At 36.3% G+C, this 72,089-nt stretch overlaps 6 protein-coding genes and 1 long non-coding RNA gene across 7 annotated transcripts; 4 read left to right on the forward strand and 3 right to left on the reverse strand.

The window, feature by feature from the left end:
• The first annotated feature begins 275 nt into the window (after positions 1–275).
• On the forward strand, positions 276–17,091 carry LOC139150445 (sec1 family domain-containing protein 1-like). Its single transcript, XM_070722822.1, has 20 exons — positions 276–426; positions 1,147–1,306; positions 2,596–2,686; positions 3,435–3,557; positions 4,243–4,330; positions 4,674–4,819; positions 5,248–5,333; positions 6,997–7,096; positions 8,334–8,473; positions 9,180–9,270; positions 10,094–10,167; positions 10,486–10,567; positions 10,942–11,106; positions 11,455–11,534; positions 12,084–12,222; positions 14,401–14,454; positions 14,680–14,732; positions 15,747–15,849; positions 16,383–16,460; positions 16,680–17,091. Exons 1-20 carry the CDS (start codon positions 396–398, stop codon positions 16,707–16,709), a joined length of 1,914 nt encoding a protein of 637 aa, XP_070578923.1. The 5' UTR covers positions 276–395; the 3' UTR covers positions 16,710–17,091.
• Positions 17,092–21,442: 4,351 nt separating this feature from the next.
• LOC139150450 (sororin-B-like) lies at positions 21,443–30,437 on the reverse strand. The gene is made up of 6 exons (XM_070722826.1): positions 30,114–30,437; positions 26,501–26,577; positions 25,897–25,956; positions 24,789–24,963; positions 24,058–24,515; positions 21,443–23,705 (listed from the first exon to the last, which is right to left on the reverse strand). The coding sequence occupies exons 1-6, from the start codon at positions 30,367–30,369 to the stop codon at positions 23,625–23,627; spliced, it is 1,107 nt and encodes a 368-aa protein (XP_070578927.1). The 5' UTR covers positions 30,370–30,437; the 3' UTR covers positions 21,443–23,624.
• A 123-nt stretch (positions 30,438–30,560) lies between these two features.
• On the forward strand, positions 30,561–38,940 carry LOC139150449 (tRNA 2'-phosphotransferase 1-like). The gene is made up of 11 exons (XM_070722825.1): positions 30,561–30,719; positions 32,335–32,428; positions 32,799–32,968; positions 33,868–33,967; positions 34,250–34,419; positions 36,149–36,247; positions 36,844–36,916; positions 37,953–38,009; positions 38,259–38,366; positions 38,566–38,625; positions 38,726–38,940. Exons 1-10 carry the CDS (start codon positions 30,564–30,566, stop codon positions 38,595–38,597), a joined length of 1,059 nt encoding a protein of 352 aa, XP_070578926.1. The 5' UTR covers positions 30,561–30,563; the 3' UTR covers positions 38,598–38,625; positions 38,726–38,940.
• Positions 38,941–41,400: 2,460 nt separating this feature from the next.
• On the reverse strand, positions 41,401–49,709 carry LOC139150448 (programmed cell death protein 2-like). Its single transcript, XM_070722824.1, has 4 exons — positions 49,161–49,709; positions 47,484–47,746; positions 47,099–47,212; positions 41,401–42,711 (listed from the first exon to the last, which is right to left on the reverse strand). The coding sequence occupies exons 1-4, from the start codon at positions 49,690–49,692 to the stop codon at positions 42,523–42,525; spliced, it is 1,098 nt and encodes a 365-aa protein (XP_070578925.1). The 5' UTR covers positions 49,693–49,709; the 3' UTR covers positions 41,401–42,522.
• LOC139150451 (uncharacterized) lies at positions 49,302–53,642 on the forward strand. Its single transcript, XM_070722828.1, has 4 exons — positions 49,302–49,403; positions 49,705–49,905; positions 50,976–51,104; positions 51,850–53,642. The coding sequence occupies exons 2-4, from the start codon at positions 49,849–49,851 to the stop codon at positions 51,970–51,972; spliced, it is 309 nt and encodes a 102-aa protein (XP_070578929.1). The 5' UTR covers positions 49,302–49,403; positions 49,705–49,848; the 3' UTR covers positions 51,973–53,642.
• A 2,162-nt stretch (positions 53,643–55,804) lies between these two features.
• LOC139150446 (N-acetylgalactosaminyltransferase 7-like) lies at positions 55,805–67,460 on the reverse strand. The gene is made up of 10 exons (XM_070722823.1): positions 67,230–67,460; positions 63,339–63,625; positions 62,314–62,480; positions 61,736–61,949; positions 61,075–61,248; positions 58,562–58,679; positions 58,148–58,270; positions 57,645–57,863; positions 56,970–57,191; positions 55,805–56,661 (listed from the first exon to the last, which is right to left on the reverse strand). The coding sequence occupies exons 1-10, from the start codon at positions 67,368–67,370 to the stop codon at positions 56,521–56,523; spliced, it is 1,806 nt and encodes a 601-aa protein (XP_070578924.1). The 5' UTR covers positions 67,371–67,460; the 3' UTR covers positions 55,805–56,520.
• Positions 64,981–65,613, forward strand: LOC139150725 (uncharacterized). Its single transcript, XR_011556270.1, has 2 exons — positions 64,981–65,362; positions 65,543–65,613. It is a non-coding gene; the product is annotated as an uncharacterized lncRNA (long non-coding RNA).
• Positions 67,461–72,089: the final 4,629 nt, after the last annotated feature.

A 72,089-nucleotide genomic window follows, 5' to 3' on the forward strand; every position in this document is an offset into this window, starting at 1 on the left:
TGTTTGTTTATTATTTATATATTTATCTGTTTATTATTTATTTCAAGAATGCAAGAATGTTGTTTTCACTATAGCATATGTTAAAAGTTATAAGGATTATATAGGCCTATATGCCTAAGCTTATGTGTACAACTTTGTACCTATGTAAGCTTAGGCCTAATCTTTCTTTTTGGGGGAGGGGTGGCCACAAAAATTTTGTTGCCGGTGATGGGGGGCCACTAAAATTTTTGCTGGTGTTAGGGGGGCTGTAAAAAATATATGCACCACATATTTTCTCTTCCAGACCCCCCTGCCGTTAATTGTGCTCGTTCCCTAAGCTATGGTCATGATTTAGCGCTGACGCCACACTCAGAAGGTGCCACGTCTACAGGGCATGCGTAATAAAAATAACCAATATGGCGACCACCATTCGCGAAAAGCAAATCGGTAAGCAAAAACTTCCTGGTTCGATTCGCTAGAAGCGTTCACTCGAGTAGTTAGCAGTTATGTCAATTAGTAAAAATCGGAAGATCTTTTCTACTACAAAAAATTGAAGTGAAAGTATTCTAAAATGCGATACCTAACATCAAATTTCATTTGTCGTTGAAACCTGTCACCAACAGTACGGCAACACAAATATAATATGTTGTATACAATGGCAATGCATACACAATCAAAGCAGTGTTGTATACATCGACACCGAATAAATGAGTGTGAGAACTAGAATTTTACGAAGGAAATTACCCCTCAGTTTTCCGGACGCAATCCATTCCTACACACTTGGCTGAAGTATGGGGAGGTATTACGTTGTTGACATGTCAGACTTTGGAAATAAAAATGAGCAAAGTTGAGTGTTCGGTCGAATTAAACTGTACTCTAGATTAAGCTGAGAGGTTTTGGTTTCCAGAGCTGAAATATTTGTAATGATTTCCTCTAGTCTTCGTCTACCTGGGAGACAATAACTTGACGAAAAGTACGCCCAGAAACCTCTCTTTGCACAATACACCAAAAACATTTCACTCTGATGTTTCACTCCTCATGATTTCGATTTTATCCAAAGCATTAAAAACATGAATTAGCAGAATAGAATGAGCAATGAGCAATAACAAAAAGGAATTATTCTTACTGAAAATTAATACAACTGTATTGAAATATAATTTTTCACAGTTGCCTTGAAACGCATGTTAAATCTAAACACCTCACCAACTAAGGCAAATACAGCAGAACCAGTATGGAAAGTGTTGGTTTACGACAGATTTGGACAAGATATCATCTCACCTTTACTATCAGTGAGAGAACTCAGAGATATGGGAATTACACTTCACCTGTGAGTATATCATTCATTTTAGCTGACTCAAATGACAATGTAAGTTCTGTCAGAACTTGAAAGGCCCATTGGGACTGACAGGGGGGTCAGCAGAGATTTCCACAGTTTACCTGGGGAGAATTTCTGAAAGAACTGTAATCGACCATTCTATTTTTTGTACATAATGATAGGCCTATTTATTTCAATGTCAATATTACCACTGCTATTTGTTTGTATGTGTGACCAATTGAGAGAGAGAGTGAGAGAGAGAGAGTCTTTCTGAACATCAGTAGTCATCCCATTTCAGTATCTGCTAAAACCTTCCCTCTATGACAGAACCAGCTTATAAAATACAATCTGTTCTAATAAAGTTGAGAGCCTCAGAGCACAAATCCATCAGAGCCTCAGTATCTTTTGTTTTGGACAGACAACTTTCAGCATCAAAATATCTACAGGTTCATAGTAGAATGCATATTGTAAAAACAAGTCAGAAAAATGAAAGTGTCATCTGGAGTGTTTCGTGTGCCCACAGTATGGACAATTAAATAAGAGTCTTGACATTAATGAAACGAAATGGTTAACAGCACCGTGTTATTAAACTACAACCATTTGAATTTTTCCTGCATTGATTGTACATACCAGTATAGTAAAAATGCACTATTCTTGCTGCTTGATTTCAACTGATATTGCTTTTTCCAAGCAAGGTATCTGAGAGAGTAAAATAAAGAAGATTCTGTAGAAGAAAGAATCAATATCATGCGATAAACTTTGATTTTCATAGCTTCAGGAAATTATTGAGCCAGATATCAACTTTTTTTCCTAGGTTTGCCAACATCTTAATCTTTTGATCTTAAAGGCATGTGTTGGCACCAGATTGTCTCATCAGAAAATTTACCCACCAGATTACAATTTCAATAGAAAACAAAAGGCTGTCACACCTCCATAATCCTCTTACAGACTAGAACAAAGGCAATCCCAGGGATTGCGAACAGTGACTTTAAGGTGCCTATCAAATTAATCAGGTTTTTTTGAATGTAAGACTAAATTTCATCCTCTGAGAAAAAGAAATAACAGTAAAAAGTAAGCATTCTATCATTGTGCGAGTTGATAGGGTTCAGCACTGAAATATAGGAATTTAACTAGGTAAAGCCATTTCTAAGCAGGAAATCCAATGTATGGAAAATCATCCAATTGATCTGGGCATAGATCAGGTACCAGTAGGTACTAAGTGATGGTACACTAACTGATGTTATCTGTTGTTTGAAAATAGTAAAGCTTACATAACTTGTGTTTATCTTTTGTCTCTGCAGTCTCCTTCATTCTGATAGAGATCCAATACCTGATGTTCCAGCCATATACTTTGTAATGCCAACCGAGGAAAACACCCAAAGAATTTGTCAGGTGATTTAATCTTATAGTTTCAAAGGTTTGCAGCAATAATTCATGCCGTACAAAATGACTTCTTAAAGTTACATCAACTCTTGATGGTTGTCATGACATATGTTTATTGAACAGTTATTGAGTAATCTGTCTCTATGGAGTTCTTGTCCAGGTTCCAAGGTCATCTCATCATATTACTATCTTAAATGACAAATTCAGCAATGTTTTTATTATTTTATTTATATGTATTACTAAATGAAATTACATCAGTTGTCAATAATGTTGTCGTGTACATTTATCAACCCACCTCTACCCAACAATCATACAATGTTATTTACAGTTTATGTCATTTCTTTGCGAAAGTTGAAAACACACCATTGAAATATTTTTGTGTTACATCTCAGAAGTAGAGTGACAGAAGAGTGTCAGAGTCTACTTACAAAAGCACAATTCTTTCATCTTCTTCCATGAAAGTAAAACAACTACAATAACTTCAAAAGATGGTGATTTTATGTTTTCAGACAGATAATCATCCGTATGTCAATACTGTTCAATTTGAAAAGTTGTACTGTGCTGTACTTTCCAAAATGTAAGATGACTGTCATCAAATCTAGGATGAGCATATGTGCTATAACTACTGCATTTTCTTTTCTGGTATGTAAAACATTACAGCATTTGGCAAATTTTGTCTGTTTTAAGATTCATCGTCTTTTCACAAAAGTTAAGATTCTCTTTACTAACAGGGAGCAAATTGTTGTTTGTCATGTAGGACCTGGGAAACCAACTGTATGAATCATATTATTTGAACTTTATCTCAGCAATATCCAGACAACGACTTGAAGATTTGGCAAGTGCAGCATTGCAGTCAAATTCAGTCTCACATATCTGTAAGGTGGGGGAAAAAGTTTCTGAAAAGAGTTTTGAAAAAACTTGAATTATGCCACTTCACCTATCGAATATGAAGAATTTGTGTTTCACTCCCTTGTCTTTCCATTTTCCAGTCTATACAAGTAAATAGGAAAAGAATAAAAGTAATGTGTGTACTGTATGCATCTCAGTGGAGATTATTTTTTAATAAGTAGACAGGAAAAGTAAAATGACTTGTCAGTGCAGACAATGTCCTCATTTACATCTATATGCTATGTTTATTTTCATTTTACTCAATATTACATTCAGCTGTACCCATGACACTATGAACTTTGACCTACTATTGCCAGCAATGTAGAATGTGTCTGTATTAGTGTGCATGCTGTCACCCAAATAAGACAGGTTTGTGGTCTGTCTGAAATTATACTGAATTACATGACTTTGTCGGACAGTATTTTAGCTTTAAAGATTAGACACAACAGAGCTTTTGTAAATTTAAAGGCAGTAACCCAGATACACCTGGTTTACCCAGTTGTGTTATTATGGTTCCCTACTGTTTATCCATGCAATCATATAAGTTAGAGGACCTAGGAAATGGTACTGTGGTTCCCAAACCACCTTACCTATGTTTCCAGTCCTTCGCAAAAACACTGTATAAATGATAAGTCACTAATATTGCTTGCATCTTGTCTTTATATTCTTCAATACAGATCTTTGACCAATATTTAAATTTTATCACATTAGAAGATGATATGTTTACAATACGACATCAAGACAGGTCTGCCATTACATACTATGGTAGGTTCAAAATCACATATTTTTACATTATGCACGTAGCGCATTACAAAACAGCCAAATAGGTTTCAATTTCACATCAATATTTAGCCACTGAAAAGAAGTTAATACAGTGCCATTAGGAAAGCAATGTAATTAGTTATTGATACACCAGTACAGTTTGATTAAGCACTGATTCAGACAGAAAATAAACTTGCTACCCTGTTTGATATCTCCCAAGCTATATATTTGTAATTTCAATACTTTTTCTAATGCATAAGCTGCATGTTACATAGGGCAAACAAATATACAATTGCTTTGCCTTTATTAAATTCAACATTTGCTACTTTTCTGCACTTTCCAACAGCGATAAACCGAGGTGATGTTAAGGACACAGAAATTGAAGAAATTATGGACATTATGGTGAATAGTCTGTTTTCAGTGTTTGTGACATTAGGAGTTGTACCAATTATCAGATGTCCAAGGGGAAATGCAGCTGAAATGGTTGCTGAGGTCTGTTGCTTATCAGATTTATCAGATTCACACAGAAAATGTGATCAGATTTTATCTGTGACCTGATCTTGGAATTACCTCTTCTTGCATGGGGCATTTGATATGTATTGTATGATCTATCACGATATATCCCATCAACTTCAAACTATTATTGTGGACATAGCAGATTGATAGCAATGAATTATTGACAGTGTGAAGCTTTTATTTGATATTGTGGATAGTCTGTTTGAAAGCTTAAAATTAGTACAATTTTGTATGAAATTGTAAGCGTGTGCATTCAATGTTAATTGAAGTTTATTACAAATGTTTTTTAAAAGATATGCATTATTGTCTCCAGCTCCTTCTTCCATTTAGTAGTCTATGTTTGAAATGAATTGTTTCTTATAATACATTAAACACCGTTTGTCTTCTCTTCCTTGTTAAACCAGAAACTTGACAAAAAACTGAGAGAAAATTTGAGAGATGCTAGAAACAGCCTGTTCACTGCAGATGGAATACAATCAGGCCAAGTCAGGTAAGATTTGTACACATTGCTTCTGTGACTCACTTTAAAGTTTTTTTGATATTGCATAAAAGAGTTTTACCGTTTTATAGTATTTGTCATTTTTTAAGTCAAATTTCAAACTAGCAGTCAATCATAGTCAAATTAGAAAGAATTCAGAAAGCAGTGACTAGATACATACTCCTAGATACATCCGCCATTATCCTATTGGTTTATTATAAATGGAGATTGGTTTCTGACCATCTTTTTACCCCTGTCATTACATATGGAGATGCTTGGCCTGATATTCTGTCATATACGTATTAATGGATTTTATTCTAAAAACATTCATAAGTTTGATGACTTTTCATTCCTCAACATGCACATCAATCTCATCTCAGTGCTGATTTAAATGCACTGAGAATAAACTGTTTCTACTCATTGTTGCTTCCATCTCTTTTTCAATAGCATAGCTTATTTTAATATGGAATAATTTACCCCAGGTCATTAGGGACCATCAATTCAACGGCTACATTTAACCAGGCAATAAAAATGTGGTATGGGGATAAATTTTATAGTTCATTTGATCCTCAAAATGCTTGTTCAAGGACAGTCTGCTGCTTTATAGTAAATGCAGACTTTTATAAACATATAAACATGTTTTTCATTTTTAGCTCACATTTGTTTTTTTATATATAAATACCAAAAAGAGCTTATATGATGAGTCGGTGGCGTCTGCATGTCTGTATGTATGTATGTGCGGATGTATGTCCGTCACACACAAAGGCTCCCATACCGCCAAAGCTACAATCTCAGTATTTGGTGTACAGGTAGATGCAGGGGTTGAGATGTGAATTTGTTCAAATGAACATGTCAGTGTGAAAAATGCGCAAATGAGGTAAGAAAAAGGGAAATCCTGCAAATGTGCAGGAGTGATGGCATGCCAGTGACTGTAACAGGCTTGAGTCATTTCCTGTCATTGTTTATGAACTGTTACATATTAACAGACCTGCTCAAACCATAGACAGTAGAGGGGGGGGGGGGAAGACTGTCTATGCTCAAACTAAGAGGGGCTAGCTGTAGTGCTGTGCATGTTGCTAAAGTTGACGTCCAGTACCTAAAGTTTCAGACCTTATTTACTTTTGTCATTCTTTTTTTCTGGTTTAAATATTTCTTGTTGTTTTTCTGGTTGTACTGTGCAGAAATCATTGTCATAACATTAACGTAGAATTTTCCTACACTGAACAGATAGAAACAATATTTATTGTTGATCTTTGGTAACCATACTGGTATATACCGATTCTGATCAAATTTGAGCGACACCGTATAATTGCGGTATTTTTTCATTGTTACATTGTTTTCAGTTTAAATTGTTGTACATTTTACTTTGGCTTTTTATTTTATGTAGTGTATTGTTGTGGACTGACTTTGTATTGGTAATTTGCACCTTTTCAGTCATGTACTCCTATGTAGGCCTTTTTACTGTTTACTTTGGGATAAATTTCAATACACTAAATGAATATAATAAAATTAGTATGGTGCATAAAAATAGGAAGTAATTGGACAGATTATCTCCTTTGATCAGTCATAACCAGGAAATCAAGCACTTTTATGAAATAACACATTGGACTAAATTCTAGCCAGCATGTATCTCCATTTGTAGGATTCTAATTTTTTCTTCATTATATTTTGATAGTTTTCAGAGGCCACTATTGGTCATTTTAGACAGAAATATGGATCTAGCAACAACATTACATCATACATGGACATATCAAGCCCTGGCTCATGATGTTCTTGTAAGTACACATCATCGAAAGAATAGATGTATGTCTAGCAGCACATAATGTTATTGGTCAGTACCAGTAGAGATTAACAAATAGATACAGAGCAACTGGCAATACATAGAGAGACACAGAGATAAGTGGTGACTGCCAGCCATCTGTGTCCATACCGGTTTCAATGTGCTAGTGTTTAGAGATATTATAAATGGCAATGCAATCAACTCACTGTTCTCAACTTACAGGTATGACATACCTGCTTTATAGATGTTAGTAAAGCATAGACAAACAATTGTTTCTGCTAACCTGACCTATGTTAACTCCAACCTGCTGACAGTAAACTCTTTTCTCCTCATAAAGAAAATTGCACAACATCTGGTACAAAAGTTGGAATCAAGGATGATTTGTATTTTATATTATAAAAGTGTAATGCAGTAAATTAATTGTTTGTCAAGAATTCATGTATATATGCTCTGACAATATGAGTTGACAATGTCAGTGATGCCTTGGCAGTATTACAATTTACTTAGTATACTATTGGGGATAAGATGCAAAAGATCTTTAGTTTAGAATACACAAACAGAAGTAGAGACTGTTTTTAAGACAACACCCGTTTATTGCCTAGAAGCTACATATAATCATGAATTCTCCTTTCTCTGCATGTTCATAAACATACATTATCAGTGTCATTTTATGGCTTTTTTTGCAATTTCTGCTCTGCAGGGGAAAGGTACTGATGGAATGACCATGTATGACATAATAATAGAAATATTTATGTATTGGTCAAGTCCTAAAATAGTAACAACATACCACTATATGGTAATTAGATTTGAGAGAAATAACCTCTTTAATAACAGATCAATGGTGATCATTACCTGTGGCATTCTGAATGCATAAACCTAAAGAATACATCAGATCTGCAGAACAGGCAACAATTTCAGCTGATTTGCCATGAGGATACATGACTTCAAAAACAACTTGTCTTCAGAGCAATCATGTATGAATGATGGCCATGTTATTCCTATTCTGATACTATGATGTGACTATCCAAAATTCTTTTACAGTAAAAGTATACTGTCAACTTGGGTCTTAATCAAATTTGTACTTGTAAACAAAACAAAACAAAAATACGCTAATATTTGTAGATTATGATGCAGTGTTAGGCATAACCACGCTAGGAGAAATTATTCATTCTGTAACTTTACAAGTAACTTAAACTATATTACTATAATGCAATTTTTTGTCAACATTGTAGGACTTACAGTTGAATCAAGTGTCAATTGAAGAAACAATAGAAACACATTCAGCGTCTCCATCAGGAGCTAGACCAAAGAAGAAGACCAAAACATATGACCTCAATCCCAAAGACAAATTTTGGAGTAATCAAAAAGGAAGGTAAGAAAGTTGATATTGCCTTCATGTTGCCTTTAAATAACTGATATTATATTATGGCTTTGTAAATACTCGTGAATTTTGTGATGTTATCCCCAGATTATTGCTGATAATGTATCCAATTATCCACCATTGTGGCTCCAGTGCTTTACACATCTACAACTTTGCTGGCATTGCCAAGACAATAAAATTATAGTAATAATGTATCCCGACTAGCCCAAAATAGACTCAAGTAATCTTTGCACGACATAATGTACTCGGCTTAACCTTGTATCTTATGTCATACAAAGTTTGAGTTTGTCCATTATGGGCCAGGTGGAGTACATTATTGCTTTATCATTATCTGTTGAATGTTTTGTTACAAGCAATATTCTTCCTATCAGTGATTGTTAACAATGAAATCATGCTGACAAATACACTGCTTTTGCATGTCCATATGTGTTAGACCACCCTTGTTGATGTTACTTTGTAGATTTGTATTGTAGAACTCGCAAATATTTAACAAACACAACTGCGGTAAATAAAATAATACAAGTGAAAAAGACAACCTATCTATGTGGCATAGCTTGATAATTGTTTTCACTATGATGCAAACCCATGCGTGAGTTGACACTTGTGTCCAGAATTAGGATGTAATGAATCAAACATTGGTGTCTGATTGGTAGACTGCATATCTCCAGATTATTTTATTTTTTCTGTGTTTTTCCAGTCCTTTCCCAACAGTAGCAGAAGCTGTACAGAGTGAATTAGAGTCTTATAGAGCTTCAGAAGATGAAGTGAAAAGATTGAAAAGTGCAATGGTATGTCATGTCTTTCAAAGTGTATTCTCAGTACCAACATCATGCTACAGTAATGGGCATACATTGAGAACACAGGGCCACATAGATATAACACAAATCAGTGCTTTGCGTTGGATGGTTTAAATTCTCAATAAATACAAACATACCTCCTCAAAGATGATGTAGTATTGTACAACAGCATGTCGTGAGTCCAGTAATCTGTGGTCTTTTACCCCGTAATGTTTAAGGACAACTCTTCTTTTCTTTGCTGTGATGTTAAAGGTAGGGGATTCGATCCCAGGGATCAAGTTTGTTCTAGTCTTGAAGGGGATTAAGAAGGTGTCATAGCCTTTTGTTTTCCATTGAAATTGTAAATGTACTAAGTAAATTTCCTTGCAAAACAATCTGACACCTGACAATCTGACAACAGATAAATATTTTCAAAATGTCAAGCACTACCCCTTAGGAAAATGCATGTAATAGAACAGTGCATTGACATTATTCTATTAAATGTGTACAAGTGTAGTATAGACTTAAAGATAAAGATGCATGTATCATTATCAAGAAAAGCAAAGAAAACTAGGAGTGTATTTATGAAAAAAGCTTACCTTAATTGATGCAAAAAATGTACCAGTATATTCTGATAATTTAGTTTTAGCTCCGGTTGTACCAAAAGTATATGACCATAGAAGCTTACCTGATTGCGGAAAGACAGTGTCTGTATATCTATCTTTCATGGCATCTCCTCAAAAATAGCTGCGCGTATTGCATTGATATTTTGTATGTTATATCATTATAAATAATGATGTTTTAAGTGTAATTATCATTGTTGTGTTGTGTACAGGGTTTGGAAGGAGAAGATGATAGCGCTATTAGTATGTTATCAGATAACACTGCCAAAATAACTTCAGCTGTAAGGTAATGTGAAAATTGACTTCATTCAAGAAATGCTTTACCAATTCCTTGTTTCATATTATGCCTAAAAATTAAATATTCCAGAAAATTAATGATATCAATTTGAGGAGTGTGAATTTTTTCCTTTCTCAGCTAATGCATTATTGTCAACCTTTAGTGTGCCACAGTATAGTTGTTTAATCTTTGTCTTGTGTCAGAATATCTTGTATATTCATTAGTCTACCTGCAGTCTTTATTCTTGGAATTTTTCAAGTTCAGTGGAATCCATGATAAATTGCTGATACGTATTATATGTATGATATCATTTTATATCCCATACAGTTCACTTCCTGAACTACTGGAAAGGAAACGTATCATTGATATGCACACCAACATAGCATCAGCTGTACTGGATCACATTAAGGTAATATATACAAATCAAATGAGAGTGGATACATCTGTTTGAATATGTGATATGCTATGACTAGTTGTAAATGGATGACATTTATTTGTTAAATAATATTATATCATTTCGACTATGTTTTTTAGGTGGATATTGTATCCTCCTGATGTTCATATGTGTTGCGTAAAATGATTTCACTATAATGCAATATCTGGATCATTCCAGTGATACCAGACTAAAAGAGTGACAAAAACATTCATTTGAAATCATTTTCAAGAGTAGAAAAATTAAAAGTGCAAATTAAAGTGTCATCAAAGTAAGTTTTATGGTATGCAATGCAAGTCACACAATGCAAGATGTGTGAATGTAATTGTTTTTCTTCTATCTTCCTACAGGAAAGAAAATTGGATATTTATTTTGAAATGGAAGAGAAACTAATGAGCAAAGCAAGCCTAGATAAATCATTGTTGGATATGTTGAATGATCCAGATGCAGGCAAACCAGAAGATAAAATGAGATTGTTTATTATTTTCTACATTTGTGGTCAACCGATGTCTGATGTGAGTAACATTTACTGAAACCTGAATTTTCTGTGTCTGAAGACTTTTGCAATGTTCATGAACAGAGTAAATGAAAAAGGATTAGAAATCCAATTGTGTGTCAAGAGAGCATTATTTCTGACCTTTTCAGTCTTATTGTTTATCCATTTTACTATTCCATTGAGTAATTCGCTGCACCAGTATTATCAGCAGATTTTATCAGCAAACTTTACCATGTGACATATAACTTTGATTTCATAGACCTGCAAGTCATATCCAAAGGTTACCTGTAGTAAGTGGAATCTTTTTTTCACTGAACTGATAGTGTGTAGTACTGACAGTATGTTTGGTCTGGTGTTTTCTTTGCAGGTTGAATTTGACCAATATGCTAGTGCTCTGGAAGCACAGGGTTGCAATCTTGCTCCACTGTACTACATCAAAAGATGGAAGTGAGTGAATTCTCTTCCAGTCAGCTGTGATTAGCTAACCACTATGTCATTTGCATTTTTTTGAGTTTAGAGGCATCACATCAAATGGTACCAGCTGCAAAATTAACAAATGCTTACATCATAATTGTAAGCACTTGTGTTTGTTCAATAGAGTTCTTTTAATTTCCTGATGCAAAGAGAAGCATGTGTAGCAGATTCATGGAAAATATGCATTATCTTTGTTAAGGTTTTTGCATACAATTTATCTCTGAATTTTTATATCCGGAGTACATGTATTTTATGATTGTGTTGATAGCTCATACCTTTCAGTAGAGAACATGCAAACATTAAAAGCAAAATATGCTGAATTGCTAATTTGGAAAGTCACAATAATTCTACAGTTGAGTATTTGGGTTGTATACTCTTTAAAGTATCATTACTAATATCAGGATGGGAATGTCACAAAACGAGATAAAAGACAGACAAAAATAAACATACTTTTCAAATTAAACTTGTGCTCGTGATTTTGCTGTTCATTTAGTCTTTGTGTGATAATGATTTTCTTTACAGAGCATACACCAAGATGGCATCTGCACCAAACATGTATGCTGGAGGTGGCACTAAGACTGTCAGTATGTTTTCCAAACTCATGTCACAGGGTTCAGAATTTGTTATGGAGGGTGTCAAAAATCTTGTCGTCAAGAAACATGTAAGTTCAATAACAAATGTTTAAAGGCCCATGAGCTGCAGCTCTGCGAAATTTGTCAAACCTCAAGGTAACTCCAACTTCCTCAGATATTCATTACAATCTACAGATTGAACAATATAGTCATTGACTATACTTCAACAACATTTCCTTGTGGCAGAATAGGCAAAAAAAATGAACGGAGTTTATTTCATTTTCAATTTCCCACCATTTTCAAAATTTGTCCATACTTGGTGAAAAAACGGAGAATTTTTCGTCAAAGTGGATTGAATCCCTTTTCCGTCCTTTCAGTCGGTTGCACCATGTTGTATTTGTAAAGATTCAAATGTGTGCATGTACCATTTACGCAGTTTATCATGTAGTTGCATGGAGGCGGCCATATTTGGGTGCGGCACCTATTTATTATTTGTCTTACTGAAACCTCCCAATGCAGTCCCACTCAGTGGATAATTATACTTCAGTAAACATCTTTGAGTAAAAACGTGTCTATGAACTAATTAGTCCCCACGGACACCGTCCGGGGGGACTTATAGGTTTGGTCATGTCCGTGCGTGTGTGCGTCCGTGCGTGCGTGCGTCCGTCCGTCCGTTCACGCAGATATCTCAGAGATGCCTGGAGCGATTTCATTCAAACTTGGTACAAGGATTACTTCATATGTCACACAGATGCACGTCGATTTGTTTTGTGATACGATCCAATATGGCCGCCGTGCGACCATTTTGTTACGATTTTTTCATGTACAGAGCCATTACTCAGGCATGTTTCAACAGATTTTATTCAAAGTTGGTACAAGGACATTGACCAATGTCATAGCTATACACATCAATTTTTTTTGTGATACGATCCAATATGGCCGCCGTGCGGCCATTTTGTTACGATTTTTTCATGTACAGACCCATTACTCAGGCATGTTTCAACAGATTTTATTCAAAGTTGGTACAAGGACATTGACCAATGTCATAGCTATAGACATCAATTTTTTTTGTGATACGATCCAATATGGCCGCCGTGCGGCCATTTTGTTACGATTTTTTTCATGTACAGAGCCATTACTCAGGCATGTTTCAACAGATTTTATTCAAAGTTGGTACAAGGACATTGACCGATGTCATAGCTATACACATCAATTTTTTTTGTGATACAATCCAATATGGCCGCTGTGCGGCCATTTTGTTACGATTTTTTCATGTGCAGAGCCATAACTCAGGCATAACTCAACCGATTTTATTCAAACTTGGTAAAAGGACATTGACCTGTGTCATGCACATGCACATTGATTTGTTTTGTGATACTATCCAATATGGCCGCCGTGTGGCCATTTTATTACATTTTTTCATGTCCAGAACCATAACTCAGACATGTATCAAGCGAATTTATTGAAAGTTGGTACAAGGAGATTGACCAATGTCATACATATGTAAATTAATTTGTTTTGTGATACGATCCAATATGGCTGCTGTGCGGCCATTTTGTTATGATTTTTTCATGTACAAGCCATAACTCAGGCATATCTTAACCAATTTTAATCAAATTTGCTACAAGGACATTGACCTATGTCATACATATGCACATTTATTTGTTTTGTGATACGATCCAATACGGCCACCGTGTGGCCATTTTGTTACGATTTTTTCATGTCCTGAACTACAACTCAGACATGTATCAAGCGAATTTATTCAAAAGTATTGTTATCACAGACCTAATGAAGAGGACTTTATCCTCTCTGAGGACCTGTAATCAAAGTACCCATTAACAAGTGGGGACTGTGTCATCAACGATGACTTGTTTTAATCTAAATAATGTCAATAATTTTAATCTAAATAATGTCAATAGTTGCAGCTCATGTGCCTTTAAGGCCGTACAGTACATATATATTTGTGTAAAATTTCAAGTACCAGTTGGGTTGGAAGTGAGTCTGAGTACTTAGTTTTCTTGTGTACGAGTCATATCTTTATTGTTACATATGATCAGAGGTTTGATGAAATATTAATGTGACATAGCTACAGACAAAACTTGTCACAAATAGTAAATTCCCAAAATATCTACATTCATTGAAATGGATGGAAACTAATTTTCAAATAATTATCATTCTGTCTGAAAATGAAAACATATATCAATCAAAGGACATGTATTCCACAGTATTGAATGAGCACAAATACATATTCTTTCCAACCTTCATAGAACCTTCCTGTTACCAAAGTTGTTGATTCATTGATGGAAATAAAGTTCAATCAGGTAAGTCATAATGGAAATTTTCTCATTTACAATAAATATACTGGTTTGGCTGAGCTGCAGCTTACAGTAATGTACTAGAAACCTGATGAAACAGTCAGTTTTGCCAATGAAAATGTCACTGTCAGTGTAGGTAGAGACAGTATGATAAATGGTTGCCAAGGCAATCTGACTTTTTCATGTAATTTTTAAGTAACTGGTTCAATATGATATATTTTCAAATTACAGGACACAGAAGATTATAGATACTTTGATCCTAAAATGATCCGTGTTAGTGATGGGTAAGTAGTTGATATCTCCTTGCCTTGACAGATCACCTTTCATTCAACCATACACAGACATATCTTAGACATACCTTGACAGATCACCTTCCATTCAACCATACACAGACATATCTTAGACATACCTTGACAGATCACCTTTCATTCAACCATACACAGACATATCTTAGACATACCTTGACAGATCACCTTCCATTCAACCATACACAGACATATCTTAGACATACCTTGACAGATCACCTTCCATTCAACCATACACAGACATATCTTAGACATACCTTGGCTGATTTGTTTCAAACCTCACACAAGAATAAAACACTGTAGCCCACATATTCATCATAAGTTATTTTTTCAGCTGAGGCAAGTATATTCAGTACAGCAAATTAGGTAATTACCCAGCAACTTGGCTGAGCAATTTACTATATGACCTTGACTATATGACCTGGCATCTATGTAAACAAGAGTCTGTTTTATTGTCTTAAGACTGATAAGGAATCCACCAAACTCAGCAGGCAGCTCCTGCACTGAGTAAACTGATATGTGTTTACCAGAACAAATCATTTTTGACTGACACCGTTTCCTGATCATGGATCATTGGACAGTCTTAAAAGGGGAGTAAAATATTGTAGAGTGTAAAACATGATATGTTTTAGTCATTTTGTGTCCTGTCTTTTTTTTGGTATCTTAATTATATATACAACAAACTAGAAAATGCTATTCAGTCATAAAAAATTGATGTGTGTCACAATATTTCAAAATGTAATCATATGAATAACATCTGGCTGTACCAGTGCTAGGTTGAACTCTATCTTTCCAAGCAAAAGTACATCACATGCAGTTGTCTATGTCAACTCAATACAATCACAATAGTGTGTGAACCATCTTTCAAAACATTTTAACTGCCAAGGTTTATTAAATTCTAAGAGGTGTTGTGTCATATGTGGAATTAGATGTCATATTCTAAGGTATTTTATGTTTGAATGGGTCGTCAGAATGCTCTTTGTTTTATCGTAGGTCATCTATTCCAAGGAATAGAACTCCATTCCAAGAAGCCATGGTCTTTGTTGTGGGAGGTGGTAACTACATTGAATACCAGAATTTAGTTGACTATGTTAAGGTATGATATTCATTCCCTTTGTACTTACATGTATTAAATGCAATCCTTCACAGTACAGATATGCTTCTAGCCATCCGAAGTATTCAAATGCATTGTGTTGTCTGTTGATGCTTCTTGGACACTATTGATGATTTGTTCAACTCTTCAAATTTCATTTAGCATAATGTACAGTTGATTTGATATAATGAAATTATAATTTCAACTCTTTCCTGCATGTTTTAAATCTCTGGTGCAAGTAGTCTAAATAGATCCATTACTTTCATTCTTGACATTTGCCATGGTAACTGTTTCTTCCATATTTAAGATAATAATCCTAGGTACCTTACTTTCAAGTGATGATGGCAATTGTCAAACACAGCATTGGACAGGAAATCATGGGACAGGCTGTCATCATAGTGATTGATTCCCCCTTCAGATTTTGATAAACTTCAAATTATTTGTGTAACTGTGCAAATTATTGAGTCTTTCATGAAACAATGTATTCAGTTTTCCTTTTATGTTCTCTGATCCATTCATTTATCATTTTAACACAGGGTAAGGGCAGTGCATCATCCAAACGTATTACATATGGATGCAGTGAATTACTAAATGCACAGCAGTTCCTGAGACAGGTGAGAAATACTTGTAACATGCTGATTGTGACATGTGACATCATTCCATTAATTATGTAGATTGCAAAATAGAAATGTCAGGTTATGACATTTTTTCCATTTGTGCCATGTGTGTGTGTGTAAGTTTTCCACGAAAGGTGTATGTGATGAATGTTTTACAAATTTGTGTAAATTTCAAAAACTGTCAGAGCTACTAACATCATATTTTTTCTCTTTCAGTTGAGCCAGCTTGGTCAGGATACACAGTAGTAGGCTGTTAACAGAAGTCTCAATGATGGGGTTTTTACAGTTGTTAAAACTGACTGTAGTGATGGAAAAACCATTATTATCAAACCATTGCATCAGGTTCTCTGTAAACATCAATGCATCTTTAGAAACCACTGGGGATATCAACTGTGACTTAATTTTAATGTTGGTACAGGAAAATTCATCAAACCATTTTATTGACGGACGTTGATCTATAGCTTACAGATTGTACATACTGACTTGCCTTCATTTAGAAGTAATGTCACCTTCCATTTATCAGTACAAAGTATATTGCATGCATGGTAGTTATTGTCCTTCAAAAAATCTCGAAGGTAAAATTTTTAAATTGCTTAGGCGTAAAATAAAGTATTTATTGAATGCTCAATTGTACTGGTGGATGTGTTTTCTTGTACACTTCATCTTATTTTGTTTGTTTCAGATGTTCAAGTCCATCATTTCAGTAAATAACATACTTTCAGTTTTTGTAGTACCATTTTGAAAACACTAATGTAGGAGGATGTTACTAAGGCTGTGAATAACCTAGAGAATACTTACCAACATCAAAGAAAATATTTCGTATCAAATAAAGAATGAATAATCTCACTGGTCATACTGCTATAACCCTAATAAAAGTCTGAATTGTCTCAAAACGTTGATTGTTGACATTAATTATCACAGCAGTTCCATTTATAATGAATGCATTGTCATAAACCATGGTTCCCCCTGGTAACAGCTACACTTGTTACTATCATTGGGTTGGTTCATTGGGCAGAAATAAGCTCTGGCTTGTGAGAATGGAAGAATGCAATAAACAAAAACTAAACGAAAGGGTCACATGCATGTTATTTCAAAAACTTTTGTGTTTATTTATTGAGAAAAACATTTTCATACGCATTAGTGTTTAGTTTGACATACTCTCAATGCCATCATGTCTACGGATATTTGAATACAATACTATGAACAACAAGCGTGTACCATCAGATGAAAGTACTTTAACACTACAGTCATACAGATTAATACGTGCCTCATATATGGAACGTTGCGAGCTCCATAGGATTCAATGGTGACTCTGAGTCGTCGAATACGTTGCAGGCCGCATAGTCATCACTTGACTGAAAGTGAAACGGAACTATTTTCAACTTGAATCGTTTGGATGTAAAAATGTTGAAATTTCACGTTTTGCCTAGGAAATCCGGTATTTAAAAAATTTTGTATAAAAAAATTGATAAACCGTATAACAGCAATTTAAATATATCAATGTGCCATTGGATGATGAAAATCGTTCCATTTTTCACTGATTTTCGTCTAAGATGGAAATAAAGCATTTGATTATCATTTGCCAATAAACATAAATATTTTGAGTGAAAACTGTATGAGAGAGGCATGTAATAAAAACATTATAGCCCAAACTAGGGACTATGTACCCTTGCCCTCCTTACGTTTGGCAAATGGTCATCTACCCTCAGGCACATAGTCCCATGTTTGGGCCATAATATATACTATTCATCTATAATATGAGACATTTGTCTCAACACTGATAATGTCACAGAACAGCAACTGGAAAAACCCTTGAAAAGTAAATCTTAAAAAGAAACATTCACATGTAAACTATAGTGCCCCATGTCTCAATTGAATTACTTCTCATTCTTTTACAGTTGCAATGATGGTTTCGCAAATATAAACTATTACAACTTAAAAATAGTTACTTGAAGGGAATGATGAAATGTTCTATCATCCACTACTACCCTTTCAAAAAGGCTTGTCAAATGTACCAATTACTGTAAACCACAATATAAACTGAAGATGACACAGGACTCTTTGAATTGATGCAACATATGGACACCTGCATTGCAATAAGTGGTTGGGGGTGTGACAGCATGCAATACCATCAAGTGTACAGGTGTGTTTGGTCACTAGTTAAATTCATAAGCTAATGGTAGGTTAGCATTGATGTTATTGGAGTAATTTCACACCAAGTCCACTACACAAATCTGTGGCCTGCATCATCGTAAATTTGAATGTAAAATTATTATGAAGATAGCGATTAAATTATGAAGTACATTGTTTTTATTTACAATCAATAGAATAATGCTAGTATTGGAGAATCAATTGCCAAATTCTGTTGATGATGAGACTGTTTTCACAAACATGTCTGGAGGGGACAGGGAGTGAGAGGAGGGAACTAGCAGTAAAAATTTTTTAAGGTAAATCATTAGGGGGACTTGGATGAAAATAATTTAGTGAGAAATTGTGACTTTTTTCCTGACTGGGACATATTGGAGTTACCGATGGTGATTCCGGGAGAAACTTATTGCCAATCAAGTTTACTCTACACATGTGTACATGCACTACAGTATCAGATATGAAGACAGCGCAGTTCGGATTATACCTGCAATCATCTCACTCAAAGCCTTTCACACAAAGTATCATCAATGCATTGTAACCTGCTGAAATGACTTTATTTCACATAATCACGGACTTGAACCAAGTTGATGGGTGGGGGGTGGGGAGGGGGGCTTGAAAACAAAGCGGCTGATTGAAAGTATCATAATTGACCAATATTGAACAAAATGTCACACAAAATAAAGTTTATTCAAAAATTTCATAGTTGTCTATGTATTCTACACATATTACAAACCAGTACATTCTTGCACTCATTCAGGTTAGCACAAATAACGTGACACAGCTCTAGTCACTTTGTGTCCAGAGATTGTCACATGTTAGAGTTGTAATGACATAGTGTAGATTACAGTGACCCTCTCGTCCAGTGCAGAATGTTTTGGAATTTATGTTTACAGCGTACATATAATTTGCAGTAGAAATCAATGGTGTGTGATTGAAGTTTTTGGTGATTGGTACCCGTTAGTCCTGAGACCATATGGGACCCATAGATGGTCATTGGTGGAACAGTATGCACATATTGAATGCCTATAGGGTATTAGCTGTACATATAGTTCCCCTTGGGTCTGAGTCACCCATAACAATTCTCTTATATGGTGTCAAGAATGCATTACATGTACATTTTTCTGAGAACTCATAGGCCAAAGGTGAATACAACATTATATTGATGTAGCCAAGTAACAGTGACATTCCAACAAATTCATTTCTAACTTGCCACTGCCAAATTGACAGGGTGTCAGTAAGATTTTGCCGGCTACATTTCAAATTCTGTTTCACCCACTGTAAATTACTTGGCTATAATGTATTATCAAGAATGCATAATGTAACTTGTGTTTTCAAGTTCTGCAAACCTCAAACAATACATTCAGGCTGAACATAGACACTACAAATAGTTTTCAAGGATGTAGAAAAAGACGTGCAGAACTCAAATATCATCCATCATATCAATGCAGGCAAAAGCTTCCTCAGCCATGTTGTCACTGCTCCTAAACCCCCCCCCCCCCCCCAATGTCATATAGCAGTTTCACAACTAGATAGTATGTAATAAATTTACAGGCAGTAAGTGTTGAAAGGATTTCTGTACATAATCCATGAACTGAAGTGTGGGAGATTTAGTGTAAAACTGGCCATTAAGGCGATACCGAAGGAGTCAACCCGTGTGCGATCACCAAGGCTGGCAGTGTTCAAAATGCACACTATTGCACCTGAAAATTGTTACCACTTTAATACATAGTTTTCTAGGTACTATCGTCTTCTGCTCTAGTGCAAATGTTTAAAAGCTTTCAAATCGGCCAATTTTTCATCTGTTGAAATGAGTTTCACCGAAATTGTAGAAATCTCCAAGATAAATAAGGCTAAAGCATGCATTTTAGAAAATTCTCAATAATTTTTGAGATATGGTAGGAATAGGATTTAAAATTTTACAAAATTACAAAATAGATTTTTGCCATTTCAAAACAGTGTTTCGCTGACCAACTCCATGACTTTGAAGGAGTAATATCAGGGGATTTTGAGCAAATTTGGAGTGACTTAATCTTTTCAAAAACATGCTGTGCTAATCTGCAAATCTATGACATCACGCGTTCCATAACCAGCAACCATGCGTCTGCTTAGTTTTGGTGCCATTGTTTGGCATCTTCAGGTCAATAAATGCATAACTCTTATTTTCGTGGATTTGACAAATTTTCCTTGGCAACCGTTGCCAAGATACTTGATCGCCTTAAAGTCAATCTGAAGGTACCTAACAAATATAATATTCAGCCTTTGCCTGCCTAGCTCATCTCTCTCTTTTCAGGTCAAGTTGGTTAAAACTAAAATGCGAGGCATGATAGTCGCATTTTCACAAAGACTTGAACAGTTGAAGGCCCCTGAAAACAGACACTGTAAACATGTTGGCACAAGACCCGCTGTGACATACATGCGGAGTAGGTGAAAACATTTATAGGTTTTGGCTCAATAGTGCTTTTTACTTACTGAAAATGGCAAATGATAGGCTGTGCAGGAGAAGTATTACAGAATGGATTTATAATCAATTATGGCAGTGTACCAAAGTCTGTTGTAAAAGATTGAAAATCCGTACAATCTATTGTTCATGGTTCTACTCCGGAATCTACATTCATTAGGCCAGAGATCACATGGTGATGGTACAAATAAACACACATGCACAAATTGTAAATGTAAAGGGAAATACACATATGTGTGTCTTTGTACAAGTGATTTGTTGGTACACTGGTGCATTCCATTTAAATCCTGGTTAACCCACTGAGAACACTTATTTACATAATTTTGTATCTGTAGTAAACAGAAACGTAAAAAAACAACAGAATACGATAATATGAGGAAAATTCACTAGTGAAGATACTGTGACCATTTATTGCAAGTCTATAATAATTACAAGAGGCTGAACAACTTTCATCATGTTTATGGCAGTATATTGACAAATAAATAAGTTTTTACGAAAAATTCAATCATGATTTTGTTCAGTCATATTTTCTTCTCATATTCCAGACTTAAATGTTTGCGTTTTCTTTAACAGTAATTCATATGTTGTCACTCAAGATGTGTACAGTATTTACAGAAGTGTGGAAATGCTTCTACCTTAAGACCTACATCAGTTACTAATCAATGAGCACTATTGGTTTCTAATTTATGAACATTTATGACAGAATTGTAATTGCAAATATTTTTCACTTTTCAATTATTTTGTGCTTTTGTAAAACCATAAGAATAATTTCACCTGAACCATAGACCCTCCAGGGTATCTATGCCTGAACTTATCAATAGTGGCTCCATTTATTGAAATTACAACTATTTAAGGCAATGATAATTTCCTAGAGGTATAAAACAAATGTGACAATTGCTTCCTAATCTTGCATCAGTATCAAACTAAATAGCAGAATAAATTTTTTTAAAGTCTCACAGCGCCTCAATGTCAATACAAACACCAACCATTAGTGCCCTCTAAACAGTTGATCTGAGCAGAGTCTCGCTCAGCAGGCTTATGAGGGGCTATTTCTTCTATTGGCTATAAAAACTCCATAGATAATTTTCCAATAGCCTGGCTGACCCAGTGAACCTCGTTTGCCAGGAAGACCATTTTGGTTGCATCATCATATGGTAGAAGATCAGAGCTGGCTAGCATACAAGGGGCTGTGAGAGTCTAGATTTGTTATGCTTTTGCTGCCTCTAAGACTGTCACAAACACCAAGGATCAAGCTATAAGTTGCTTTGAGGGAAAACTTATATGAGCAAATACTTAGTGCTCAATCTCTAAGGCCATCTCAAGTATATTTGAAAGCTGGATTTTAAGACTGCCACATGTTCATTGTTGGCTTCTCCTGGAAAACACAAGTTCCAAAGCCCCCAGTCTCGGTGAGTAATGCCAACCAAGTCTTACAGAGCTTAGAATCTTGTTCAAGTTAGATATTTGCAACTACTGGTAAAATGTCGTATTTCATAATGCTTTGAGATCTGACCGTGCCATGGAATTGATCCATGAATGATCCGTAAAGCGAACAAATGGAAAGGATAATGCAGAGAGAAAGCAACTCATTTGATGGTACATTACTTTCAGAATAATCTTGATTGGTGAATACATACAGGACATGAAAGAGAAACATGCATCTTACTTTCTTGACTACTAGCTACTCCATGTGTCACAAATAAGAATTCAAATATGGTATAAATGAAAGTTGGCAAAGTGAAAAATCCGAGAAAAAAAGCACGACACAACTGTAAAAAAAATCAGAATCAATTAAGATGCCATTATGGAAACAAAGGGGTTTCCAGTAGATTCAGTCCTCTTTCCCGTATATCTTTCCATTCATGCAAACAGTTTTATGTGGGTACAGCTGGCAGATGGCTAAGAGGCTATTTATCCCATAGGATGTACACTAATAATCGGCCCTCCAACACAATGAAGTTGTCCAGTGGTCTAGAGCAGCAACACAATTTGTCCAATTTCCTAAGTCTGATTGAAAAATAAAACTTTTGCCTCCATATTTTTTGCCTTTGTTGATTTTTAATTTTCATTTAATTTACAGTCTCAGAAAATGTTCTGGAGAAAACCCAGGTAAGATGTCGAGTGTGAAAGTGTAGTCTTCTCATGACAAGCAGACAGGCCTAGGTAATGCCATTAGTTTTCTATGGCTGTGTTTTGCGCTACAACAATACAAACACAAATAGTTCAAATAGACAAGCAGAGCAGTCACTTCTTCCTGATCTATGGTTCAAATCATTTTTTGTAGAGGAACTGGCAAATGAAAATACAGGAAGCAGGTACTTTTCTTCAGACACAAAATATTCCAAAATATTAATCATTAACAAACAAAAAAAATAACAAAGTAAAAAAAATTGTATCAGCTCAGCAAACATGACAATCTTAGAGCAAAGTACCAGTGCTAATGCCCAATGAAAGGTAAAAACTTACAAGTGTCCCATGTTTTTTATTTTTCTCATAGGTCATATTAGGCAATGTGTTTATATGTAAACCTTGATATTGACAAAGACTTGATCAGTTCATTCAACAAGAAGTTCATGCATTTCAATATCATCAAACTGTGCATTAATCTTGGCAGTCCAGTCTTCAATGTCAACTTTCTGAAATTAAAAACAGAGAATGAAACATCATTCTAAGAACTATGACAGTTCAAGTCACACCATAATAATACTTGAATTTGAAAATTCTGTCTGGATTTAAATGCTAACATAACTAGCAACTTGTGTACACTGATGAAAAATTTACTTTTGACAAATGTTAATATGTAAAGTACTACATGTACAGATATCATATCACTTTTATCCTAATTTCTATATGATCATCCATCAAAATCTAAATATTGCTAACATACAGCTTTCCAAGCAGTAGATCCATATCAGAAAATTAAAAACAGAAGGATTAATGATCAGTCCTTAGCAGAGATTTCTGCTGTGAAAAGAAACAAAGACTCACCTGTTTGGCACTTATCTTTTTCTTTCTAATTCTCTTTGCTGGCCTTTCAATGGGAATATCAAACACTCCTTGCCCTGACTTGCGTTTGACTGGGGACATGCTGGGGTTAGAGAAGCCTGTCGTTGAATTCTGTGTCATGCTGTATACACCAGATGATGATGCTGTTGACAATGATGTGAAAGATGTTGGGGAGGTAGGATGTACAGGAGAGAATGGCAGTGGTTCTGGAGTCATCAGACTTTCAAATCCAAATAATGATTCTTCAACTGGTTTTTCTTTGACTGTGCTACTTGGTGTTGATGCATCTGAGGCACAAAGTCTCATAATTCTTTGTACATCAGGTGACATGAACATTCCACTGTCATTTTGGCTTGGTTGTTGGCTGATAGAGCTGTTACTTGATTTCCTTGATGATGAATAGGTCTTCTTATATTTCTGTTTTCCTGTGCTTGAAGATTCTGAGTTGGAAAACAGAGAAACAAATGTTACAATTCTACAGTGATAAAAGATGTAACTGCTTTTTCATAGGATGCATAAAAAGGACCCAGCTTACACTATCACTATTTGAGTTAGAAACTTTGATACAGAATAATACCTTGCCAAGTTGCAATGCCCAGTAACTTTTCCATGAATGACAGTATAAACAGGATTGCATAGAATCAACTCCATGCCTCTTCAGAAAATTTCAAAAAAATTTAATATTATCAGCAAATAAAAGTCAGCATGTCTACCTTTATTACTTTTGAAACTTTGTCCTCTAGTTGGCGAAAGGATCTTTCTTCTGTCATGATCCATTTCCTGTGATGACGGTGATGACAATGACGACTGTGACAGGGATCTCATTCCATCTGATTGACTGTATACTTCACTACTATTTTCCATGTCCCCATCATATGGATCAGTGCTCTGATATAGCAATCATGCATTGTAACAAAACAGAGTAATTCAAATTCTTATGTAAGAGGTGATTAGTACCTTGTTCATAATTCAACAGATTTCTTGATCCAGTCATATTCATTATGTCTGTACATGACTCAATGGCACACATTGTTGCAATACTCAGTATTTTCCTCAGAGAAACTTGGGTAAAATGACTTAAACTGACTATAGCAGGCAGGTATTTTATGTTTTTTTAAAAGAGATACCATAGAAATTGTTTATTTCAATGAAGAATCATGGTACAAGTATGATAAATAGTGAGCACCTTGCTTTGCCAGGTGTTCAATACTATTCCTTGCATAGTTTATCACAGGCCTGGTCTGTCAAGTGTGATTAGTTGTGCACGTATCTCACTAATATGTATTGACAGTGTTTATCTGTGAAAGGATTATTGCAATACTGATAGCAACATCCAAAGTAATAAATACAGTATCATCACAAAAAAGAAACAGGATAAACACAAACTTGTCACTATCATAACAATCACTGAAAAGTAAAAATGACACACTTGCTATGTTGTTCTTCTACGACTTGGTTTGAAACTTTTAAGTGGGCCAGTCCCCGTTGTCAAAGGTTACAATGATTATACACTTTGTCAGTGTCAGTGAATGTTTATGGTAATTAGACCAGAATAACATGCTTTCATACTGAGATACAGTTTTCTGCAAATTGATCACTGATTAACACTCAATAAACTCACAATTATGTCTAATTTTTTTTAAAACAGCTTTGCCATGAATCTGTGATGAGGATACGGGAAATGAGAGAAAAATGCAGTGGATTAGCCTGCTAGAAGTTACAAATTTCATTCATTTTTCATAAAAGATTCATCATCGTGACATTTGAAAAGTGCTTTCATATAATTGAAGAAAAGTAACACTGTAATGAAATACAACGTACCAGGTATTTATCATTCTCTTTGAAGTCATAGACATCAACCTCTGTATCTGTACTGGATTTCTGTTCATGTATAAAAATAAAAGTATATTTTAGAAGTCTGAAGCAAAGATCCAATACAATGCTCAATCATTTAATAATGCAAGATGCTCAACTGTAATATTAATGATTATGGATATGAGATAGGAGCGTATATGTTTCATCAGCAGAGAATATAAGCAGTCAGTCATCCAGCTGCAAGGAATTCAATCATATCACTGTAGTTGATGTTCCTTTGAATTAATCAGGTTCCTCATATTTGCATAACACTTAAGGAGTTGCTAGTTCAGACAAACGATTGTTGTCTCATCATTTTATTTTCATCTTTCAGTGTTTCCTAGGATTTTCTGGTAGAGTGATGGCTAATTTACATAATAATAAATATAATTGTTATGGTAATGAATTTCTATTGTTTACCAAAAATGAAAGAGTGGCGGCCACCACTCTATAATTGCTGTGGGTAGAACATTGATCTTTGTTTACATGCTTTCCCATGAAAAAACTCAGAAAATTCTCGCTGCAAATTTGAAAAGTTTAAAGACTGCATTGTTTGGAGCAAGAGACTTACCACAGAAAAGCGTTTACTTGATAATCTGTGCAACACAACTTTAGCAGAATAAGGATCCTTTTCGTCGGATGAGGATTCTGAAATAAAGAATATGATCATAAACCCCTTCTGAGTTCATAATGTTCAATTGTATTGAGAGATGAATCTCGCGAAACCTTTTATGACTATTGTTTTTATCTATTTTTACACTGTTATCAGGCAAACTGAAAGTGTATTTAATTGTCCGAGGTAAACATCCTCTTTCTCTCAGTAGTCAAGCTAAACAGGAGGGAAAGTGATGGATCTTGGAAAGAAACATATAAAATCTTTTGTGTTATATATTGGTACCCTTTCTTATTTACAACCGTTTCCATGGGACAAAGAACGTCTACATATTTATTGGGATCATGATGTACTGAAGCGTCAAATTGGTACAATGTTTTATGCTTGTCAGTATTTGAATTTCCATACAACATTCACAAGTGTGTCACATTTTCTCTAAACGACAAATTTCCAAATGAAAAATGAAATATATAACACACAGAGTATGAAGAAGTAATCAATAATGACAAATGGTCTGCACTATTGTCATGTACTATCTGGAATCCTAAATCAGAACCTATGAATTTGGCAAGTGAAAGATAAACACTAGAAGCAGTCTTGCAACCTCATTTAAGATTGACATTACTTTACCATACAATTTCATGTGGTGACACCATAAAAGTTTATTGCCAGCTGTTTACTGACATTACAGAACACTTTGGAAAGTGCAGTCTAACAAGTATAAATAACTGAATACAATATCAATTTATCATCATCATCATCGATGGTGTAGATGATGTAATTTAAAAATGTTCAGTTGTAACTGTTGGCTACTCTAGCACTAAACAACAACAATAACAAAGTAATAATAATAATAAGAGACAGACACACAGTGTTGAGTCAAAGCTAACAATGGATACTCAAGGGTAGCCTCGTTCCCACGATATCCAACACAGCCTCGAATCTGCCCCATTTAAATTACAATAAAACAAGTATTATTGCACACGAATAAAGGCCTGCAACCACTGCTGTTACATGTTGGGGAGGCCACATAGCAGTAGTGGTTATTTTGCAAGTGAAAACTTGTCATCCGTACTCAAAATGTATGAAAATTTCTCTCTCTAAACTAGAACTATACATGTCCTACAGATATAATTCTTGATGTCAAGTAGGCATTCAAGTAATTCTCAAAAATCAGAACTTAAAATTCATAATTATAATCCAAATTATTATTTTTCCCCATACAATGGGATGTTCTATCATCATGTAAATCGGTCAAACATGAACAATTATTATTGCTTTGATATCAGTGATACGATGCAAGTTATCCTGGACTTTTGTCTGTAAGATTGATAATGACAAATACATGTAGCAGAGAAAATATTTCTGTTATTGAAGCATTCAATATGAACTCATTCAGGTCAGAGCGAATACTAATTTGTTGAATAACGGTCCCTGGAATTGTAATTGTTTTCATAACTACTGTGAATAAAATCTCACAATCCTGAAAAGCAACTTTGTAGTTAGTGTATTTCATCCAGTTGCAATAGTGTTGATCGCGATTTCAGGTTTGTTACTCAATATAGCTGCCTAAATTTCAGACAGATTTTGTTGTTGTATGTGGCTGTTATTGCATCTTGCAGTCTTAGCCATAAATTGACTTTTAGTAGCCATTGTAACACTAGCAGGTTTTAATTTCATCGTTTATGCGGAAAATGCAGACAAATATTATTCATGTCTGCAGGAAAGGTTTCTACGCACTATCTGGAATTGGCAAGATCTGCCCATTACTGGACAAAACTACAACGGAAAAGATGGTTCATGCATTCATTACGTCTCAGCTTGATTATTGTAATAGTCTCCTGTATGGTGTTACTAAGACTCAGCTGGATGGCCTACAATCATTTCAAAATGCTGCGGCTCATCTCGTCTCCCGGACTCGTAAATTCAATCACATCACACCTGTCACTTCTTGATATTATTCCACTGTTCGGCCATTCCACTTCAACAAGGGAGGGTGTATGGCACACTTTCAATTTAAAAATAAAGAAGCTGGCGCAGGTTTTCACGATTTGAAGAAAGTTCATGTTTAAGTTAAGTATGGTGGTTGATGTAAAACATAGGCTTGAGTGTGTAAAATGGGTGTGTTTTTGTGTTTTAAAACATAACCTCATCCCTTTGCGAAAGTTATGGGACCCGCCAAAAAATCAGGTCAAAATACTCGTGCTGCGCCAGCATTTGATTTCAAATCGATCGAGTATGAACAGTTGAGAGCATTAAGCAAGCAGCTCTGCAACAGCTATGAATGCAAAATGGGTATAGCAACCATGCCTGTCTGTTTATATCCTTTATAGCATGTATGATAATACATATACCACGGTATCATACTGATGGCGCAAATGCAGTGATCTAATTGGTTGAGACGTCAAAAGAACCATGGTATATTGGCTATAGACCATGGTTGGCACACGCGCAAACTCTCAGCAAGTGCAATTTATCATCTTTTGACATTTCATCCCAGAATTTCAATATACTGTCTGTTATGATACAATAGTAATAAAGTATACCCAGCAACCGTATGCCACGAGATTTTGACCAGCTCGCACTCACTATTGCTCGTGCATATATGTCGTGAACTGGTCAAAATCTTGTGGTATACCATTGCTTGGTGTGCTTTATTGCTTAAATATTACATTAGAGAGGCCAGAGTCAAGATAAGTGGACACAAACCTACAAAGTTATCGTGGGAGCAATATGACTGATACAACTGCAACATGTACATCCTAACGTTGCTGCAGTTCCGCTGAAAACAACTTTCCGCCGGTAGTCTACAAGTCGGGTACAGAACTGCAGCAAATATAATGAATTACGGTAAACTCATTCACTCTGTCCCTTATAAAGTGTCAACGACTCTATATCAGGACACCAGTGAACAGTAGCTGCAGCTGTATAGCTCGAGGTTTTACCCACAGGCCCACGGAACGTTTCGTAGATCGTCGTCGGATGGGAAGTGACTGACACTTGACTGTGAGGCCGAAGGCCGAACCTCAGTACTGTATAAGGTAATCTTATACAGTACCGAGGTTCGGCCTTCGGCCTCACAGTCAGTGTCAGTCACTTCCCATCCGACGACGATTTCCGAAACGTTCCGTGGGCCTGTGGTTTTACCCGGGTAAGTTGGTCGGACGGCAAACCCAGAGCCGTCGTCCTACCCACATACTCTAGCAAAATTTGCTACAGCACTGCATCTGTGCGAAACGCTGCAGGCATCTATCCATTTGCCCCATTCTAGCCCTGCGTACAGGTCTGTGTGTTCCCGGCGTTATACGGCCTCCACCACAGCCCTGCAACGGTCCATAGAGCCCCATTCTTGCATACCTTGCGCCACAACGAAACACTTACGGCAACGTATATCAGTATCATGTAACTGGTATTTCAAAATGTTGTTTGCTAGAATATTGCTGAAGGGGCAATAATGATGAACAGTGTTAACTTTTTAAACTGAATTTACAAAAGGCTACCGTGGGAGATGTGCATTGATTTCTAAATTCTATAAACAACAACACTTTCGCGTTACATGATTGTCACTCACCGTGGCCACGAGGTGTTTTCATGCCCGCATTTCTCTTGGAAGACTTCACCTTACTCCGTGCTTTTGGTGGCATTCTTTTAAAAGTCACGTCTTTGGTTTTATAGCGGTATGAGTTTAGTTTTAGGCTAATTGGACACACGAAAGTCAAATTTTCCCTGACAAAAACCCAAAACGCGGACTTCGAACCAAAATGGCTGCCTAGTTTGAATAAACCGCGCATCGAACGTAACACTCCTATGACGTCATGGAGCGCCATCAATGTCGCGCTGGTGCGTTCAAAGGCTGGGTCAAAGGTTATTCTGATTTCGCCAGAGCTTGAAATAATTCAAGTAAATAAATGTGAAACCGAAAGGGCTCACACATGCAGCTATACTTGGATTAACCTGGCTTACTGCCTGAAAGAGTTCATAAGTGACATCCAAATTTCAATCTTTCGACGTTTTTTTAACGATGGCGTCACGTTTCGAACAAACAACTGACAGACAACGCGGAGACAGATCTTACCAACGTCATCGCGGTGGCAGTGCACATTCACATAGTTCGGCAGCAGATGACGGATGGTCAAAACGCAGAGGTGGCAGAGGTCACACTGCTAAAGAAGGAAGGGTGAGAATCTGGATAGACTAAACTCGTCAAAGGATCGACTTTCTAAAATAATTTTGTTGGAGCACGGAGTTATTAATTCCTGACTTGCTGCAGTCGTGGCAGGAGGCTATTAATAATAATTGATTTTGACAGCACTGTCTTCATCATTAGTTGAGACATTGTAAGGGAAAAAGAGTTAGAAGATGAACTGATGTGAAATAGAGGAAAATTGGTAAAGAAAACATATTAATTCTTCATTACTTTTTACATCCAAGGGTTTCCGTGATGGCCGTGATGTTAACTCAGCAAATCTCTGTCCTGGCTCTTCAGACAAGGTGCAGAAAAAGAAGGTCTTCAATTTGATAAAGGTATGAACTACATTTTCAAGGTGAAATGGCATTCATTGCATTGTGTGCCATATCAAAATTCTCAGTTATCAAACGAGAATCACGACGAAAGCTGTTTAGTCATGACAAAAGATGTTAATCATACAATTTATATACCATTTACACTGTTATATGAAAGACTGTTCAGTATTTTGTTTTTCTATCAGAAACCTCATGTTCCTATACTTTCATGTTCACTCTTGGATTGGTTTGTGTAAGCAAACCACCTATCCATGATTTATTTCTGTACTTTTGTTATCATTCTCAAATGGCTATGCCATGTGATCAGTCTTAAAGACAAGATAACATGGATTCACCAGGCTATCAAAGAACTTAACACTAAATTCCGGTTTCTTTGTCTTCATAACAGGAGGATATCTCAACGTGGAAGATATCCTAGCTGTACGTGGATTCAACATATACACAGCTGCAGATATAGAAAGACATGTGAAAAATTATGACAGCCAGAGATTTAGTTGGAGAAATCACCCCGAGAATAACAAACTGCAGATTTGTGCAAATCAGGACTATACCCCAAAAGTAAGTCTCAGAAAACATTTATCGTCAGGGAAATCCCAGCATATGTCTTATTGGTAAAATGTACTGTACACTACGTTGAGTCGGATTGATTCAGTGTTGGACAGAACAGTGTCATTCTACATTGTCTTGTTATAATGTGTTGACCTGGATGGATTCTATAGTCACATACAGTAAATGGTAACCCCGCCATCCACAGTAACATGTTACCAACATAGCTTTTCTTCGATAAACGAGGCTTTAATATATACTGCCTGAGAGAACTCATAAGTGACATCTAAATTTCAATCTTTGGGCGTTTTATGGCGTCACGTTTCGAACAAACAACTGACAGACGACGTGGAGACAGATCTTACCAATGTCATTGCATTGGCAACTTGCACATTCACATAGTTCGGCAGCAGATGACGGATGGTCAAAACGCAGAGGTGGCAGAGGTCACACGGCTAAAGAAGGAAGGGTGAGAATCTGGATAGACTAAACTCGCCCAAGGATCGACTTTCTAAAATAATTTTGTTCCAAGCACGGAGTTAATTCCTGACTTGCTGCAGTCGTGGCAGGAGGCTATTAATAATAAACTGATTTTGACAGCACTGTCTTCATCATTAGTTGAGACATTGTAAGGGAAAAAGAGTTAGAAGATGAACTGATGTGAAATAGAGGAAAATTGGTAACGAAAACATATTAATTCTTCATTACTTTTTACATCCAAGGGTTTTCGTGATGGCCGTGATGTTAAACTCAGCAAATCTCTGTCCTGGCTCTTCAGACAAGGTGCAGAAAAAGAAGGTCTTCAATTTGATGAAGGTATAAACTACATTTTCAAGGTGAAATGGCATTTATTGCATTGTGTGCCTTATCAATAATTCTCAGTTATCAAACGAGAATCATGACAACAGTTGTATGATGATATAATTTAGATATCATTAAAACTGTTATGTAAAAGACTGTTCAGTATTTTGTTTTTCTATCAGAAACCTCATGTTCCTATACTTTCATGTTCACTCTTGGATTGGTTTGTGTAAGCAAACCACCTATCCATGATTTATTTCTGTACTTTTGTTATCATTCTCAAATGGCTATGCCATGTGATCAGTCTTAAAGACAAGATAACATGGATTCACCAGGCTATCAAAGAACTTAACACTAAATTCCGGTTTCTTTGTCGTCATAACAGGAGGATATCTCAATGTGGAAGATATCCTCGCTGTACGTGGATTCAACATATACACAGCTGCAGATATAGAAAGACTTGTGAAAAATTATGACAGCCAGAGATTTAGTTTGAGAAATCAACCCGAGAATAACAGACTGCAGATTTGTGCAAATCAGAACTATACCCCAAAAGTAAGTCTCAGAAAACATTTATCGTCAGGGAAATCCCAGCATGTGTTATTGGTTGTACGTACTGTACACTACGATGAGTCGGATTGATTCAGTGCTGGACAGAACAGTGTCATTCAGCTTTTTCTTGTTATGATGTGTTGACCTGGATGGATTCTATAGTCACATACACACAGTAAGTGAGACCACCCACAATTCTCCATGATCTGTACACACAGAGATCACTCACTGAACTGAAGCAAATTTCATCTGTATACAGAACAGCTTGGTCCATATTTCGAAATTCTGGGACCATAGTTTTGATAATCATAATTCTCTAATTTCTCACTGTGAATAATGAGAAGATCAACCCCTTTTCTGCGGAGGAGATAGCAATTTTGTGATTTTGTCAACATAGTTTTTTGACAGCCATATGCAATATTTTCAAGGAAACTAAGGGAATAAGTTGCATCTATATTGGCAAAAGAAAGGGTATTGATTTTTTTGAATGTTAGTAACAAAGGAAATTTGCATGTCTGACAGGTGGTATGATGAGACCATCTTAGTTGCTGATAACTTTACCTTGACAAGTGTACAATTTTTAGCACCTTCAAACGTGAAATTCTTATTCAATTTACTCCTGAACTTTAAACATAATCAATAATTTTGGACCATAGTTTAACCAATAATTCTAAAATCAAATTTTAAGTTTCAAATTGTTCAGAAACTGATAAAATTGAAGAAGCCTTTAGCAAATAATGTCTGATCACACAAATCAAGGGGAATTGTGGGTAGTCTCACTTACTGTGATACAGTAAATGGTAACCCCGCCATCCACAGTAACATGTTACCAAAGATACAGATTGTCATTTGATCAATATCATTGATTCATGATCATGCACTTTTTACATTGTTCTTTGCAGACGTTTCATAGCTCTCATGATAATGACGTTAAGCTTAGCAAGTCATTGTCATGGCTTTTAAGACATGGTGCTGAAAAAGAAGGGTTTACATTTGACGAAGGTTTGTATATATCAATATTATCATGAGAGTCTCATTTGAATGAATACTACATTTCATTTCATGTGAAAAATTATGAGTTTTATCTGCAAGGTGATTTTGTTAAGATTTTTGTCAACATAACCTGTATTTGAGTAGATTTCTGCAGTCCTTCAGACTTCAGGTATTTACTGCCATCTTCAAATACTGCATGCAATTCTTTCAGTAATCCTAAATCAGAGATTGTAATGCACTTGTTCTATCTCAAATACTTAAGTGTAAAGTATTTTTTCATTTATATTACAGGAGGTTACATTAATGTTGATGATATCCTGGCCCTTCAGAGATTCAAAGTACACACAACTGAAGATATCGAAAGAATTGTCAAAAATAATGACAAACAAAGATTTTGTCTCCGAAATCACCCAGAAAGTAACAAATTACAGATTTGTGCCAATCAGGGCCACACCATAAAAGTAAGCAACTTGAAACACTAGTGTTTATTGATCTTATTGACAAGGTCAATGATGTACAGACACATTGTCAATGGTGGTGGTTACTACTGTTTTTCTGTTGCTTATAGTAGTGTTCACATTTTCTTAGACTGCCCCCAGTCGCTTGGCTTGTCTTGTCAGAGCAGTTACTCTCTGGCTAAGCAACTGGTGTACCTTGCAAATGCCCTCTAGTGTCACAAGCGATCTGGCCGTTTGCTGACATAGGCGTAGTACGTAAGCAAATGATTGACAATGACTTCGACTTCCGTAGCAAACTGTTTACCACAAGAAGTAATCTTAATTAGTACCTGATAGTTATCTAAACTTGATAAGGGATGTTTTCTGGTCTTTGCATGATTATAGATGAGCATAGGCATGCAGAAAATGATCAGGAAATTAGGCTTGACATAGCACTCATACTACACAGTGCAGTAGTAATGGGCCTCCGTGTTCCATACATGCATGGTTGTCAGTCTGACTTAGACAAGTTGATAATGTACCCGATTTGAGAAACAGAAGTCAAAAAATTACCGCATTGAACATTCTTGAAATAAAACTTACCATAATGAGAGTAATAAAGAAACATCATGTAATTCAATGGTTGCTACACTATTCCAAACCCAAATCCTGCAAGGTTCACAAGTCTGTGGGGCAAGGTGTTCACCCCACGATCTAAGCACCAGCCTACCACCTAGCCTGACAGTCTGCCGAAGTTCATCCCTTCAATTTATTGTGTCTTGATATTGACAGACTTGGAGCAAATCTAACATTTTCTGTAAGAATATGATTTACTTCAGACGTGCTGTGTGTATGAGACAGACAGAATAACATAAATGATTTGTGAAATAATGTTGATTGCTATCAACATCAACTGAAAAATGATAAATTTCTTCTACATGAAATGTCATCATGAATATACAAAAGCTCCTTTACAAAGGTTCCATACAAGGAATGGTTCCTTTTAACAAAGTACATATAGACTGAGCAGCAATTATCTATACAGCTTGTGTTATTAATGCTCATTCATTTATTGATGTACTGGTGTATATTTTGGTGTGAGTGTTTAGACAAGGATCACTTGATAGACGTCAAACATTCTATATAATTTGGCGTTTCCATCAATGGAATAGGATTATTATTTCTAGATGAAATATGCATGATAGAAAGCTGTTTATAAATTATGAAAAGTATAAAGCTAATATTCAAGTGTGCCATCAATCTATTTCATAGTATCTTTCTTGTTGAAATTTGAGTTAGAATAGCATTAGAAATTTCAGATGTTTTCAAATACACCAAACACTCAAGTGTAACTTAACTGTTTAATCTCTCAGTAGTGTTACAGGATATTTTAGTAAATGTTGTGATATTTCAACTGGATTCCTACATTCTCAAGGCTTAGTGACAATTTATTTGTTTCAGTAGAGGTTAGTGATTATTGTTAATGTGGAAGATCATTTGAAAGGAATTGTTATTGTCCTGAAAGTGATGCAAGCACAAGTTTTTGTCATCCTAATCCAAAATAACAAGTATCAACCAATTGAATATTTTGGATCTCTATGAAGTTAGAAACCTTCACAAATAAAATATAACAATTTTCAGTCTCTAACGATAAATTGCACCAATTCAATAAAATGTTAATATCGCAAACAGAATGTTACTTTGCAAATTGAGTTCATTAATGCTGAGCTGTAAGTTTTTCCAAATATTTCAGGTTGAAGGCTTGCAGTTGACACCAATCACTGATCCAGCCCAGTACCCAACAGTCACCCATGGAACATATTGGAAGGCATGGGAAATAATCAGGGAACAGGTAGTTTTCCTTCACATTTCCTTGTTATCGGATAGGACTTGTTTTGAATATAGGAGTCTACATATGTAGCAAAGACTGTCTCTTTTGAGTTCAGGATCAGACCTCTGTATTCAATCGATGTAGGAGTTCAAAGATTTCAATGCATTCTATAAGAACCTTTATAAACCTTTATATGTGTACAGACAATGAGATTATCTGTGTACAGATAATGAGATTATCTAAAAGTTTGCAATATTGCATTTCTTTGTTACATTGATCCATGAATGGGAAAAGTGAATTATTTACATAACTATGATATTTTTCTTGTCTGGGCACGTACCTCAGTCTTGCGATGAAGTGGACTTACTCATGTCAAAAGCCTGTTCCAAAGACTTGTACTGATTCCAAAGCTTTTTGAACAGTAATTCCACTGTCCAATGAGTTCTGTTCAAAATCAGAATTATGCCAGCAATTGACCCACATTGCAAAAACAGTGTGTTTCATCATGTTATAGTATAGTGCAAGCATCTTTTTCAATTTCTAACTAAAAAGCAAAAAATGATGTCATCATTACTCACTGCAGTGTATCTGTTCTCATTGATTTCATACTTACACAGGGATTGTCCAAAATGAGGAGAAATCACATTCACTTTGCACCAGGAGTACCAGGAGATGAGGGTGTCATTAGTGGTAAGAATGTACAATGAGATAGTCTTGTTGGGCAAAACTCTTTGCAATTTAGTGCTTGGTTGGGACGACTGCATGTGATTTTACTTTTTGTGATCTCATAAATAATGACATTATTCATATCCTGGGATTAGATATTATGCAGTGTAACACATATTATTATACATCTACAATCGAGAACAAAAGAATTTTGCGTGCGTTAAAAAAGCCGTATGGAATTTTCTGTAACACGTACGGTTTCAAGGCACCCCATCCCCCGCGGCTGTATCTGCACGTTCACTGTTGAACGGTTTCAAAAGACTCATTGGACGAGTGCCAGAACATGTCTCGCACGCTCTGTACGTACGTGTGTAGTGCACACACACAATCCAGAACTTGCAGAAGCGCGTCCGAGATAGCGTTCCACACTTGCGCTGTAAATTGGAAGAAAAATTGTTGACATTGTACGAAAACAGCTACTATTCTGACAATTTGATGCCCCAGTCACCAATGTAAGATGTATAATAATAAGGTTATTACGAAAATACCTTAAAGGGTGCACGAGGACATTGGCGCAGCGTATCGCCCGACGTGAAGCGGAGGGCGGTATGCGGCGCCAATGTCCAAGTGCATCCTTTACGGTATCTTCGTAATAACCTCATAGGATAGTATTTGTCACAATGTCATGAAACAAATATGACTGATGTAACATCGCTTTCCAAATACATCCCATAGAAATCCCATGTGGTTACCCTTGAAATCAATAATCTCTCATGAGATACCATTGGGGTTTCTGTAAGACGATAGGGTGCATACCATGCGGTGCTATCTTAAAATTACACTCTGAAAGCCACTAAATGTACAGGGATTCCAACGTTCCTCTCTTGTGTTTGGTGGTATTCATTTTTGAAAAAATGCTGTCAAAACTGGTGACAGTGAAAAATTGAGTTCACACAGCTTAAGGCTAGGAACAGTTACTTTCTGCTTTATTTTACTTTCACTTTTATCTTCATAAGTATTTTCCATGTCTAAATTTATGGTCATTTATGTTTTTCTTTAGGAATGAGGAATAGCTGTGAAGTACTTATTTTTTTGGATATGGAGAAAGCCCTTGAAGGTGGGTTTACTTTTGACATGTAGATTACATTTGTGAGCGTAGTCACATAGAATTGTAACAATTACACATCAAGGTAATGATAAATGTATACTCCTATCAGCAATGGAATTTGCATGTAGAATCTTGTATATTCCCGTGGCTGCTATTACAATTTTCTTCACACCTTATTCATCAACTACCATAGATAACATTTAAAATCTTTCTCTAACACAAGTTCGTGAGCAAAATTTTCAATACATTTTGTTCTAGATGGCCTGGAATTCTTCATATCTGCAAACAATGTGATCCTTTCAAGTGGCAATGTAGATGGATTAATTTTACCAAAATACATCAAAGATGCCATACAGTTACATCCACGTACGTATCTTTACTGTAGTAGCATTATGATGACAAGTGAATGTTTTATGTGTCCAAGATACCAAATGTGAAACATTTACAGTGATTTTGATGCACATGACAAGAATGCACTAGGTCTTGAAAAATGGTATATCATTTTCTCACAAATGATACTTCCAGTATTTTATCACGTAATAGTTTATCCTTTGTCTCTCTACAGGAAGAAAACTTCCTCTTGGAGCAACATCATAGCTTGATGACAACAGACACTCACGTTCACCTATACAATAGCCTTAATGGAAACTGTCTATTCTGTAAAGTAAATTGACGCTAGACATGATGCACTCTTCTACTGTTTATTTTGCATACTAGTATCTGACATATCGAGTTTTTTGATACAATATGCAAAGTTATCAGATAATGGAATAAATAAAGGACATGCAGGTGTTCGACTCACTACGCCCCAGAGATCACATGATAGTGAAACATACAAACCCACATGTACAATCTTGTATGGAAATGTGCATTTCTAATTGCATTTGTGCACATGGTTTTATTTTTTACCATGGTCCATTCAAATTCTGGGTTTAATCTATTTTACAAATGCATTCAACATCACAAACCTTAGCCATTGTTTGTATTTTCTCCGATTAGTAAGCTTTGAGGTAGGGTGCGCCTCAGGAACAGATATTAAGACTCAAACTTTTATGATACAGTTTTAGTGCACCACCTGTGGGACTTTGTTTTGAAGCTCAAGGTTGTGAACAAAAATTTCACAGACTTATTTTTGTGGAAATCGAACATTGTGCTTCACGCTACAGAGTTAACACAAGGATCGCAGAGGCCAATTTGAATTTCAAATATTGGAAAAAATTGTTTCTTTTGTACCTATTTTGCACATTGACTCATGATTTTTATTCTTGATTTCAAGAGAGTATGATTTAAAGTTTCTCTAATGAATGTTCAAGCAACAAGTATACCACAAAATTATAACCAGTTCAAGACATGAATGAGCGATAGCAAGTGCATGTATGGAGTAAACTGGTCAAAATTGAGCTATGTGCCAGTTGCTGAGGTCGTTTATTGCTATTTTATCATAACACTATATTAAAACTCCTGTGCATTGTTAGAAAAGGGATCTTTTTCTGACTGGGCGCTTTCACATGTTCCACATGTGCTACCATCACGAAAATAGCACAGTTGTTTTCACATCTCAACCAATCACTGAGATTGCAGTATTTCCACCACCAATATACTGGTATGATATAATACAGAATATCTAGACAATATAGTTTATCTCAAACAAATGTTCTGTCACTTCCAAATATATCAAATACGTAAATGTCACTCTCCTGTGACCTACACTTTATCCTGTCGTGTAATCCTTGGTTTCTATGCTTTCTTGTTCATCATGTAACCAGTCATTTTAGAATTTTCCTACCAACACCGAGAAACAGCAACCAAATATCAATGAGCCTAGGCTATTGAGTTTGTTGATCTTAATGCTTATATAGTTCTACTAGTCCTGTTTCATAATTCAGGTCCATGACATATGTACCGACATCAGTGATTGGTTCATCTGGTAATTTAAGGTCCATTTGCGTTACGCTGATTGGTGAGACCTCATGCGTTAGGTCTCATTACTATGTATTATTCAGGTTACAGCGCCCTGATTGGTTAATGTGTAGGTCCGGTCCTCCAGTGTTCACTGCCTCATCATGCAATGTCCCACGTGCTTCCTGGTTACCGCTGAAGTAATACGTTATTGTGATGTTTACCGATCGGCCGACAGTTACAACGAAAAATGCCCGACAAACCTTTATGCGTTAAATTTCCATGTTTTTACTTATCCCTGTCCCTTTATGCATTACAGGCATGTTGGCTCGTTGTTAACAATTGTTGGTTACGTGCAAAGTTCACGCTTTTCATTTTCATTTTGATTTGACGGGGGGCATTGGCCGCATCGACAACAGTGAGGCCTGTGAATGACAAGAGGAAACAATAGAGCTTCAAGGCATTACGTAACAAAAATTACGTAACGGTTTCAGGCGTCAGTAGCTAATTTCAACCATCTACCGCAGGGAAAAGGACAAAATTTCTCCTGACAATATTTAATTCATGTATAATTCACAGTATCACATAAAATGCCATGAATAGTGAAGGAACTCAGGAACAAGGTCAAATCTAACTATATATTTTGACAAATACTCTGCATGAGTACCTTTCTTCATATAATGGGATCGAGATGCGATCATCAGTAAGTACATGGGACATTGCATAATGAGGCAGTGAACACTGGAGGACCGGACCTACACATTGACCAATCAGGAAGCTGTAAATTGAATAATACATAATGATGAGACCTAACACATGAGGTCCCTCCAATGACTGCTCCGAAAGTGGACCTTAGAGAAGCGGATTAACCAATCAGAGCATGCAGTACATGTGTGCAGGACGTGTAATGTAGGTCATTTTGAAACAGGACTACTCTACCTGTACCTGCCAGAGAAACAACATAATAAAATGTGAAAGTCATAAATATGAAACTTTTCAGGTTGATTGTGTCCACCTTAATTGCCTGTGTACAAATCAGAAGTTTTTCAAAATAGACTATCATTTCATCACAATTCCAGAGACTATTATGTAGCCGTTGCAGTTTATCTTTGGGTCAAACAATCACATGAATACGTACGTACAAAGCAAGCATTCATGCATTTCCACATCCACTCCAAAAACTTGTGTATCGTGTCTCCTTTCAATATCAATACCATTCCCTGTACAAGTTACATGTAAGTTCACCAGCAGTGCTCAACACAAGAATTTGAGCTTCTATATTTGAGCATTTTTTCTCAATTATTGTTTTAAGTATTGCTGTTTCTGATTCAAAATTGTAAAAAATGCAGACTTTTTTATCAAAGTATTTCTTTTGTCACATTTATACTTTTTTCTCCTTCTGTACCACATGCACTCAACCAGACTCACAATAAACAACACACCGACCCCACAATAACGCCAGTATTAAGAAATTCTAATCATATATCAAGTCAGACAGTAATTAAAATAAATATGCATACTTTATTAATTCATGCATCTTGGAATGAGATCTACCATCTGCCATAGATTCCATGTCATCATACAGTTCTTGTAATTCTACAGATCACCTTTATCAGGACTAATACCGGTGAATGCTGATGGTCTGAAGGATGTCAATTTCACTTTGTGCTTAACAGATTGCATCTGACATTGTGATAAAATCATTTACAGTGAACAAATTAAAATGTATTTGTTAAAACATGACTGTAAATTATGTAATGTACTATGTTGTGATACAATGACTGGTAACCAAGCAACTTATGTAGATCTTGGGTTGAGGAATGGAATATTATATATTATTGCCTGAATACATGGGTTTATGTGCCCGAGAGCAGGTGACAATTTACCCGACATGAGGAGGAAAAATAGTCATCTGCTGCGAGCGCACATAAACCCATGTATTCAGGCAATAACATATTTATTACATGCCTCTTCACAGTTAATGCGTTATGACATTTAGCAACATGCGGGGCATTTTCAAATAATTTTACCATTATCAACCAGCATCAAACAGATTTTAACAAAAATCAAAATAGAAGTGTGTGCATGGATATTTTACATCTAAGGTTAAGCGTCTACTTTGATGTCGAAAACGTCAAAGGGCTTCAATGGACCAGGTAACCATGGAAACCGGTCAGTACATCGTTAACTGGCCGCTAACTCCCCGGATGTTCCTATTCAAATCAATGCACTGATTTGCACTCACATCGAGGCATGTAATAAACACTGTTGTGTTGTGCAACGCTGATGTCGCAATTATGTCACAGTTTGGTAGAAAGGGAAATAGCAGACATAAAGCTAAGATTGTCCAGGTTCCGTATGTCCCCATATTAAATGTATATAAGGGGATGATAAAAAAACTGTGACACAATGCACCTTAATGTTTGATTGATGGAGTTTCAACCGATGGATTTTGTTTTGATGACAAAGTCTCTTGGGTGAATAACATTGCCGCCTGAAAACTGACAAATTGACAAGACAGGAAGCACAATGACAGTAGTTTCTTTGACTGTCATAGATTGAAATATTACTGAGATAGCAGATATTCAGTGACATCAAAATAACAACTACTGAGTTGTTCATATCACTGTGAAACAGTGTCCTCGGTTTTAATCTTTGGAGTATCACCACATTCTTGTTTCCATACAAACTCGGGATGATATACAGGACCAGTGTCACAGTTCTTTGAACAAGTATAGATTGCCAATGTTCCCCAATCAATGCTTGCTCCCAAACTATCAACATGCAGATAATTCAGTAGTTGAGGTAGGATCTACAATGAAAAGGAAAGGCTATGGTTAGTGTGTGCAGCATTCAACTTGTAAAGGTGATCATGATTTAAAATGTTTTTTTCTACAGAATGTCACCCTGTACATTCATGGTTAAAACTCTGTCAGAATATCAATAAACATATCATCACAGACAAAAAGCAGTAAAAAGTTTCCAGCAGTTTGAAACTCACTATGTGATTTGAAACTTACCACCCAACATAATTTTTTGTTTTATGATAAATGTACCATCAGTTCATGACTAGGAGGCAAAAGAATTTTGTGAAACGTCCTGAACCAAACCCCAGTATGATATGTTTTATTGCTAGAAATGCACCACTTTGCATGAAAGTTTATTTTAGTTTTTGCCCTGAAATGATCTTTTGATAAAATGCCTGTTTTTTTGTTACTTTTATGAAGGGTAACAATGACCTAAATCATGAAAACATGATGACACTGAATGCGTGTACGTAGCGTCCAACCAATTTATTGAAAATTGAAAATTGAAATCACCTTCAAAATGCAATTTTCATTTGAATGAAATAACAACCAATTTTTAATATTCGTTTTTGCAAACAAAATTTTTATTTTACCGATTTTTTGGTACGGTTTTCGCGGCCAATCAATTCTCAAAAATATTAAAGTGCATTTTAGCACAAAAAGCGTCATTTTAATTATTGAAATAGAATTTTATTTTCCATATTCATCTTAATTGAAAATACCATTGACAGACCATTTTAATAAAGCTTCTATTATTTGGTTATTAATGAAACATAACTCTGTTTCGCCTTGTTCATATTTTGAATCCGAAATGCAATTATCAGTGAAAACAAAATGAAATTTAATCTATTAATTCTATTTTATTTCTTAAATTTCAAAATCATGTGTTCTGGATTATCAGGAAAGTTGCTTGTTTTCAACATATTATAATTTGTATCCTAAAATGATGTTTTCATTTTCAACAAAACAAAAAAAATCATTACCAGTATCAAAATATTACCTAATCTTAAAATAAAAAATAGTACTATTTTCAAGATTCGTAAAATTTATTACGGGACATTGTACGTATTTTATGAAAAACGAAATGAAGAGAAAGGAAACTCGTTGAAATAAAATCATGTCGTACAGATTTAAGAGGAATTTGCAATTTTACTTTGGTGCGTGCGAAAATTAGAAATTGAAAATTGAAAATTGTAAGTTTCAACCTTTTTCATTTTTTTGAAAATGGTCGAAAGACGACTCATTTGAATTGCTGTTCCCGGCCCTCTACCGGCTAGTGGGTGAGCAGCATCAATGCATACGAGACTTCCAGTTTCCACAACGCATACTTGTTCCCGCGCTCACTGCATGTGCTGCGGAAGACTGGCCACCGAAGACGATATAAAGGGAATTGAGGGCAACTCTAAACATTGGCCCTACGAGTATGGCGAGAGTGTCCGGCTTTGGCTACGCCGCCTCCCACGGCGTAGCCAAAGCCAGACACTCTCGCCATACTCGTAGGACTACTCCACACATCGGCTCTACCAAGATTGTTTAGTATTACGATGTGGTGAATGAAAGGATCATTGCATTTATTTTGTGTGGAATACATGGCGAGACACCGGTGAATCGGGGTAAGCCTAATTCACGTGCCACGTGCCGCGAGCCAGAAGTATAGGTGAATTTTCACTCCAATTTAATTCATTGATTCATTTTCATGAACAAATCAACATTCGGGCTTCAACGCCGCCTTCTAAATGCATGAACTGGGGACCAGCGAATGACCAGCGTGCATATGCAGAAAGGGACTCAAGAGAAATTATAGGGAGGGAGGCCAGTAGTTTTCAAAATCACACTGCACGTAAATTTGTAACATTAAAAATTGATCAATCAAAATTCCGTACTTTGATTTTGTAGACCGTATGTTAAGGTTGCTATATTGCAAATATCTAGGTCCTATGGTGTCTATCGAACTGTGACTGGTATGGGCGTAAGCCTATTGACAGTATCAATAAAAACGTTGCAAACAGGTTTATTTTGTGGACAAGTCCACCATCCTGCCAACTTGTATCAATCAAAATGTTACCAAAACGCTGTATTTCGCAGGCGTGCAAGTAAACCACAGTCCCACCACAACACATAAGCTGTGGGCAGGCCTACCATGAACGCGATAGGCATACTCGTGTCAGGCCAGGTCAAAATTGATTTTCGAAACACGATACAGTCTTGGCCAGTCTTGGTGTCCTAATCACGGGCAAAAGACGACTCTCAATTTATACCTCCATGCGTAAACAAATGTATTTCCAGTAAACCACTGTGACGCTTACCAGAGACTCTGCATGTAGAGGTGTCGAAATTGGTCAAACTCTAAAGACTTTATTCCATCTAATCAATTTCAATCCCCGACTTATGTAAGTTTGGCGCAACAAAGGTAGTGTTGAGATGGGTATTGTGGTGTTGCCTCAATATACTACGGGCATGTATAAACTAACGCAATTCCTAGATTCCGTATACTCTTTTTAATTAGGCCCTCCCTCCCTACAATTTCTCACGAGTCCCTGGCACGCGGCACGTGAATTTGACCCTAGTCATGTAATCTGGGTTCCCGGTAAACCGGTTTGTTGATTGAGTGATTCGTCTTAACGGTGTTTCGGAACCAAAACTGGGGTTCCTTCATCAGTCGCTCTCTTGTTTTGTATCCCCTCCGCTTGGTTGTGTGATGAAGTCATCTTCGTCCTCGAGGAGGAGAAGCCAAATTCGTTATTGAGAGAGTTCAGAGAGTTAGCCACTCTATTGACTGACTATAGTGAGCGATCCGGTGTGTGGTGTCATATTGTAATTAATATGACCCAGCATCGACCGGAGTTTCTAGACGCTTATAAGGATTTTTGTTTTAGGGCATATTTTGAGCGTTGCTAGTGCTCGTTATGTTAACAGTAGCCCCCCCCCCCCCTATATGTTGTACTAATCATTGGTCATTGTTTGGCGTGTGGCGCGGCGTCGCTTAATTTCATGTATTTCACAAAATCTGCGCACTGATCTCTCGCTTAATCCTGACAGATTATGATCAGGAAACAAGTCTTTCAAAGTACATGCTATCTCGCGGTGTGTTTTACCTTCAAAAACAACCATTTGCCGCATAAACTCTTCAGAGACTAAGGAAGACAACTCCATTTTAATTTACTGCAGTTCTTGCGTTGACGGAGCCGAAAATCTCGCACGCATCGCTGCTCGCCCACTGGCCGGTAGAGGGCCAGGAACAGCAAAGAAATTGAAATAACATGTAAGTCGTTTTTCGACCATTTTCAAAAAAATGAAAATGGTTGAAACTTACCATTTTCAATTTTCAATTTTCGCAAGTAACAAAATGAACAGCGAATTCATTTTAAATTAGTTGTACATGATTTAGTATTAACAAGTTTCGATTCTCATCATTTTTGTTCTCCTTCAAATGTCAAAATTATCCTATATTTTATATTTTACAAAATCGGAAGAAATACCATTTTTGTTATGTTAAGATAGAATAAAGTTGAAGACTTGAAGTTATTTTTATGCTTTGTTGAGAATGGCAACATCATTTTTAAAAAATGAATTAAATTCAAAATATGAAACAAGGAACGTTCAATAAAAGTAAACCCGAACTTGTGTCTTCAAATCTTATGAATGAAATACAATTAATTGATTAAAGCTTAATTTGTGTTTACTGAAAATTGCTTTTCGGATTCAAAATATAAAGAAGGCGAAACAGAATTATGTTTCATTAATAATGAAATAGCAGAAGCTTTATTTAAAACGGGCCGTCAATCGTTTTTTTTTAACGAAGATAAAAATGAAAAATAATTTTCGATTTGAAACATTTCCAATGTTGTTTTCTATGCCAAAAGGCTGTTAATATTTTTGGGAATTGATTGGCCGCGAAAACCGTACCAAAAAATCGGTAAAATAAAATTTTGTTTGCAAAAACGAATATTAAAAATTGGTTGTTATTTCATTCAAATGAAAATTGCATTTTGAAGGTGATTTCAATTTTCAATTTTCAATAAATTGGTTGGACGCTACGTACACGCATGACACTGTACTCTGATGGCAGGACTTGTCATACAATGATTATGAATACCTCAAAGTATTATCAAAATGAACTTCATATACATGTAATTGCTTGCTTGGAAATATACCTTGCTACGTAATCTATAGCTGGGATGAATGAATCAAAAATAAACAGGCCAATGTTGAATCATATTTACATTATTAATATCATACTTATAGAGTTGAACGAAACTTTACGATGATCAAACTCAGTCTCCTGAAATAACTGCTGTAAGCCTCATATTAGCAGTGTTTCTGAGGTGGTCTTTTAACTTTTGTTGTGTCCATGTGACTAACATTAAAGAGAAGCAAGAGTTAAAGCCTTACTTGGAATTCAAAAATCCTTGGTGCCCCACACTGACACAAAGGAATATCATTACTTTTTGGGATGTGTTTACTTGATATCCACAGTGGTTCACCACCTCTGTCATACCGCAATATCTGCAAGACAAAATGAATTAGCAGATATTGATTGCACTTCCTCATACGCAACTGATAAAGAATCATTGTAACCTCTTCATATTTTCATCAAAAAAAACTAAGTCCAACTTTAGTTACAATATTTAAGTTAAATACTGGTGTTCTTCCACATCCAGAAACAGTGACTTGCCAATGAAACAATGATAGTTGTGATTACATGCTCTAGATCTATTCAGTAATTAAATATATCCAACACAGAGGTAGCGTATCAACACATAGGTAGTCTTCCCACCTGCTCTGGTTCATGATTGATTCTCTCCCTGAACTTTTTAAACTGTACATCTTCTTCATGTAGAGCCATCTTTTCCAAGTCTTCCTGTGTCATGTCTTCATTCCTCAGCATTGATTTCCCTTGTTCAGATTTCATGAATTCTGAATAATCTCTCATCTTGTCTTCTTCACTTTTGTCTGTTTCTTCTGCTGTGTTTAATTCTTCTGTTTCTATGACTACCTCATATTCTGGGAACAGTACGTTTTTGTATTCAGGTGTTCTTCCTGTGGTTGAAGAATTGCTGAAATTAGTCATTTATCCTCAATTTCCCCCCAAATTTTTCTCGGCAGGATTAGAATACAAATCATTATTAAAAATCCACAGAAATATTGTTCAGCTAATACACTTATTGTGAAGCGCCTATAGGCAAGAAAATCCCACTTGACAAATTGGCACAAATTCATACAGATGTTTCTTACTGTATATTTCATTGGAGTCACAAATCTTAAATATTACTTGAAGACTAGTTAATTTGCATGATTATCACATCACTTGACAACCAATTTCTTGAATATTTTCAGCTTTGATTTCAACCATACAACTGTGACTTTATAATTATGACGATCATTAAAGTACTGAATTTCCTTGAATAAAGGAGCCTAGATTCCATCATATTTTGGTGCTGCTGCTGCCTGACATTGAATGAACCACTTTTTCAGTATATGATATGTCTTACCAAGGTCCTATGGTGTAGGCAGACCAGTTTTTATGAACTGTATGAACAGTTTCATTTTTAGATGGTAGATGTATTTAAAATGTGGAGAGTGTAGTTGTCAATTTACCAGTTTCAAACAAAAAACCCTGTAATTTGCAATTTAGTGATGATTCCGATGATTCTTTATTCCCAATGCTGCCAGACAATATTACTTGCCCATGTGCTGAATCAGTAAAATGTGGTATTGTGCAAAATCTTTATGTATTTTCACCTATTTGGTTGGGTATGTTATGCCAGGTTTTGTCAGTGAAAATTATATTTACAGTTACATAAGTATTCATGGGCCTTCAAATATTCAATGTATGGGACCTGTTATGCCTTTTTTACTAGTTCTATATGGAATTCTCTTACATTAGATGGAATTGGTTATTGTTGTAAAAACACAAAAAAATGAACAAAATTCCCGAAATAGGGTGTCACATTGTTCATCATGTAGCAATTTACAGCAATATCAGTAATACTTGAAAGTTCTCAGTGAAAAGAATTCGGAACCGAAATTCGGAACTATGCCTGACCTTATTTCGATCCATTTGATTTCTCGGGTGCGTAAGCTAATCACACTGATCGTTATACACCCCATGGAGGTTTTTTCACATCCATGTACACCATGGTACAATATTCGCGAGCGTAGCTCTATGGTGAGGCGGTCGGTGAGTTTTTGATTTTTGGGACCTCACTCACCAGTAGCGCTACAATACAGATGATGAAATTTTTGTCATCTTAAAAGGGGGGTCATCAATTTTTTGGTACAATGGGTAGGGGGGGTTCACTCATTTTGACTGATGCGCAGGAAGAATTTGCAGGCCCACCCGGCCATAATAACTGAACGCTCCCTTACCCAGCTCACGCCTTTGAAAAATGTGCAACGCACACAAACTTTATTACAAAACACACAGTTGCGGATAAAACATTTTCCAAAGTACCTTCATCTTTACCACAACTGAATTTATGCCCTTCTTTCCAATCAATCATTTGATGGTTACGACTGCAGTAGTTCGTTTCGTGGCATTTACCACACCTCTTGGGTCCCAGACATCCACACACTTCACACATGCGCTGTTCGAAATCGACAGGATTGACTGGTTTGCTGTCTTCGCTCTCTGTGGGAGGATGATAGCTGTAATAATCGTTTTTTCGGGGTAACTGACTCCTAAAAGCGGCAAACGGTAAGTTGCTGTTTGGTTTATAGCATTCGGCACTGCGACAGCAGAACACGAAAACTGTCCTGTGAAAACAAGTTTTCAGTTCATTGATAGGTGCATAGATTTGGAGAAGAAATGTGTACGGATTCTTGCAACAGCTACATTGTAGAGATTCTGGCAACGGTAGATTTTTAAGATGCAGCCATGACGGTTTTCCACCGAACTTACATGGGAAATATTTACTGTTCAAGCGCCAACCGTGAGTTTTTTCGGCAAAACCGAGCTCAACATCACTCTTACTGGACGCAGCCATTTTTGTTTGAAGGTCCGCAATATCTTTCCTCCGGAGAAACTAGGCGTTTATTGGATAAAATGAGTCACGTTACTGCTAATGACCCAGTGCCTTCTTGAGTGCTGCACATAGGAAAACATAGTACTCACTAGGAAGAGACAACCACCACTGGTCATCATGGAAAAACTAAGTAGTCCCGACTGGAGACTTGGAACAGGTGACTTAATACAACAGGTAAGTTCAACCTCAATGTCTCCGAATAGATTGCATAAAAATCCGTACGTAATAGCACATTCAGTGTCGACTGAGGAGCTCGAAATACTGGCACTGTTAGAAAAACGTAACTCTACGACCCTGTGATTCACACTCACAGGGCCGTACATAGACCGAGCCGAGTGACTGTGATCCACTTAAGTTGATTATCGTAACTTTCGATTACATCAGATTGTCAGCTCTAGACTTCTGTTAAATCTAAACTTCAATACGAATTGGCTCTAGTATGCAAAGGATCCACCCCATTTGCCTTTTTCAGAGATACATAGGTCGATCATTAAGCATATTATGATTATGAATTATGATGATCATGATCAGCTTTTGCTACTTTTCTGCACTGCAATACTTAGAAAATAACAGATAGGGTCAGACAAGAATTGATATAATCGTCTACAGCATGTCCTATATATGGTGCACTATATAGCCTGTTACATGTTTGTAAAACCCTTTGGTTTTCCTCACTCTTCCAATCGACTATTTGCCATACAACAAGAGTTCAAGAGCAATATAACCTAATATATGGGCCAAACAATGAAGGTAGAGTTTATGGCCGTGATATCAGTCTTGATCATTCTTTTCTACTGCCAATATGGCCTTGTAGTGGAGATCTGATGAGTGAGATTATGAGAGTGAAGGAAATAGGTTTTCACATCTATACAATGAGGACTGCAAGGGGAGTTTGCCACTTTCCCTTTGTATTAATGCCATATACCGGTACCAAAATATCTTACCATGGAGGTAAACCTCTGTAACTGGACACATTGCAGAGTATTATACCCTGGTAATATGTCAAGGCTAGCCTGACCCATGCAGTAAGTTTTGAATTATTGCTTTGCAGAAAAGAAGTGTAACCCTGATGATATACTAAAATGATTAATAATATTTCATATTCAATGATATGCTAAATTAACCTATGTGATATGCCTTTTGCATAAGATTATATATATTAATAGGAGCTGCATTTGCACAGTTGCAATTTCCAAACATGCTCGCCACATTGACTCCAGTTGTTGGTTTTTTGCCACTATCAGATAGCAGTATTAGCATGGTTGAACAAAGAAGAGGATGGCGAAAGATTCTACAAGGCTGTTACTACCTGCAGAGTAGCTTCTGAGTTATGGCATAGACTCACTGGTGAAGACAAAATGGAGGCACTCAGGGTAAGGCAACACTCTTATTTTCATTTTTAAAACCATTAATACTGTGAACATGTACAATGGACTCTCTAGTTAGTCCTCCACAGTCTTGCTAAACAAGGCCCAAGGCCAATACTTAGCAAAACCAGGCTACACCAGCTCACTCAGTCGGCTACCCTGAACTTAACTTGTCAAGAGAGTGACCCATCGTGTAGCCAAGGAGGAGCTGTTAGGTATCATACAGACATATTCAGGAGTGATTTTATCTTCTATGGGGCTCCTGGATAAACTATTGAGTTAACCAAGTAGCCAGTAGATTGTCCTGGGTACGTCCAATGCATTCAAACTACGGTTTTGTTCCTTCTGTTTTAAATGTTTCAAATTACCTTATTGAATATTGTTTTGAAGAAGGCAATTGAGATGATGCACCAAAGTGCTATAACTATGATAATGGACCTAAACTAAAATCTACATCAGAGTCAATATGCCATTTGAAAAAAATAATTATTGTAAAAGATGTATTTTCATTCAGATGATGATATTCAGCAGATAGAGCTTGCACATTTTTACTGTTCATACAAAATGTCTAAGGAAAACTAAGATTGTAGATAAGTCTTCAAGGAGGTTAACCAAGTCATATTATTCTTGAATTCCTCAGTTGTTTATACTAAATTAAATCAAACTTTTGGGGTTTTTTCTAGAGTTTTTTCTTCATCAAACATTTTAGTGGTAACGTAACTTTGTAAACATACTGTACTTGATTTTACAGGCAGAAGCAATTTTAGGAATTACTAACTACATCAAGGACCATCCTAATGCCTCAAAAGAACAAATCAGCAAGGAAGTGGAAAAACATATCCTGATATTTGCAGCTAAGGTTGAAGCTTTGTAGAGACTATCAGAAAAGTCAAACAAGCTATCATTGTTGTTTGTAATTGTCATGACTACTTGATGTGACATTTGTTTTAGTCACATACTTTAGATTGTGATCATTGCAATGATGAGACTGTCTTTGTAGTAAGCTGAGTAAGTTGTCATGACTATTGGTTGATGAATTTCAGAAATGATATTAGTTTCTCTGAAGAATCCTCCTTTTCAAGCAAACTCATGATTTGAGAGTTTTTATAAATTATCATAAAAGAACAGAAGCATGTTTGAGCATGCAGCTGTTTATCATAAAGTATTACTACATTCTCTCTCACAGTAGAAAGTGATGTCATAATAAAATATGTATTTGTTATCTTTCATAGCCTAACTTTTTTATTTACTTGTCATTGAAGAGGCTCCCAACAAATTGTAATAAGGAGGTAAGATTTACTTGCAAGCCTGTTACAAGTTTTAATTATCTTTCGTATTGTCCTTTTTTCAATCACTATTTGAATAATTATGCATAAGTTTCTGTGAAACTGTGACACTTACTTGAAAACATTCTGGATGAACTTTTTGTAATCTTCTGTACAGTTTGTGTATGTTCTTCATGCATTTCTGATAATGAGAACAGTATCTCAGTAGAGGAAAAATCAGTCATTGCTGTATCTTGGGTTACAATCAACGGAATTGGATACACTTGCTACTCTCATAATTTTACTGTAGTAAAATAATTTAACTCTTGAAGAGGCCATCAGATATGATTTCTTTAGAAGTTCTGATAGTAATAGAAGTGTTTAAGATCATTTCTCATTGCATTGTGTATTTGTTGTTGTCACTTGATATGATTGGTCTTTGTTGCCTTTGGTGATACACTTGACAAACGTTGTTTGCCAGTCTATTCAGTGCAGAAATTGCCTATAATAAATCCAGTAATCTTTATTTGTCACAATCACTGTCAGGTCATTTTTGTAAAATAGTAGAGCATAACTTGGTTGACTTGACCTGTAATTTAACAGATTGGACCATTTTAAGAGCCCCCAAAGTGTACAGAAAAATGAGGACTTTATCCCCTTATCTTGCAAAGACATACATAAACTGGTAGCATGTGGAACAAGTGATGTTCTTGGTACAATGATCTTTAAGCTGATTTGCAGTGTGATGTTCTTGGTGCATTGAGTTGATCTGCATTGACTTGTAGTTGAAGAGAGTCGACAAGAATCAATCAAGTTTGCATAATTTTGTGTCAGTGAGGGTGTTCAAATGTTGATGACATCTATGTCTCATTGTGGTATAGACTGGAAGATCCGTCACTCAAGGGCGCCCTCTACACTAGAGGGGGGAGCCTAGAGAGCACCCTTAAGTGACCGATCTTTCAGTTGTTTTTGTGGTAGTGATGTTGCAAGAATTTACCACAGCATAACTCTTTAATGACCATTTAGGGAGACCGTTGTATCATATTTTGCTAGGTGTATGCCTTTTGCTTTTACTGAAAGAGTCATGTAATACTCAGAATGAGGCCACCATGTGTATGTTCATTTGTATTATATTTATTGTCAGCAAATATTCTCCATGCACTTTAATGTGATTTTGTATCATTAGTCTACTTCATCAGTGTGCAATGCAATGTACAATACTGTAGATGTTATGGTGTAAATAAACATGGCTGTATTATGACAGTTGTAATGTCACATATCCCATCCCTGTTTTTCTCTTTATATACAGTGTTAGTGTATTTCAAAATTTGATACTGGATGGGTATTGTTCCTATCACTCACTAATTAAGACTTATCTAGCGTCTATTGCTGTGTGCATGATACTACTCGCATGATTCCTATGTACTGTTTTCAGAGTTGCTGGAATGATAAGATTTTACTCTTACAGATATGGTCAGCTGATTTTCAACCAATGAAACCATTGATATGATGAAATTAGACACATGTTCATTGTCTTGTGTATGGTAGCCAGCATGTAGATATCTTATCATTGCAAATTTCAGTTCCGACACACAATCAACAAGGGTTAGTGACTGCACACACACATGAATGTATTTAGTCTCATAGTACATACCGCAGTTGGCAGGAAGTAATCAAATGTGTATTTACAATTTCAAAGTAATCTGACATGTTTTCAAGTATATAATAATATATGAACGTTGCTGTGATTGATGGTCAAAATTTTCAAAAAACATCCCCAATATTTCTCAATTTGACACTATCGTTTCCATGCAGAGCAATAGTAATATCTATCATAATTATCGACTGACGAAATATTGTCTTGGTATGTTGATCTTTACATGAACTTTACTCAGAGCGCTATTTTTTACAACTGGTCTTTCGTGTTTTGTTTTTAGCTACTATATACTATAGTCTATAGAAGCTATTGGGATGGGTATCCGTCCGTCGTCAGTCTGTATGTATGTATGTATGTATGTATGTATGTCCGTTTGTGAGGCGTCCGTCCACTCAAATATCTTGAGAACCGCAGTACTTACTGATTTGATATTTGTTGTGTAGATGAAAAATATGATTTTGAGAAACCATTTTTTTTAATTTTTTGATATTGTTGAAAATAGGCAAATTAATGCCAAAAAAGGTGTTTTTGGTAAAAAATCTTCTTCTTAATAACCGCTGGTCAGACAGCTTTGTTATTTGGTATGCAGGTCCCTAGGGATAACCCAACTTAGATTTGTTCAAATTGTGATGAAATATGCAAATGTGTATTTTCCAGGAATTTTTTTTTGTCATTTTTGGTCAAAGTTTGACTTACATTGTATGTAATTCTTGTACTGTATAACCCTATCAATTCACCCAGAAAAAAATAATTGATATGATTTTAGATAATTGAATTAATTAGGAAATCATCAAAGCCAAAATAATTTTAGTGTGGAATTATCAGAAAGTTCAACTTTTTTTGACAGTTCATAGTGAAATGCTTACCATCTTTGAGGATTAAAACATGTAAAAGGCATCTTATTTCCTGAATCCCAACTTTGATATATTCTGAACCACCATTTATGTTATCTAAAAGAAATTGCTCATAATAGTTTGTCATGATAGGGTGGTCAAATAAATAGAGGTAGAGAAAGTTCTAATTTCCATTTATGGTTGACTTGGTACTTTTTGTGGAAAAAAATAGAGTGGTCAATTAAAAGAGTGGTCAAAGTGATAGGGTTTTTATGGTAAATCTGGGCTGTAAGATTCCTCATCTGCTATTTATAGCACTTATGCAATCTGTGTAAACAGTGCAATGAAAGTGTAACATGATTCCTTATAATGCTTTTGATGACCTTGAACTTCTTAAGTTTCAAACATTTGTCTCTTCAGTGTGCTTTCTCTGAGTACGCACAGTCTCAACTTATTTAACAGAACTTACTTACAATTTTAATTTGAAAGTTAAAATGTGCTTGGTTAGTAGGATGAAAATACTGATATTAAAAGATAACCAGCTCAAGATTCTTTATAACCTGACAGATATGCTGTTTTTTATGACGTAAATCTTGATTTAAGCAAGTCTTGTTTACTCTAATTAGAATGTAATTAACTCTCGTTTATTTGCTATTATAGACTAATATAGTCTGATGAAATATGCAAATCTGTATTTTTACAGAATTTTTTTCCATTTTTGGTCAGGCCATCCTGAAATGAGCTATCAAAGATATCCACCTTCTTCATCAATACATGTGTCACAAAAGGTTATTCTCTACATAACACAGCAGAGCTCTGTCAACTGTTGAGTCGCTTGTTTTTTCAAAACCGCTGGTCAGACAGCTTTAATATTTGGTTTACATGTCCCTAGGATGACCTTAGTGAGATCATTTCATACACTCAGGAAATACTTAATTTTGTATCCATGTCTATAGTAGCTTCAGGGACTTTGGCCCTATGTTTATTGTACTAGTGCAAGTAATTTAATCACAAATAACTGGCTTTTCAAAAGACAACGAAAATACTGGCAAAATGCAAATAGTACCAATACTCATCATTGCAGCATAAAAATCTCTAAAATCATCATAGAAAAATCGCATTCTATTTTTATTTGTATTGTTAATGACATTTACATCACCAACACCATCATGCCAACATCATTCAGTGGACGGCTGAATTTAACACTATTCGAGTTGCTCTTTGCATTTCAACAACGGAAACTACGCTTAGAGTTTCAGAAATGCATTTCAGCATTCTTATTTCGAAGATCATGTGTAAACTGCTGAAAAGGTGCAGACTGCATTTATGTGCACTAAAAACGCAGCCCTATACAGTGAGAAAGATGGCAGCCAAGGCAACGCTTTATAATTACAGAAACACAATGTCGGCAAATTTCAGTCGTTAGCTCCGATACAAAGCAAAAAAGAGTTGTCAACCAGAGTAAAACGACTCAGGTATGAAAAAAAAGTTTTTCGGTGGTTTTTCGACACTCCATAGACAACAGTAAAAAATAATGGAAGCTCTGAAATAAACGAACTTACAAAGATGCCTTTGTTTGTTTTCTATCAAATGTTACGAGCATTGAAACTTGCATAGTAGGGTCACCGTATACTTAATAAATCAAAATGAAAACGTATAACGTTTCATCACGACATTCTCAATTTATTATTGATTATCCATTTCTGTTTTGGATTATTCTCGTCGCATTTCAGCATTTGAATTCTAAAGCGTCCCGTGTCCAACTCTAAGCACATCTTCTTGTCTTCCAGATATATCCATCTTTTTTCCTGCAAGATGAAACAATAACAAAGCTATTTAGTTACTGTTGATGTTCTGATAATAGACGTGGACATGTACTACGATGTCAAGAACTGAGCGTTCTGTGATTCGGAACCACATGACAAAGGAAAAACAATCTCAGAAACGAATTTCTCGATTTGTGCGATTTTTTCTTTTTTTGAACTATAGGCCCTAAATGGTTGGTTCGTACCTTTAGTTAACTATTTATCTCCTTTATTAAAGACCATAAACGAATGAACAACCTTTAAAATAGTTATTTTTGAAATTTACTTGTTTCCTAAAAAGTTAAACATACCTTGTCAAAATTCCAAGTGTACTTTGTATGCCCATCACAACGACGCAATTTGATTTCCTGGTGAATCTCATACAAACACATTTCGTTTACTCTGAATTCACGATCAGCTGTTATTCGGAAGAGTTGATTTCCACCCTGACCATGACATCCAGAGACACCAACACGACCACCTTCCCTGCTTCCCATTGTGTCCACGCACAGACTACGAACCTCGGATTTTATCTGTGAACGTGAGAGAAACATCAGAGAAATACAAAGTATTCAGCAATAGGCCGCACGAACATTGCAATTTCAAGTGGACTTCTCTGACTTGAGACGTTTTACATGTAAGCCTGTGGACCCGGAGAGTTTCAACATCCTGTATCGCTCTTAATTTCTCTTTTTGACGTTACATGAAACTGTATTTAAAAGTTATTAATGTAGCTGAAACAGCCTAGTAGACCAGTCAGTAAAATACACGACATAATTGTTTTATGACATGGAAACACGAAATTGCCATCCGATAGATCAATATCGCAAGAAGACTTTGACTTTGTTTCCGTAGCAACCGGTGATCCAACAAGTTGCAATATTTCTAGCTCAACTCAAAAAAGAGAAACCGGCAGCGATACGAATGATTCGATTGACGCGAAAAACGACGATGTCACTTTTTGTTAAAATATCTATGACTCTTACTTCACCCCATCCAAGATTAGCTCCTGGGAATGGATACGTATCCAGCAGATCTGGTGCTACCTCAGTCATAAACCAGTGGAAATTTTTACACTTGTGTTTTTCCTTGAATTCCAACTGTGCACTGATGTCGCCGTATGTTAAAAGCTGGGATTCTGGTTTACTCCTGTAAAAGTACTCCTTGTAATCATCCATCCACACTTCGACTACACGTCTGTAATTCTACGAGTCAAGAAAATGATTTAGAGATATTTCTCATGAACAATATGTGCCAGACGTCATTTGAATGGACACGTTATCAACTGCGATATGATGCCGAAATTACTATCCCCCAAACTTGTAGGAGATGCTATTATTATTCGACTGACCATGACGAACTTGAATGTGCTTGAACGCTCGTGTGGAATTGCACAAATTACAGGGGACTGATGTTATTTATTCGATTCATATTCAATAAAATGCATTGCAGGTATGGTTAAACATTACGTCATATATTTAAAACTTACCCTAATTGACCATTGTGTCATGGTAGCGTTTGGAGCTCGATAGGGCACTTTACCAAGTATTCGGTACACATGACCAACTCTTGAACAGGGAACCCATAGCATAGACCCGCCACATTGCCAAATCTGGTGTGAAAAATGAAAATCGTGAGACATTCCCTTCGGATTATTTGCAGTGTCCCATTATCTATATGTCAACTGAAAGTTGGGAGTTTCAATCAAAGTGAAAACTGCAACGAAACATTGTTGACAGAGAAAACCTTACGAGACGCGTAATAATCATGTTTTATTTCATTTCACAGCGAGACTCTAGAACAATGTTATCCCAAGTTTACGACATCAACGGCTCTCGATTATACTTTTTAAGAATGAAATGACATCCCTTAAACCATAAACGCGGCGGAGAATTACATGTACCTTGAAAGATAGTTCGAAATTTTCTCCTCCCCAGACTTCAAGTCCAGGATCATAGGCACCGAGTTCAAAGAAGTAGTCCCTTGCCATCGCAAACAAACCGCCGGCCATTGCTGGAGACCTGTATTCAACAATGGAAATCAATTACTACATGCTGATTAGAAGCAATAAGGGAAAGTATCCCACTTTCAGTTACAGTAACATTTAAAAACAAAGATGAAAAGAAGAAAGTTTAGAAACTCGTCCTGCAATATTTCTTCTATGGATGGAAAATCTCGAGTTCTAAAATTAGTAATGCGGTCAATCCAGCTCTATACCTCAATGAAATTACGTTGCGGATAAATACAGCGGTTTAAAACTAAGCAGAAAAGGTCGCAAAACTTAGGGAGCGTTCAGTTGTTATGGCCGGGGGTGGGCCGGCAAATTCTTCCTGCGCATCAGTCAAAATAAGTGACCCCCTACCTATTGCACCAAAAATTGCTGACTCCCCCTCTTAAGATGAAAAAAATTTCATGACCCTCCCCCCAATAGCTTGAGTATTAAGCTGCACACACAAACACCTCGGGGGATACAATCCCAAAAAAACTAGATTCTAAGATTTTTTTAAATGACTCTCCTTACAAACTCACAAGGTGTTAATGTTCAAATTTCCCCTTCTGATTTGCTATAATGTTGAAATTACCCCTCAAAGGGATTGGACAGAAGTTACAGGTGGTTCGCAATATTTTTGCGCAAGCTTGTGTGTACAAAATTTGATATTTGGACTTAATTGATAATCAGCTGTTGATAATGTTGATTCACTATACAAGGTAGTGTATGAGAAAACTGTGTAATACTTTTTCAATACAAAACTATACCTATGCATTATAGATATTTGATGATTGACATAAATGTACTTAATTGGACTAGGGTTGTTACAACAGGTATGTGGACAAAAAATTTGACTTAGAATTTCACCAAAAATGTCTATCCATTATACATGGAAGTCTATGATAAAATTTTGAATATTTTTTCAATGAAAAACTTGCTATACTTGTGCATATACAGACGTTGAATAATTTACATAATGGTACTTTATTAGAATATGATGGTAAAAGGTGCATATCATGTGTACAAGAAATCTGATTTTGGAATTTCACTGAAAATGTTCGTCCACTATACATTGGAATCTTTGAGGAAACCGAATAATTTTTTTCCAATACAAAAATAGGTAAACCTGTGTATTTATGTATTCTTGATTATTAATATTAATGTACTTGATTAGACTTGGGTGGTAACAAATGGATGTGTTCGCCAGAAATTTGATTTTGGAATTTCACCGAAATGTAGATTCACTGTACATGGGAGTCTATGAGGAAACTATGAATAATTTTTTTCCAGTTCAAAAATAGGTAAATCTGTGTATTTATGTACTCCCGATTATTAATATTAATGTACTCGATTAGACTAGGGTGGTTACAAATGGATATGTGTGCAAGAAATTGGATTCTAGAATTTCACCGAAATGTTGATTCGCTATACATGGTAGTCTATGTGGAAACTATGAATAATTTTTTTCCAATACAAAACTCTAAATCTGTGTATTTATAGACATTTGATAATTCGTTTTAAAGTACTTAGTTAAACTAGCATGGTTAAAGGTTGATATGTGTGCAAGAAATTGGATCTTGGAATTTCAACGAAATTCTGATTCACTTTACATTGGAGACTATGAGAAAACTATGAATAATGTTTTTACAATGCTATACTAAATTAACTTGTGCTTTTATAGATGTTGATAATTGATACAAATGTACTTGATTCAAATAGGGTATTTGAAAGTTCAGATGTTAACAACAATAATGATATTGGAATTTCACCTAAAAGTATTATTTAACTTTTCATGGTACTAGTAGTATACAGGTAACTGTTAAACAATTTCCCCGACAAAACTTGTTATATCTCTAATATGTAAGAAATAGGAATTGTTCATTGCCCTCGGTGAGCTCAATTTACAATAAGACAAGCCTCAGAGTTGCCAAGTAAAGATGTGACAGATAATTATACTTTTTGTTCAGATTTATAGTTACGTGACTTCAGAGAATGAAATCATGCAGCGAATCATTTCATCCCCAAGAATATTTCTGAACACTGAAACTGCTTTTTGACGGGACGGATACTTTTGAAAATTAAGTGACTCCCTCTGAGCTGTTTAAAAAATACATGCCCCCCTTTGCAGTTTCCAAATTTAAGGTGACCCCCCTGGATTTTGCCGGCCCACCCCGGCCGTAATAACTGAACGCTCCCTTACGACAAAATAATTTAAAATTGAAATTGTGGTCAGGTAAGTGCAATGAGAAGAAAAGTCAGAAATAACGATCTATCGCCTATAGAGTACCTGTGGATCTATCGCCTATAGAGTTTACCTGTGGATCTATCGCCTATAGAGTTTACCCGTGGATCTATCGCCTATAGAGTTTACCTGTGCATCTATCGCCTATAGAGTTTACCTGTGGATCTATCGCCATAGAGTTTACCTGTAGGGCTCACTTGAACGAGACCTTCGTCGTTTCTCTGCGTCATTCATCGGTAAATGTTTCCAGTACAAACTCCAATCAAAGCCTCCTCTTGAAAGTTCACCAGATCCCTGTGGCCGCATGGAATAGTCCATGTTATCGATAACGTCGACAAGTGGTACCGTCACGACAGTCCTATATAAGATTATTGAAAATGTGGATAAGTCAAACAGACAAACAATCAAATGACTTAACGATAAATAGAACAAAAGTTTGACTTAAATTGTATTATTGCGCTCTACTTCCGTCATGGTAAGACTGGTTACATTACGGTGCACTTATTACGGCGGAAAAAGCAATCACTTTAGAAAACGTAATCATGGTTGCTCGCCTTTGCTTTTTCTACATCAATCTACGCCAATCACATGATTTAAAGAGGGGGCGGGGGTCGTTGGCCATGAGTGCGACTTTCTTGTTTACAAACAGTATATTTCATGCATGATATCTACATCACGTCAACATAGCTGCAACATTGAAATTTTTACGATATTCATTGTTAACAACGTGTTTTAACTTTCACCAATCGCATTGTACCCTAGATACAGTGTTTACATCGGTCGTAGGGGTCCCTGGCAACCTTTAAACAGGGTCGGACAACCCCCCTCCCTTTAAACTCTCTTACCTATTGTTTGCAATTGGTGTCAGCAATGGTGGAAGCCAGTTGTTTCCAACTTCACAATGTGCATCCAACCATACCAACACATCGGCCGTGGCATGCATAGCACCGACTGTACGCGTACGTATCAATCCTTCCCGTTTACGGTTCCGAACTAGTCTAAGTTTACCAAGAAACCGAGGCTTTGTTATGTATTCTTCTAACTGCTTTTGTAAATGTTCTGTGCAAAGAAAGTTTAGAATAACGAAACCCGATAAGCAAGCAACACTCTTAAATTTGGATTTTTCGAGAGATAGTCAGTGAGTATGACTTTCAAATTTTGACAAATTGTCCGAGGTTGCATTCAATCATATCGCAGAATGGTAATTTCATCATGTGGAAGAGGAAGCTTGCACTTCGATTGTAACGAGTAATCTTTCAAAAGTGCCTGATGCAATGAAATTAAGTCAGACAGCAGCGTGGTGGCGAACCGCCTTTCTGGCAATTTGTATGTTTAGTGTTTGTAGAAATTCACCATAATAACAGTAGTAAGCTTAAAGATAGCTTGAATTACTAGTGTTTGGTGAATTGTTAAAATACGTCACCTTTATTACTAAAATCGTCGACCAAGATGACTTCATGTAGAAGCCTAGGTGGTGTTCTGTTGAAAACACTGTGTACTGTCCTAAGTAGGGTTGACCAACCCTCGTTATGAAAAACTAAAATCACACCAACCGACGGCAATGAATTGGGATAGTGCCAATATCTACATCTGTTGAAAAAATAAACACAGATAAAGGTTATGTATGAGTAAAAAACATGTAATAATTATAGTAAGAAGTCGTTAATTTGCCTTCTTGAATTCAATATTTACTCATTGATTGCAGGTGTCAAACAACATTTTGTTCCGATGTATCTTGAACGAATGATGCCGGTACGTGGGTGAGGCAAAATCATAATGGCTTCCGCATTTCTAATATTCGAGCACCGCAATCATTGGCGTTGTCTTCACGGGACAACGTCGTTTGACATTGCTTTTGAAATGTTTTGACTGCTTAGCTGTCGATTGACATGTTAAAACATGCTGAAAAAGTGGTCGGCAGGCAACGCATATTACCCACTTCAGATAGAGTGGATGAAGAAAACGATAGTATAGCCTTCAGATAGAGTGGATGAAGAAAACGATAGTATAGCCTTACAGAAATAGTCACCTTTTGTTCCAACGAGCTAAAAACCTCAACGAGCAGTACAGCTAGGTACGGTCCCTCCACAAAGGAGGGACCGTGAGCTAGGTTACACCTGACACTTATCACATCATGCACATATGCACCATACTTTGACTTCATTGCTGCATCGTTTTTATTAAAAGAAAGCATTTAATTTTCTTGACATGCACATTACAACGACCTTGTCCTCTCGTGGTTCTTCCAGACAACTTTGATACCCTGCGTGCCGGGACGGTGTTGATTCTATAAAACACTGTATGAAAGTCCGATTGAAACAAACTGGAAAGACTTACTCATCAACCCTCATCAACTTCAAGACAACTTTGATACCCTGCGTGCCGGGACGGTGTTGGTTCTATAAAACACTGTATGAATTTTCAAAGTTCGAAACTAGAACGACTTACTCATCGACCCGTAAATCACGAATGCCTCTGTCCAGGGATATTTTATTGCTGACGTATTGATTAAATCCGTATTCATTTATAAGTCTATCAATATCTTTTTGTTCTTGGGCAGTTGTCTTCACCGGCTCGGCATATTCACCCGGGCCAACTCTATTCTTTTCTTCTGATGGTTGGTCTTCATAGTTACCGATTATCCCTCTCTTGAACTGTGCAGGCTGTTTGACTGTTCCCGGTTTCGGATTTTTTATGTCATCCCAGACATTCTCCTGGTCAACTTTGTTAAGGTCCTGCGATGTAAAAAAATAAAACTTATGTATTTAATGATGGCAGCGGAGTGTGTTCGGAGATTCAAACGCAAAACTGTAGCATGGGCAATTATTGTTTACGAAGATGACGATATCAATGATAGTGTTTTCTAATCCTACTTTTTCAGTTCTCATAATTTTTCATCACAGGCGCGATAGCGTCCCCTTGAGCTGTCGAATATTCCCAGTCTTTGATGTATAAATACCCCAGTCTGGCTGAAGTCCGGAACACTATCAGCTGTATATCTCTCCGTCTTCAAATGTCGATTGATCATGAACAGATCAGAAATTCGTGTGAACCTGACATAAAAATATCGAGACGTCTGACATCTTTGAGTAGGTGCGTCCGTCCAATATCTCCATGGTGTATCTAACGAGATGGATGCTTGGTAGGGCAGAGAACCGTAAACAAGTTGTCCCCTCTCTCCCATAGCTAGATATATCAATAGAATATAAGTTGGTTTATTCTAATAAACCACTTATATATATATATAATACATATCCATGGATAGAGTGGTTTGGGTCAACGACTTCAATCCTATGCGACCTGACGTCAGACAACTAGCCAAAAGACACCATAAAATCCTGCAGCTCTCTGAAAGAATGTCTATGGTTTCCCCTACACCTCCCCTCATTTCGGACAGAGTTTGTGCCAATCTTGGCCAGTTGATTGTAAGACACAGATTACAACAACACAACAACACAACAACAACAACAGAATAAATGGAGCTCACGGCCATGTAATGATACTAGATGCAGAGTAATGTGCTCACAGATGGTCACCACGGACAGCATAACAAGTCATAGCAACGGTAAACTTTCAAAATAAAGGGACAGTACAACTGTAATACTGAAAATGCCATTTATTGTGTATTTTGTGATATTTGCTTATGTCAGTATGTTGGCCAAACTAAAAACAAAATAAGGTACAGAATGGCCGGTCACAGAAGCATGATAAAATGTAAAAACAATGATCTCGATAATCCAGCACTATTTGTAAGTCAGCATTTTAACCTTCCCAACCATTCAGTAAAGAATATGAAAGTCATTATCTTGGAAACGGTTCATAACAGTGATCACAATGGTAAAAATTCTAGGGACATTGTTGAAACAAAGTGGATATTTTTACTTAACACCATGTATCCAAAGGGACTCAATAGAGAGTCACCCATTCCTGCTATAGTGTAGCTTTTTATTCAATCATTGACTTTCGGGTATTTTTCACCCTCCCTGTCAGTTTGACTACATACGGGTGATACCTTTATTTTTATCACATTTTTTATCACATTTGTTTTTCAACACATTTACATCTTTAAGTCTTGACATTGAATTTTACCCTGTATTTTTACCACTTTTTTATTTTGATGGTGATCATTATTATTTAAAACTTTTACATCTTTTTTAGAATATTGACATTGAATTTTACCCTGTACTTTTACTAGTTTTTTATTTTGATGGTGAAATTTTCACTTCAGTAGAGTTCTATTTTCTCCTGGCTTAAATATTTCAGTACCGGTTGGTTTTCCTACAGCTGTCTCTCCACTTTCTAAGACATTGTTGGTTCATTTGTATTGTACACCGTATTGCACATTTCTTACGTCTGCATGTGATGTACATCGCATTAATATATGCAAATCAGCTTGTAGGTGTCAATCACCCAATGCATTTCAACCTCTGCTCTGGTTGGTTCAGTGTCATTTCCATCTTGACAGTCAACAAGTGAGTACAGTCTTGCGTTGTTCCACAACTCTTTGTGTAGTATAGATCCTCGTGTTGAGTCCGAGGTCCAGTTACCAGTAAAGTACTTTTTTTAGAGTTTCGCTTTTCGAGTTCGTTTCAATTTTTTAGCTTCCTGTATTTTCTTTCACATGCTTATAGTCTGTTATCCGTTTATTTCAGTTTTTAACCCTGATGAAGTGGGATTAAGCCCACGAAACGTCGGACAATAAAATTTAGTTTGTAGTGAAGAACACTGTGTCCTAGAGTTGGTGCTGCTTGACCTATCCTGTCAATATATATACACACACACATATATATATATATATATATATATATATATATATATATATATATATATATATATATATATATATATATATATAATGCTTTTGTCATTTGAACATTAGTGTTTGGTATGTGACAAAGTACTGTGGCAATTAGAGCATTGTCTTTCAAAGTGTGGCCAGGTATTCTAAAGTGAGGAACAGCGTAGGGAGATCTGTCTGATTTGTTTGTTTTAATATTTGAGCGATGTCCATCGAGGCGTTTATGAAATGGTTGTGTAGTTTTACCAATGTATTGAATACCACAAGTTTTGCAAGTAAGAGCGTATATATATATATATATATATATATATATATATATATATATATAATATCAATAGATTGATCTGCTGTCTTTGTAGATAGTCTTCAGATAAAGCAATTTCCCAACAGTGCAACAATCTCGAACTCAGTGTTGAGCTTCAGCACGGTCCCGGCTTCAGGCACCCATGGTGATAATAAACTATTACCGTCTAAACGGCAACTAAACGCCACAACATATCCCAAACCCGTTCGATCGACCTCTCAAGTCATAGCTACAACAGAACGTGCAAATATCGGTACACTTATCTTTTTGCCATATTCACAAGATAATGGATGACTAGATAACTTCCCATCCCAGATTTTTTTTAGTCTATTCACGGTCCCTCCACCGTGGAGGGACCGTGGTTTATTCAATGTCGACAGCGACCTTACGTCGACAGTAGCCGAAAAAGTCCGTCAGAGATGTCAGAAAGTTCAAATCTTACTTACAAATGTGGGAGAATGAGGGAAATAAAACGACTAAAATGTCACTCAAATAATGAGGGCTTGTCAAGCAAAAACCAAAGGCTGTGCATCTTCTTAGCCTTTTTTACATTTGATCAAACTTTCAACGAAAAGCTAACACATTGTAAAGAAGAAATGCCAACAAGATAATAGTGTTACAACAATGTGATATCGCACTCGTAGACTGTAAATAAAGACGTAATCCTTCGAAGGCATTATCGAACACCAGCGACCCTAATCCGCACCGACAAAATGTGGCACATATATGTGCGTGTGCAGAGCACGACAATTGCGTAGAAAGTGACTTTTCTTAACAGGATTCAACTCGAACCTTCAGCCTTTGCAGGACTATAGCACTACCTGGAAAATGAACTCATAAAAGCAACATGCCTTTTACTATATAATAGTGAACGCTGCAGAATATGTGAACCCTGGCGATATCGTATACCCTCTTATCATCAGGATACAGCTTGGTGATCTTCTTTGTTTGTTTATGCATTGCTAAATGGTTTAATGTATAGGTCGAGATCGACTGTGGGTCGGTTGGCTACTACTGATCAACAATAGGGTTTTCTTTTTGTGCCTTTTGATTACAACGATACGTGAGAGATTGTAACCACACTGCATAAAATGTATAGTGCACATAAGCATGTGCGTGTACAACAGAACATTAATGTCTCCCGTGAACTATTCATAAAGCCTGAATATATCTTAATGTTTTCATGGCATGTGTGTCGCCATTTTGAATACGTTTAGGCATACAGCTTAATGCTTACCTGGCCGTGATTTCTTTCATACCTGTGACCAGTTTCCTCCGGTGTCACGTCGTTAACAAGAAGCAGACTTCTAAGCATGAAGAACACGCAAAGGATCAGCGTCACTGTTACGATGAACTTCCGGGGTTTAAAACGCACCATCGTATATTCATGCTGTTTACGTGCATAAAGCACGCCGCATCGGTGTGTATACTCATCAACCAGACAACACGGAAGCGACCCACCCCTATTCATATGCAAATACACTGCACGTGTCATAATGCTTACATCAGTGCCATAGGTAAAATTAAAGGAATGTTCTTCGGAGTCACCTGTGCTACTCTTGCCAGTTCTAATATTTTTCTTTTCGAAAGTGCCTCAAAATTGCCCGCAAGTACTTCCACAACGCTGTTTTAGAGTTGCCCAGTAAATCAGATATTAATGAATAAGTTATCATAGGCATATATACAGTAACTGTGTCGTTAATTAATAAATTATAAATTTGGCAACAAAATGTAGTGTTCGTTAATATCTTCTCAGATGTACCTGCAATCAGGAGGTTTTCAATGTAATGAATTCGTCACAGAACTGCATAGTTGGCTAACGAAAACAAAATCGTTTGTCCTTTATGCGAATCACGGTCCCTCCACAAAACGTCACAGTATGTTATCTTCGACATCTTTGGCAGTCTTTCACTTTAAAATTCGTGTCATTTCCAAAGCTTATGGCTTTATGGTTGTATGCCGTGCTATCAGCGGTTTTACTTTACTTTGTTTTGTTTTGTCTCAAATTTAATTTCAAAAGAAAGCTAATCCAACCAAGAAAACAAAACTTTTATATAAACAAATAAATAATCCAAGAAAAAAAATCTTGCAGGAAAGCGCACTGCTAAATTGCTAAAAATATACAGTCTACAGGCTAAACTCAGGAAACTGCTGCGAAAGACGGATGTAAAATAGAGAACTGGTTTGTCAAGCAGGTTCCCCTGGATTTGAAGGTATATCGTAACATGGCATTGATGGATAACAGGTATACACCTCCATGGTAATATGCACAAATGACACGACAAATGTGTCTCACAATGAACAGTAGCTGTAACTTTTCCTGGTTTTTTTTTCAACATCTTTGTTCTATCGAATCGCAGGTGGAGGGGCTGTGGTCAAATATATGTTGTCTTTTAATCTATTCCCTAAGTATGTTAAATACAAACAATATATTTGACAACACAGCATATTGTGTACATGTACTTCTACTGTTGACAAATTCTTCGTTTGTCAACTGTAACACGAACATTATACCTACACACATGTGCTACAGCGGTAATTCATCCCTTCAAGATATTTCACGTCAATTGTGTCACATACTAGCGGTGGCTGACTCCATATTGACGGATCACCGAATGTGGCACGGACAATTAAGCTATTCACAGGCGATCCCGGCACAGATCCACAATTGCTATGGATTATGAGTCTTTCAACCCATGACAATTTAGAACGAGGATAGACAATGCAAAATAAAATATTTCTTTTTTCCCACATATTCTTCTTTCAAGTGAAATATTACTTTTCAAAAAATAGCGTCAAGATTTTGACTTAAATTAATTTTTATCGTTAATGCCAAAATTGAGGTTTTTTACCCCAAATATACACTCACTTCATCCTTCGAGTAAACAACTACTACCAAACTAAACTTTGAAGTCTCAGCTTTTTGAAAATATAAAGTATGAGGGTGTTTTCTTGTCATCTTTGATGAGAAATATTGCTTTGAAAAAAAACTTTGTTGGCAACATGCAGCTCAACCTTAAAGTATTAGTATATTGGATATAAGACATGTAAAGTGTTGCTGGTATGATCCCTTCGAGAGCTGTATTTATATTTATAATGGGATGAATATTTTACTCTTGAATTCATATCTTTAGTATGATTGCAGTCATAATTGTTTCATATCCTACGCTTCGACGATACCTCCTGTACGTTCTCGCAACCTCCCCGCCTCTCTCTCTCTCTCTCTCTCTCTCTCTCTCTCTCTCTCTCTCTCTCTCTCTCTCCACAAAACACCAGGACTAGAAAACATTACACAAGCTGTATCTTGGCGATGGCGTTTCTAAAAGCCGATGTGGTTGCAATGAACTTTACATATCTCGAGAGATGATAAGTTACTTTTTAGAATCTAGATACTCCTAGATCATCTGCAGCCAAACGAGTATTCTCCTAGACGATGGAAAGTCACATGCTTTTCCCCTTCCATAACAATTGTTATAAAGTGGTGCAAGAATCCATGGTCTACAGCAAGGCCTGGTCTACAGCAGCAATTTTGAAAAAGGAGAAATATAACGCTGGCTTTGTTAACTAGAACGCCTGGAATCTTGACACGATTTTCAGAGGAGAACATGAAACAGTGTTTTACAGACAGAGCAAAAATCCTTGAAAGTACTTCAAACGTTACCATCAACGAAGCTTTAACAAAACCCGCAGATTAAAGCCTGTCAATACTACAATGTAGCTTTTTTTGCTGCTATCATCTACAAATTACAAAATTTGGTATCTGATGCCCTTATACTGACATTCTGCAAAAAGACAACTAAACTATATTGTTGCTCTCGTCATGATGATTTTATGTGCAAATTCACGTAGTCTACATTTATGAAGCTGATGAAGGTGATTTAGTGGATTGTGACATTGAATTATTCCAACAACATCAACTTGAATGTTGACCTACCGGGGCCGCTAGCTTATCAATGCTGCTTGAATCCTAAAAAGACTGGTTAAGTTGTCATCACACCGCAATGTCGGCGTTTTCCTTCGCCCTCTCCCTCGATCTCCCTCCGTGAAGGGACAGCGCCATTGGATACTACACTCTGCGGTGTTGGATACTTTACAATCCCCTTGAAATCGTGGGCTGTAGGGCATGTATTCGTTTCCTTCAAAGAAAACATTCACGAACTTGAGAGACGAGTTTGTAATTCTAAAATCTTCATTATTTTTCGAAAAGAGCGAAAAGGAATGAGATTGAGACAAAAACTCAACACGGGCATCATTTTTTTAAGAATTTCGACGGGGCTTTTCAAATGGCTGAAGTGTGTCATTATTGTCAGTATTGAGACAAATGTATGTCCTTTATGTCACAGGTAATCATTCTCTAGGATTGCGGAATAATTTACTTTCATCTGTTCATAAAATAAATACTATGCTGTCACTATACTGGCACTCAAAAATCCGTGTGCACATTAGCAACCGGAGTGTACCAGATCAAAATGGATGTGTCAAAAACTGTTTTTCTCGATAAATAGAGTTTTCATAGTAAAATTTCTTCAAATGACATGCACGTGACTCTTTCGTTTGAGATCTTGTTTATAGCATTCATCCATTCCCGCAATTAAGCCAGAGTTCTATTTCTGCTCCATGAACCAATCCAATTAGACTTGGTTCAATCACATCCGGCAGAAACTAACTCACTACTGCGCAGGCTCAAAGGTAACGCGTTCGATCATTAGGAAAACCTGACCTGGGCTGCCAAACTTCAAATAGGTTTGTCTTTATAAATAGAAGAGACACAAGAGAAACTGTTGCAAATGATTTTTTTAAATTCACCGACTTGAACCAAGTCTACTACCCAATGTGTTGCTGTTTCCAGGGAGGCCCGCTGTATACGACAATCAATGCATTCATTATTCAACGTGAGAAACTAAATGTGATAATCAAAATCGACATTTTGAGACAACTTAGTTATTGCAGTTTGACCAGCGAAGTTACTCTTTACACAAAATACAGTCCTGTTTATGGTGTAAATATATTTTCTCGTGGGTTTTTATTCATACCCTTAGTTCTAGGATATTTTCAACAGCAATAACTGATAGACGTGGCTCAGACTATCAATTCGTTTCATGATATATGAATGTTACCATATCTGGGTAAAGTAGATACGTTACAGTAGCTCTAAAATCCTTCACCTGTATTCCTTAAGATTAGCAAAAACCAGCATCTTTCGCCAAATATTGGCAGGTTCTACCCTTCCACATGCTGAAGTTTACTTCTGTTTGCCATTGAATTTATGGCGTCTGCGGGATATTTTCGCTCACGTTACCTGCAGTTCCTAAAATGACGCCATTGGAGGGACAATAGCTTTCCAAGAGTGAATACTCTGCAAGGTACTCTCTCTCCAAGGTTATCAGACACTTCAAACCAAAACGACGTCGCACCATACCATTTCCGTTCCATACCAGTTCGCATCAAAACAACTTCGTACCAAATCCTAAGAGTTACGTCACGCAAACCCATATCGCACCCCTTCCCCTCAGTTCACCTCAAACAATCGCCATCCGGTAAAGCTGGAAATAACCAACCTATGTCCTCTAAGTTTTTTATAATCCATCTATCATTCCGCAACTAAAGTCTTGAAAGTGTACACAGTCAAATAAAATAACACCATGCGATTTCGAGCAAAGCACCAGTTGTATTGTATGTGTAGGGAGACGACCTGCCATAAGGGCGCCACATTCATGAGTCGATGACTATTACGTAGTTTCGTAGGCACATTTGCATTTTTCCCTAGTTCTACGGTTTATGGTTTTGTGTAGGAATTAATGGTTCATGGTAGCCAAAATGTCTTGTCACAGTAATGCTTCCAAGTTGAATGTAACAAAAACGCTGTGATACATCGTCGTTTAATTACAAAGTGGTTTTGGGGACGAAGTTCTGTGGGGCGACCTGGTTTTGGTGCGAAGTGTCTGGACCCTATCAGAGGGACAGTACCTTCTCCAGAGTGAATCCAATAATGAAATAAATCAGTGTACAATGTACGACATAGTGTCCTGTCCTGATACAAAGTTTGAAAAAAATCGGTCAAGGCATGTCCGAGAAATGGCTTCAGATGGATTGACAG

The sequence above is a fragment of the Ptychodera flava genome, chromosome 14 (assembly GCF_041260155.1).
Source record: "Ptychodera flava strain L36383 chromosome 14, AS_Pfla_20210202, whole genome shotgun sequence".
Lineage (NCBI taxonomy): Eukaryota > Metazoa > Hemichordata > Enteropneusta > Ptychoderidae > Ptychodera > Ptychodera flava.

Coding starts and splice junctions, on each gene's coding strand:
- LOC139150445 (XM_070722822.1), top strand. CDS start 396: ATGGCGACCACCATTCGCGAAAAGCAAATCG. Junction 7,097..8,333: donor CCCTGGCTCATGATGTTCTT/GTAAGTACACAT, acceptor TCAACATTGTAG/GACTTACAGTTGAATCAAGT. Junction 14,733..15,746: donor ATGATCCGTGTTAGTGATGG/GTAAGTAGTTGA, acceptor GTTTTATCGTAG/GTCATCTATTCCAAGGAATA.
- LOC139150450 (XM_070722826.1), bottom strand. CDS start 30,369: ATGGCGCTCCATGACGTCATAGGAGTGTTACGTTCGATGCGCGGTTTA. Junction 24,964..25,896: donor AAGAGAATGATAAATACCTG/GTACGTTGTATT, acceptor TTGCTATATCAG/AGCACTGATCCATATGATGG. Junction 24,516..24,788: donor AAGTTTCAAAAGTAATAAAG/GTAGACATGCTG, acceptor TTTCCAACTCAG/AATCTTCAAGCACAGGAAAA.
- LOC139150449 (XM_070722825.1), top strand. CDS start 30,564: ATGGCGTCACGTTTCGAACAAACAACTGACAGACAACGCGGAGACAGA. Junction 34,420..36,148: donor ATCAGGGCCACACCATAAAA/GTAAGCAACTTG, acceptor CAAATATTTCAG/GTTGAAGGCTTGCAGTTGAC. Junction 38,010..38,258: donor TATGGAGAAAGCCCTTGAAG/GTGGGTTTACTT, acceptor ATTTTGTTCTAG/ATGGCCTGGAATTCTTCATA.
- LOC139150448 (XM_070722824.1), bottom strand. CDS start 49,692: ATGGCTGCGTCCAGTAAGAGTGATGTTGAGCTCGGTTTTGCCGAAAAA. Junction 47,213..47,483: donor TCAATCATGAACCAGAGCAG/GTGGGAAGACTA, acceptor TTTGTCTTGCAG/ATATTGCGGTATGACAGAGG. Junction 42,712..47,098: donor CAAGGATTTTTGAATTCCAA/GTAAGGCTTTAA, acceptor TTTTCATTGTAG/ATCCTACCTCAACTACTGAA.
- LOC139150451 (XM_070722828.1), top strand. CDS start 49,849: ATGGAAAAACTAAGTAGTCCCGACTGGAGACTTGGAACAGGTGACTTA. Junction 49,906..50,975: donor CAGGTGACTTAATACAACAG/GTAAGTTCAACC, acceptor TGCCACTATCAG/ATAGCAGTATTAGCATGGTT. Junction 51,105..51,849: donor ACAAAATGGAGGCACTCAGG/GTAAGGCAACAC, acceptor TTGATTTTACAG/GCAGAAGCAATTTTAGGAAT.
- LOC139150446 (XM_070722823.1), bottom strand. CDS start 67,370: ATGGTGCGTTTTAAACCCCGGAAGTTCATCGTAACAGTGACGCTGATC. Junction 63,626..67,229: donor ATGAAAGAAATCACGGCCAG/GTAAGCATTAAG, acceptor TTTACATCGCAG/GACCTTAACAAAGTTGACCA. Junction 58,680..61,074: donor CGTTCAAGTGAGCCCTACAG/GTAAACTCTATG, acceptor TGTTGAATACAG/GTCTCCAGCAATGGCCGGCG.